At 46.0% G+C, this 60,188-nt stretch overlaps 1 protein-coding gene across 1 annotated transcript; it reads left to right on the top strand.

Moving 5' to 3' along the window:
• The first annotated feature begins 23,242 nt into the window (after positions 1-23,242).
• Positions 23,243-50,812, top strand: midn (midnolin). The gene is given in 10 exon segments (XM_037115331.1): positions 23,243-23,601; positions 25,925-26,153; positions 27,835-27,922; positions 28,038-28,100; positions 37,196-37,364; positions 37,367-37,539; positions 37,573-37,607; positions 39,198-39,310; positions 39,548-39,871; positions 46,670-50,812. Coding segments are annotated over 10 exon segments (1,527 nt in total). The 5' UTR covers positions 23,243-23,531; the 3' UTR covers positions 46,933-50,812.
• Positions 50,813-60,188: the final 9,376 nt, after the last annotated feature.

Here is a 60,188-nt window from a genome sequence, read left to right as displayed (position 1 = left end):
GCTGTAGCACGTCCAGATTTGGATTTTGAGTGCACTTGAGCTGGCATGCTTAGTCACACAACCGAGTGAGTCAGACTGGAAATCACTGAGTTTTATATTTTCTGTGTTTTGCTTTGTCCATCAAAAGCCGTCACGCTGCTTCAGGCTCGCAGCCTAATGAAGTCTCATGAACGACCCGTCTGACCCGAGAGCTGAAGTGCTGTACGTTGATAAAGAAGTGGTGAAGTGCTGTGCATTGATAGGAAGGACGATGAGTATCCAGTGAGAGGCCCCCACGCTGAAGAGCCACTCGTTGGTGTCTCTGAGCCGATGAGGCATAGCGATAATAAGTCACCGTCTATCTCCCATGGATGGCCCGTGTACTGTAATTAAAAGATTACACCGTCTGCGCCCTGGAGTGAATAACATGATGCATGCTATGACAATCCATGGTGTCATCTCTGAGTGCTACTCTTAACACAGCGCGGCTCCCAGCTATGCGAGAGCTCCGGGGGGGGGACTGTGTTTACTGAGTGGACCGTAGCAGGAGTAAAGGCGATCAGCCCACGTGAATCATCCCATTGTAGTAAAGCAGGGTGTTCTGTTGAGATTTCAGTTCTGAAGGAGCCACGCCCATGAATGTCTTTGATGTGGCCAACAAATAATAAGTTGAGGCTTAAAAAAAAGCTAGCTGCGTGCGGTGTAGGGGGGGAAACAGCTCATCGATACGGCACCTAATGAATCATCAACATTTATTATGTTTGATTTTTATATATTATACTGGAGAATAAGAAGTCTGGTGGATTTATCTAATACAACATAGACAAATAAATGTGTTTGGAGCTCTTGGAAAAAAGAAAAAGAGTCAGTGGTCAGAGCTGCAGCTTATTATGACCCATATATTCATTTGTTGTTCGAAATGGCGACCTTTAGCAGCTGTAGTAAGTATTACAGCTGCAAAGAAGGAAGTGAGGAGAAGAAGTAGTGAAAATGTTCCCTTGGAAGAAGAGTGAAAACTTTGCACACCGTGCAGGTCGTTGGTGGCGGTCGGGGTCACGCAAGCACAGGACTGTAATTCAAGAGATGCTGCGTCATGAGTGAAACCAGAAGTCCATGGTGAGTTCTTTGAAGTTACAAACGCAATGAAATTACGTCACACACAACGTAAGGTATGTTACTTGGGTAACGCTGGTGTGTTTGAACAGAAGTAACGTAGGGATCTTAACCCAAACCACAGTGTTTTCAACAACCTAACCATAGTTGTTGTGCCTCACTTCCACTGTAGCTGTTTTGTCGTTGTGATCATGTATGTTGTCACTGACAATCAATTGTTTCAGCTCTTCAAGTATGAGAATGTGTTGTGGTCCAAACATGATGTCTTTTTTTTCCATCACTGGCCGTATGAATATTGGCTTTTTGATATTTCCTTCCTTGTTTGGTACATTTTCTAACATTTCCAGTGCCTGGATTTCCTCTGTTTTTTTTGTTTTTTTTGATTACACAGTTCAAGACGGTTTTCAATAAAAAAGCATGAGAATGTGCTTCTCAGTGGAGTTTAGATTGAACATAAACTACAAATACTGCCAATAACAATTGATGTCAATTAATATCTCAATTAGTTTAAAGATTACTAACTACGTCTAAAAAGAGCAAAAAATGCCCCTCACAATTTCCTAGAACTAATGGTCTTTTGCCACCACTGTCTGACCGTGAGTCGTAAACATGAAGATATTTATGAGGAAATCAGGGAAAAGCACACTGAGAGGCTTAAAAAAGCTCATGTTTAGCTTTTTTTAATTAATTTTTTTAGAGCAGTTTACAATATTTGGGAATATTTGTGAGTGAATTGAATGAATGATTGACGCTTAGTTCATGAATAACTGTGATTGGAGGACTATATGAGTTAATGATGAGTTACTAGAGAACAGACATGTAACACGATCTGATGACTCTTGAATATAATATCTTCCTGTCTGTTCTCTGGTGACACATCATACCTACTACTGCATATCTCTGAATCAGAACAACAAATGCTTTTATCATGAGTTGATCCTGACTTCCTGACTCAATGGCACAAATAGTAACGACTCATTCATTACTTATTACTTAATCAGTAGTTAGTCTCAAGAGTGGTCCCCTCATTATCTCATAGTTACCTCACTATTAGTTATTGACTTTTTTTTTTTTTAAATTAATTTGACTCAATAATTAATGGGCTGAGCTCGTTTAGGCGCTGAACAATCTGAAGATGCCTGAAATGTGTTGTTTTGGGTTTTTTTCACGATCATTAGATTTAGAATTGGGAAGGACTGATTTTGAATAAAAATGGCAGCACGAAAGTAGCATACAACAGGAAAAGCACACCGAAGAAAGAAGGAATGGAAATAGATTTGATCTTCATTAAAGTTTAAAGGCTTGTGCCCAGGCATCCGTCGCTGTAACGGTAAAGAGTTAATAGCCAAGAAGTGGGCAATAAAATGAATCATAAAGCCGATGGAAATAATCAAGGCGCAACATTCTCTTTATGTTCTGGCAGCGGCTCCAACATGACACACGCTGGCTGTGAGACGGCGTGATATTTTCCTGTATGCAGTACGAAAATCCTGACTCCAGAGCGTCTTGATGCAGGTTTAGTCACCAGCTGTATGGATCTGGATACACGGAGTCACTTTAACCCCATGAGATCTGAAATGCTGACGAGAGTCTCTCAGCGGATACTCCAACCAGAATCCTCTTCATCTCTTTTAGATCAGTGCTCTTATTAGCCTCATGAAATCATGGGACTCACTTCACATGCACCCCAATTGACGTTTCACTCCTCGTGTCAATGATAATGCACGCAGCTGACAGCAATCCGGAGACCTGTTAACATATCAGGCGTGATTCTGAAAAAAAATAGAGCGGTGGTAATAGGTGAATAATGAGGGAGTTACGCATTAAACGGGGGAGTGACAGATAACACATTTTGTGTGCCGAGGCCCTTGTCTGTTTGTTTAGTTTGTCCTGTTTCCTTCTTGTCTGTGCTGCGCTTGCCTTGTCTTGTCGAGTTAAATCACATCTTGATTGCGATTTTTGATCATCTCGAGAGAAAATATTTTCCCGTGGCAGGATATTGAGAGGGCTTGACGCGTAAAGGCAAATTAGAGACCTGAGAAGCAACTGCGAGGAAATGAAAGGTCCGGAAAATTTAAACGCAGAGAGCAATGAGTCAGCCGTGACTGGGGATGGCAATTTTCCACACACCAAAGTGTGGTAAAATTACACATATCATCCAGCGTACATAATCATCCGCCTTGCAACTTTAATATACTGTGGATATCACGTGGTGTGTGTGCACAGGCACATTTTTGGGGCCCGCTTCCCACCTTACTCCACCTGTGAGATATGGTCAAGCACCGTCAAGTGTGCATCAAGGGGCCGATTTGAGGCTCTGCAGCGGTAGAGGAGAAAGGGAAGCATCCAGAGAGAGCAGAGCTGATTGAAGCGCTGACCTTTTGGTGGGACTGTGTAAGGAGGGGGCCTGCAGACTCTCAGTCAGCTGTCAGATACTGCATCCAGCCTGGTAGTAGGAGTAGGGCCCTGACACCAGCCTCCCACCACTCTGCCCTGCTTGTGTCATCCATCCTTCCATTCTTACAGCCTTCCATTCCACACAAACACCCACCCACCTGCCAAACACACACAGCCGGGCTCCGCCGCAAACACTCACCCAGACACAAACATCCACACAAACACAAATATATCGCAGCTTGTGCCAGCTAGGTAACATTTCTACAAATAGCAGTGTGGGCATTTGGGAGAAAATCGCAAAAGCCGCAAACACAGCCTGCTGTAGGGGTGAGATAATCAGCTTTGTGGTAACAGCAAATGGCCCCTGAGTGGCAAGGCAGGTAATCACTGCTCAGAGTGTTTTTGTGGGAGATGGAGAGACTGCTTTTCCATCCTCGTGTGTGTGTGTGTGGCTATGCATATTCACACCGAAATGAGCAAATCCGATTCAAAGACACGCAGGTATAAAAAGTACCTTTATACTCACCTGGAAGCTTAATTACCATCTATATACATATAGATGGTGTGGCAACAGCACATCTGCCACCTACACTGTCTCTACACCAAAATAACAATGAAAAGCAACTCAAAATAAACGTGCATTTTATGCATCTGTGAAACGCGAAGCTGCCCCTGTTGGTCCGTATCGTCTAGAGAACCTCTGCCATACCTGCACAACGCTAAAGGAGCACAAAAAGGTCTCTGTCGCGTTCAAAGCCTCTCATCCACTTCCTAGATTTACATAAGTGGTGAAAAAAAAAAAAGGCAGCAGATTTGCTTTAATCATGCTTGGAGTTATTCCATATCCTCGGTCTGTTTCCAGTTTGCAGCGCTTTGATGATTTCTTCACTCAATTACACATTACCGAAGAAAAACATCCACTCTTCCTTTTTATTGTGAATTCAAGGCTCTAATTAGCAGATTTGAGTGGTTTCACGCACATTTTACAACAATTTGTGCATAACTGAGAAACTATAGGGAAGCAATAGCTGTCAGCGAGAGGCAATGCAAGCAGCATTAAATCTCCCCCTTGAAGAAAGACTGAATAAAGACGATGATGAGTGAAGGTTGTGTGTGTGTGTGTTTGAAAGAAAACACGACGACGATGCAAGGCTGACTTTAGCCGGGGAGGATGGGCAAAATATTCGACTTTCCCTGCTGACAATGGGGCTTGTGGCAGTTTCAACATTCCAGCAAGAGGTGTCACATGCTGGAGGGTTCAGACGAGTGCATCGGCAGGGTGGGACCTGACCTGCACACACAGTTCAACGCGCATGCCTGTGCTAGGATTCAAGCAATGTTTGAGAGATAAAAAAGGGGCAGATTGGAAGGGTAGATTTTGTAGTCAAAGGTAAGACAAGGTCAAGCCACACACACACACACACACACACACACACACACACACACACACACACACACACACGTGTTAGCGTGCTGTTCAAGGAAGTGTGATGGGAGCAGGTTGGCCTTTTATGCCCCTGCTGACAGAATGCACAGATCTATGTTTAGTCATAAGGCTCACTGGAGTCTGGCTTTACATTTCCCATATGTGTCTCAGCAGGCGGTTCCTCCCTAAATCACCAACAAAACAAAAATACAAATAAAGTTGAATGCTTTAAATCTGTGGCTCTACGCCAGTAATTTCCAATTAGGGTATTTTTTTGGTTTTGAATACAAATTACAGCAACTGTATACCCCTGTATTAAGGCAGATAATACCCAAATCATGCTTATAGTAAGCACTTTGAATAGTTAGCTTAAAATAGGCTAATGGATAAACAGTTAAAAGTAATGGATAAGAGTTGAAATACTTAGACTTACTCATGTAATATGTAAGAATTTCAGTTTAAGACAAGAAAACATTTAAGATAAGAAAAAATAAGTGTGTGAAAATATAATAGTTTTGAAATTATTTTGCAGATATTTTACTGCAGTTAGCATACTAACCAGCTAGCCCCGGCACATTATTTCTTGTAATAGCACTTCTACTACTACTACTACTACTACTACTACTACAAGAGGCCATCGTCCAATAACCCCTGCAGTTTTAGCTTGCAGAAATGCCACCCGTTAGCTTAATAAACAGACAAAATAAGCTCAAAAAGTGTAAAGAAAGAATGTTATATTTTAAGTCCAGCTCAGCCTACCAGATGTACAGTTTCAGCCTCGGCATGTAAACCTGCCTCTCCCAGCAATCCAACGCTCCCGTGCTACCAACACCCCCATGGCTGTCTGACTGGCTACAAGGCCATCTGAGCTACAGTCATCGATGTATAAACAGAATGCAGTTAGTGGGGATACGCCGCCTCCTATCTGATGGAGTATGAATTCAACAGGTGGTCAATTCTCACATATTGCGCATTTGACGTAATGGATAAATGGCTGAAATAGCTAAAAGTAGCGTAGCAGTTGAAAACAGTTAGCTTACCGGAGCTTAATGGATACACAGTTAAAATAGTTAGCTTGAGGTTATGAATAGCTGAAATAACAAGGTTAAATGAATGAAAAGATGGTTAATAAAATAATCAAGTTTTAACAGTTGAAACAGTTGAAATAATCACCTCAAAATAAATAAATGTAAGTGTTGTGTTATCCCAAAGGAATGGCAAACTGGCAAAGTAAATAGTGGTGTTGATGATGGGGTATTTGAGTCCGTGTGACAGTGCTGCGAGGTACATCTCACAAAGATTTTGAAACACTGCTGTACATAATGTGGCGACGTAATCATGCACACAGAGATTGATCACCATAGCGAACAGGTGGTGCACTTGCCATCTGTGTAACAGTTCATGTTAGCCTCATGATACACCCCGCGGCCCTGGCAGGCGGGGGGGGGGGCACCTCAGCTGACAGCTGTGAACCAAATCTAACAGTAGCACCGGCTGAATGCCACTAATCTTGGCACAGACACTCGACTCTTCCCAAACAAGGGACCGAACGCTGATCCCTCAGTGCAGATGACGTCTGATTGCTCCACTGTCCTTTTGCGAGGGTTAGTCATCTTTTGGATGAACGCAATTTTCCTGTCCTCGAGTCCGTGCACTCTTTCCTCTCCCCCCGGTGTTCAGATCACTCAGTCCCATGTGATCTGTCCATCAGGGCCGGGGTGTGTGTGTTTTTTTTTTTTTTTCCACCTCCTGAGACTCTTTCACACACACATTTTCCTATGTGTAGCAGAATGTCTTCAGCTGGGTTAAACTGCTCTGCCCCCTGTTTCCAAAACATCTACTGGATATGCCTGGGCACGTGAGGATGCATTCACACATGAGAGCATATGAACACACACACAAACACACTCATCAAAAAAGTGTAGGCAGTCATTTGTTGCTCTTTTAATTGCGTGGTTAGCACAGGTGAGGGCCGCGTTAGGCGTATGTATGTGTGTGTGTGGGTGTGTGCGTGCACATGCCCAGCCTCAAAATGCCAAAAGAGGAATTGAGACAAAGTGTAAATAACACCAGAGGAGCACCTCCGGGTTGCCTTTCCTTCCTCTTGAGCTGTGTTGAAACCCTCGTGTCATCGTATCTGTTCTGCCACCTGCGCCGTTTTGAAACTTTCCAACTGACACAGGATTTCTTTAAAAATCTCTGTAATGATGTCACACTTCCTGAAAGCAGATGTAATGAGAAAAGTAGTCACATCCATTATTATGTCACTTTAGCAGAAAGGTAATCGACGTCGGACGCAGAACAGTGTCACCACTGTTCGAGTCCTAATTCCCGCCTGAGTCATGAATGAATTAGAATGCCACGCGGTAAACACAGGTTACCAGTCAAATGTTGTATGAAGATCATATAATGGGCAAGGAGAAATTCACTGCAACTCATTTACATACGGTATGGAAAACAACTTCCTCAGAAATGTCCATTCCAGGCAGTCCATCAGCAAACACAAAGCCCACACTGAAACCATAATGCTGTGTCATACTTGTGCCGAACTCTGCAGTAGACATCACAAGAATCAAACTGCGTGCGGCACACTTTGCAAGATGACTCGCTTCCCTTTTTAACGTTCACCAGTCGAGCCGGTCCCTCTGCGCTCGCTCGTGTCCCGAGTGACTGACATTCGCTGTTGTGGTTTCATAGTCACGAGCCTCTACGCTGAGGCACAATAGGAAAATATGCCAGCAGGCTAGTTTCCACTTAGGACACCTACAGCAGGCAGAAATAACTCCCTTAACACGCACTGGGCAGCTCTGACAGACATGGTCGGGATTCCAGAACTGCTAGTGGCCCTCAGCAGCACCCCAAGCATGAGAAAAGAGCTTATAATGGCCAACGAGTAATGTACATGGGTAAACCATTAGCCTTCATGGCTCCCGTTAAAGAAATGAATCAATAGGGTCATAATGATTCAAATTGTCAAGGTCTTATCTCATGAAAGCAGCACAGTTTCCTTTTCAACAGTCAGAGACAAATACAAGATGCAATCCTGCATACCGCTGTCTTCTCCATCAAACGAGGAAAAAAAGCTCAATGTTTTGATTCCCCTGCAGGATTTCCTCCGCCCAGCGATCCCTCTATCTCATCCACTTTGGATTTTCCCATGTTATACCATCTGGGATAGCACAGCCATGGACCATATGTCGACAGTGCAGTATTTCGCTGGGGGTCTGTCACACTCCAGAAGACCAGAAACTCAATTTTCTACCATTTTCATCAACAACGGGTGTGACCCTATTTGTTGGTCCGGTGTTGGAACATGCAGCCCATGTATCAAACAGCTCCTGTTGCATGAGCGTGAGTTCATCCGGGGTCAAAGATCCTCTGAATGCAGCTAATGACTGATTCCATACAGGCAGAGAGAGGTGGGGTTGTTCCATGACTCCAAAATAGAGGCCATAGTTTCTGAATGTCTCTGAAAAGGTCAGACAGCTGGATTCCGTTACCTCTACTGTACATACAGCACACTACCTATTTATGGTCATAATCTTAAGTCATGGCCTTCAAACATTTTTTGTAAAATACTGAGAAATGTCTGGTGAAATGTGCCACTGAATGAGAGGAATCAGTTTGATACACATTCGCAAAATTGGAATCAGGGGAAAGCTTTTGATGAATGTGACAGAAATTACCTGTTTTCAACAACAACAACAAAATATTTAAATGTTTCTTTCAGGCAGACCCATGGACCTTATTCCAGAACATATCTTTTTTTTGACAGTTACCAGTGCTCTACAGAAAAATACATGTTTAATTGTGCCCTGGATTACACTTACAGTGTTTGTCAACTTTAAAAAGATGATTTTGCGAGTCAAGAAAGTCAGTTTATCATCTTTCTCAGCTGTTACTGTAGACACGACTGAAAGCTCTGCCCAAGCACAATCGAATATGTGGCGTGGTTTTTCTGTCGAGTGACAGATACGGATTGAACAAATAAGGTATAAAGTGTTTGCTGGTGAGCTTTTGAGGTGCTAGTCTGTGGATTTTGTTACTTGTGGACAGAGCCATGCTAAACTTTATCTCCTGTTTCTAGTCTTTGTGCTCAGCTAAACTGGGCAGTGGCTCCATAGTTACTAATTAATCTTCCAAGAGTGAAATGTTCATTCCTGATAAGTGGTATTCAGTTTACATCCAATTTTCTATTTCAGTTTTTCTTGTTAAACGCAGCATTTTGTACACGCGCCAACTTCACCACTCCATTGTTTTAATGCATTTCGGTAACTACTGACTGAGCAAATTCAAGCAAAATACAGTTCTGTATGTTGATATAACAGTACGTGACTAACGATGTAGTTAATCAGTACACTGTCTGCAAGCACTTCAGTGGGTTGTTGACATCAGAGCGAACATTAGCAATTAAAGTGTCAGGGCGTTGAAGGGAAGCTAGCCACTAAGTATGTTTATAGTGTCAGTGGCAAAAAGTCAAAGTGGGCAATGAGAATGATCCGAGTCATTATCTCAACAAAGATCATAAACCAAGGTCCTGTTTACAGAGCCATGATTCCATTTATCATATCCAGATTGAGTCCTCATTTATAATTATCTCCACCTCTGATAGCACGCTGGAAAATCTGACAATAATTCACATAAACCGTCAAGCACGACGCTGTAGATGTAAGCTCAGAGGATGAATTATGACCTGGTGCGCCGATGACACCGCCTGACAAAACATTTTTACTTTTGATGACACACTAGGTATCGGTGAATTACTGCCGCAACCACTCAAATTTGTAGTCTCAGATTTCCCTTTAAGCTGCTGCCGAATGTGGCACATCACCGCCAGCCTGCCAAGAAATGTCTGGTTACATAAAAAAAAAAGAAAAAGAAGACTTGCCTTTGTGCGACAAACACTGGTGAATGCTCAATAAACACACATCCTGAACGAGCAGTCAACACCAGACACGTCAGCTGGTACAGTATAAATAGACGCAACTGACTAATTAAGCATGAACTCATAGTTGGCCCCACCGGCTGTATCAAGTAACATCAAACAGAAAGAAGACATGACTAAACATAGACAAGGCCAAAGCCTGTTGGAGCGAGTGAGCTGAGGTTAGTTATCGTCTGGTTTATAATGCAGCGCCTCAGACACGTTGATGAAGGTTAACACAGGCCCAATGATGAAAGACAGGTGCTGGAGAACAAACGGCAGCAGTCAGTTGAATGTGAGCTTAGGAGCTCCGTCTGTTGTCGTGACTGTTTTGATTCCGAGCAGCTATTTTTAAATTGCCTCCGGTTCCTGATGTGCCATACAGTCAGACAGGCGATCATAGGGGGAGTGTGAATAGAGCAAATAAAGGAGTGACAATGATTAAATGTCTCCCTGTTAAAGTAATCCTCCTTCCACACAATGTTGCTTTCAGCACTTTTAAAAGGATTGTTTCAATAAGCCAAATATTTCTTCTCTTATGTTATTGCTGCATTGTGTAGTTTGTACACAAAGTCAAATGAATAACTACCAGTGTTTCCCTCTAACAAGTTTATCTACAGCTGATGATGTTGTTGCAGGTGTGATCTTTATCATGTTCCCCATCTTTGTTTTACAGGCTACCATTTGCTTAATAGCTCTAAACACACAATGCAGCTGAGACGGATGGGAATGTTGTTTGTTTTGCAGATATTTAAACAAACTGAAACCTTTGCCAGATATAAAGTTTAAGGTGTAGGAGTTAGGATGATCTACTGGTGAAAATGGAGAATAGAACTTCTTTTTGGGCTTGTACACTCAGCTAATGTAAGTATGAAAAATAAATATTTATTTGGAATACTGAGTCTAGCTACTAGAAAAGCAATTACAAAGAAATGGCTCAAGCCAGATGTTCCATCTATAGAGGAATGGTATGATATTATTTACGATGTGTATGTAATGAAAGAACCACTTTTTCAATGAGGCTCCAGCAATCTAAATTCAATGACATCTGGAAGCAATGGACAATGTACAATTCCCTGAAACGCCTTTCTTTTGTTTGTTTTTTTTTCTACATCAAGATGCACTTGATTGGTTAACTACTTTGCTGTAATATTGTGACGGAAAACACCCCATGTTTCATGTTGTGTTTCTTTATAAAATGCTTTGTAAAAGGGAAAACAATAATGGGACACAGAAAACGTAGACAAACAAATGAAGAGTGAAGAAAAAACACAGACTTCCACTGATTAGCAAACAATAAACAGGTTTACACAGCAGACAAGCGAAAAAGACAAATACAGGAAGTACAACGTAACAAGCGAAGGTATAACCTACAAAATAAAACAGGAAATGACAAGACAAACAACCAAAACCATGTAACCATTTATATCCACAGAGAAAGCAGGTCCTCTTCCCAGGAGTCTGCCATGTTGCTCCACCATGTTTCTACAGCCCACAACAGCCAAATGCAACACAAGCTTTTCACATTAGAGAATATTTAATGGCCACTGTGGGTTCTCCTATACACGCTTGATAGGGGAGGGTTAGCGGAGGGGTATTTAGTTGGTTGCTAACTTCTAGATCCGCTAGAGCCAACACACTCATCAATGTTGATACAGTTCATCCTGAGCCGGTCCAAATATTTAGACAATTCACTGAAACAGACTTTTAGCAAATCTGTGTTCTAGATGTGCATCAATGAATCAAAACTTTGACCTGCGGGTGGTGCAGTGGGATCACCAACGTCATTAAGATTCATCCTCTGGGGACCACGAATGTCTGTACAAGATTTCACGGCGATCCATTTCGCAGTTGTTGACATGACTGTCTGGGCCAAAGTGGTGGGCTAATCGACCAACACAGCCAGATGAAGACGGGCCAGTAGCTTTGAGAAAGGCAAACGATATACACACAAATTTAAGAAGACAACGGCTGGATGGTAAGTGTAAATACTGTATGTGTGTTATACATATATGCATTAGAGCATCAAGTGTTTCACTGCTTGTTTATAATGTTAACATTGAAAGATTAATAATGACTTTGCCCATTTGTGCTTATTGACTCCAAAAGGGATGAAAATGCAAAAGCAACAGTATCAAAAACATCAAATTATGTGATTAGAAGTATTTGTCCATAATGATGAAAGTTAGATCTCTCTCTCTCTATATCTATCTATCTATCTATCTATCTATCTATCTATCTATATATATATATATATATATATATATATATATATATATAAACAATAACAACAACAACAACAACAGCAAGCTATATATACACATATATATGATAATGAGTCTGAGTCGTGTTTGAGAGCAACAGGATACCCACGGTGTGGGCGGTGGAGCTGTCACGGCAGAATAAACGCTTCCTCGCTTTCGGTCAGGGTTAAACTGAAGCCTCGCCTTTGATCATCAGTTATATTGATACAGAGGGTCATTGCTGTGCAGTCTTCCCTGTGACTCACTTTTGCTTCATGGTATTCCACCCATGTACGGTAAATATTTAACCACACATAATTGGCGACATTCTGTTTTCAGTATCCTCTTCTCTGAACTGGCAGTGTTTTTTTTTTTTTTGCACGAGTGCTGGGGAAGTGGCAAACCAGGGAAGGCTGTGTTCATTTGCATGTTATTGTTATCATATTTTTGGGGAGGAACCCCTGATAGAGGTTTCCCTGATTGAATCGGTCACAGAGCACATTTTACATTTTCAGGCCTACAGTTGAGAGATAGCCGTCTGCCGGAGAGCAATCAGCCTGAAGTACAATGAACTCTCTTTTATGGAATTACTGCTGTTATCAAGAAGCACAAACAGAGAGGCGGCAAAGAGGAAGAAAAAAGGGAGCGGGGGGGGGGGCGCAAAGCCTGGAAAGTTAGAGAAGGAGGGGGTGGAAAATACAGAGAGCAAAGGGGGAGAGTGGGGGAAGACAGCGAGGGAGAGAAAGAGTGACAAAGCAAGAGAGGGAAGGGGGCGGCGGAGCAAGAGGGAGAGAGGAATGGATGACGTCGTCAGTGGGGACGGAGGGCTATTTTAAGAATGTGATAGGGAGAAGGCCGCTGCGCACTCCCCTGGGCTGACGTCACAGATGAGATCAACTCCCTGCGCGACCTGCCAGCCTCGATCATGTGACCCGTAATGACCTTCACTATCAGTGATTAGATTACTGCGCGTCAACCGCCGGGCAAAGACCTGCAGCGGCGAAACAGATCCACTGCTGCGAAGTCAAAAAAAACAACAACAACAGGAGAAAGTAAGAAGGAAGCGAGAGAACGGAGGATCGAGAGGGCTCTGAGACGAGAGGTGGGGGGGGGGGGGCGGTAAAGCAGATGGAGACACAGGGAAAAAAAAAAGAAAACTAATTAAGCAACAGTGTGCAAGCAAAGACCAAGGGTGGAGAAGAGAGAAGACAACAGGAGAGATACAAAAACAGAGGAGCACCAGCCAAAATTGAATTAGCCTGCAGCTCCGGCCACCCCAAAGCCTTGGATGGAGGAGGATTAGTGGGCAGGGATTCTCGAGAGTGTGTGTGTGTGTGTGTGTGTGTGTGTATGTGTGTGTGTGTGTGTGGGTGTGTGTGTGTGTGTGGAAGTATTCAACCGTGTGGGAGGAGAGCAGGGCGATTTGGCAAGTTCTGAACTTACTTGCACCAACAAAGGAAATGCCTGCATCTGGTATTCATCACTGTGTACTGTACACACACAGACACACACACACACTCTCTCTCACTGCTATTATCTCCTATCTGTTTTCTTTCGGCGTAGAAGTGCTAGAAGTACTTGTGCACATCACAACATGTGTCCCCGCTACAAACACTGACCTCAAAGAGCGCAGTGTTTACAACTGATACTACTCAGTGAATGGGCAGAGCCATTGCAAAACTCCTATCTTTTGTTTTACCAGAAGTAATACGCAAGAAGTCCATTCTGCATTGCCAAAACCACCTACCCAGCCACCCACACTTCCTGCCCTGAGTCTCTCTCTCTCTCTCTCTCACTCCTGCTTTCTCCAGTCTCTCTCTCACTCTCACTCGCTCTGCTCTGTTCTATTTTATACACTCCACTCTGACACCTAACCTTTGTCGGACCACCAGTCCTTCTGGCGCTACGCCGTGGGCTGTCAAACAGACAAATAAACAAACAGATAGAGCTAACACCCTCCCAGCTTGGCCGAGTTTCGCAGCTATAAAGGTTCTTATCGTGCCCGGCTTGTGTCCTGTGGGTGGATTTCATTAGCTTATTTAGCACATTCAACCCAGTTCCAGGCTGAGTCCTATTGTGGGCCTTTTAGTGTGAGCAGACCGGCTCTGTAAAAGGCAGCAATTATCAGGTCCACTTTGTGGGGGTGTTGAATTTACACCATTTGGAATAGGCTGTGCAGTAAGTGGTCGACAGGCCTGGATCTGGGGAATGGGAGAACGGTGCAACACCAGTAGCCTGTTATGAGTCGTGCAGCGGCACGACACGAGACTGTGAACAAGACAAATGGTTCCCCGCACATGGTCAGAATATGGAGCGCAGTGTGAAGTATCCTGTTACAAACGTGATAGGCTAAGCCATAGCGGCACATCGTATTCTCACAGGGTCCGTGTGGAGGCTCAGATCACAGTGGCGTGCTGATTCACTTTACTCTGCTACTACCAGCCAATTGCTCTATTTATAAATATTACAATTAGGAACAGTTTGACTTGCTTAAATTGCAAGAGTTAGGTGAGGACATCAGAATATCATTCCCGTGAGTGTTTGCTAAATATGAAGCTACAGCCGGGAGACTGTTAGATTAGCCTAGCATGAAAACATCTAGCCTTACACTCTGCAAAACATAAAAATATACCTATTACCACCTCAAATGCTCACAACTTAACTTTTAAAGGAAGCCACTGCACAAAACTGTTTATTTTTTGCATGTTTTTTAAATGAACAATATCCATAAACTATAAAGCAAGAAATGTCGGTCTGTCTGAATGCCCTTTTGGATATCTTCTTCCGATCCACTTCACACTTGGCAGGTCGGTCGCTGATGACCCTAGAAAGTGCAGGATTGACGCTGGGCTTACACTCTCACACTCCAAGATTTTACCAGGGGGCAACACACCACCACCTCACGGGATCTCACGGGGAAGCAGATGTAAACAACATGGCACATGACACAAGGCAGTTTGTTGGTCATCATACAACACAGGGTTGCATAACATAATGGAATTTCATACACTCCTTCATGCTCCATACTTACAAACAGACATAAACGCATCTTCATCTTCAGCAACAATATGATGATGATGATGACGATGATGATGATAATGTGATCAGCATCTTCACATCAAAAGTTCAACATCATGGAAACATGTCAGCATCAATGACAGTGAGTGAGTCCACCTCGAGCTGAGCCGAATTAGCACGGCTTTTATTCAGACTGTCTTCTATCCTTGGACAGACCGGCTTGTCGGCTTAGCTGGTCTCAAAGTCCACCACCTTCAATCCAAAACATGCTTTCTTCTCCAATTCTTAAGACAGTATATCCGGCATTGGCATAAAATAACAGTTACATTTGGAGGCGCTTACAGTCGTTGCCGTAGCATCCACATTAGCGTGGTGCAGCAGCTGGCTGTTGAAACACGCTGCTGTGAGACAAAAACAGAGGCTAGCTATCATTAGCCTAAAGGGGCTGGAATGGTTACTGTTGATTGGCAGAACACTACAGGATGTGTTCTCTCATTGATTGTTGTGGTCGTGCTAGGGAGGGAGTACCGTTGTAATTACCCAGATTTTATACTGTCAGTGTGAAAGATGATGACTCTGAAAGCAGCAATCACACAAACAAGTCAGGGAATTAACTCTATAATCAAATTAAAAAAGATCATTTTTAAAAGAAATTTTTTACACCAAGTCGTCACTGTCTATAACATGTGATTAAGTCTCATCAGCAAAATACTGTATCAAAACACTCCCATGGCAAAATGTGTGAATGGCATCATGATTACACATTTTAGTCCACAAAGTATGTATCGTACTTTAATGTGCTGTCTAAGGATGGAGTGACTCACATGTTCTGAATGTTGCATCTGAAGAAAACAAACAAAAAAAAACGGGACGTAGTGTAACTTGTCTCTGTTCGCACACACGCGGACACACACACATAAAACTGTAGCTATATGATGCGTGTGCCGTTTGTTGAGAAAGAAAAGTGCAGGTTTGATTGTGAAACGCTTGGACTGGATCCAGCGTGCCTCCGGGCGCTCTTCAATCTACAGAGGCTTTTTATGTTTAGTCATCACTCAGTCCAAAACAGGAAAACATAAACTTCACAGTACGTTGATGCCGTGATTCATTCACCAGACACGTCTGACTACAGATCCATCTCTACAAGGTGAAGCGGTGTCAATAAAAGTTTTCAGGACAGAAGTCAGGGGAATGTCGTGACTCACAGGACTGAAAAAAAAAAAAAAAGAAAGGGGGGGTCTGGTTAAATGTCCGTGGCTTGGATGTTCAGAAGTTACTGTAGGCTGTGACTGTGACTAAATCCTAGTGTGGTGTGACACTTTCTTTTCTTGTCTCCTGTCATAGCACATTTTGGACATTTTCTCTCTCTTTCTTTCTCAGGCCGGGGGCCCCCGACACCCTTCCATGGCACGCCGTCTTCTTTGGAGTGTGTAAAGAGCCGAAGAGCTCGAGAAAATGTCTCATCAATCATCTGTGCTGTGAGCCGCGAGGGCGAGCGAGCACTTCAAACGGGGCTCCTTCTGCAGGTGTGGGATCAGAGGCCTCGTCCACACTGAAGCCCTCCCACACTCCCACTCATCTCCTCACCCCTCTGCTCTCTGATGACGCTTTTTTTTTTTTCCTCCCCCCGCGCCATCCTTTGCCATATCTTGGGTCCTTTTGAACTCCTTTCCAAAAAAATGCAACACTGATAGCACTCTTCATTCGCTGCAGCTACGACCAGATTCCAGAGGAAGCTAAAATTCCTGAGCAATAATTTGTATCTGTAGAAATGTTGTTTTTCCCAGGACGTTTTAAGTAGTCCTGTGCCACCGTCTGTTCACATTTCTGTTTGGTAGTTCGTCCTCTCGGCACAAACGCACTTTTTTTTTTTTTTGGGTGATGATATTTTTACATTTCCCCCGGGAAACAAAAACCTGAAGGACAGGGGGTCGCAGGTTGGGAAGCTAACAAAGCACTGCACAAATCACATAAGGGTCAAAAAACAAAAAGGTGGTGGGTGGGAATTAAAAACACACAGCCACCCACTTATTCTCTCAAAATAATAGACAAACAAATAGGGACGGATTGAAAAGCCAAAGGTGAAGGAGGGAGTTACTGAACAAGGGGGTGGAGAACAAAATACACTGGAACCTGGCCAAAACAAATAACTCTCGAACGCACTTAAATCAGGTTTTCACCATCAGTGAGCCGATGGCGTTGACTCCCTGAAGACACACAACCAACAGGACAGAGGGAACTGCACCCCACTCCCCTTACATAGTCTCCCTCAGCTGACTGATTGCAGCCAGCTGAGGGAGAACATCACAGCTGCACCCAATGGATCCTAACCACCTGTGACCTAGATCCGGAGAAATCTCTTGTTCACATCAGGACCTTGGGGAATCTCTGATCTCTGTACGTAACGTAGACGCTGACTTGCACGCGGACAGAGCTTGACTGTCGTAAAGACAGAGCCTCTTGCTGCACAGTGTACATTTGATGCGTCAGGGTATGTTTTGAGGTGTCATGTGCGCTCGCATGTCTCAATACATGTGCAGTGACGTCACACCTGTGATGTGTAGTGTGGGAAGCTGTGTGTCATTCAGGCCGAAGCAACAGCCAATTACATAACCGGCCTCCACCCTGCTTGCTGGTTGACACAGACTTGTGGTGAAAAGTGGCATTATGAAATAAAACTGTCATTTGTAAAGCCCATATTGTGAAATGAGAGCATACTTTGGAAAACAGGCGTTATGAAGCACCAGAGATTGGAATTATGTTTTTAAAAAAAAGATCGATTTATTGGATTATGACTCACTTCCTTTTCCTTGTTTCTCTTCATCACAGACTCAGTGACCTCAAGCATTTCCTTCTTCGATGGAAGACAGCTCAGCCCTTGAAGATACACTCACGACACACACGAAGACACTCACTACGCTGTCACATCTCCTGAGACACCACCCAGTGTCCCCATTATCGCTCACTGCCAGGAACCTGCTGGAAAAGGCCTCCCTAATCTCGATCCAGTCTCGTTCGCCAGTCTGCCCGTGCGGACTGCTCGGATGGTGTCCACATAACTCAGAAACTTTATCCACTTACAGTAACAGGCACTCAGGCTGTAGTCAATACCAGCTCAAAGATAACATGTGAATCGAATTAGAGACACATAAAGATCTGTGCCTTATTTAGTCAAAACCAGGAGAGAGATAGGGAGCGAGTCGGTCCAAATCAATACTAACACAACACAAGACGAGTGGACATTACGTCTCTGGATATTGGCATTATTTCTTTGAGTTTACGTCCGAACATGATGGGACAACACATCAAACACAGAGAACAACCAAAACAAAGAGAAATTTAGAATACTGTACGTCTATGATCGTATATTAACCTGTGAAGCTCAAGCAGAGCCCAACTCTGTGACATATACTAGGAGTGAAATAGATGGTTTGGTACCTGATGGTGCCATTTGGAGACTGAGTATTCTGTTATAAAACCTCTCAAATTTTACTCAAATTCACTTTATTAGCATAGAAGTTGGCAGAAGTAATGTTCAGATGTTTTGCTATGGTTTGCTTGAGATTTGGAGCTGCAACTGCATCATTCCTAGGGGATAATCATTCATTTACTCAGACCTATCAGAAGCATCTGGGAAAATATCCCCCCGGCTGCTGTCCTGCCATCCTGCTCTTCGAGTGATAGATAAATCGACAAAATAAACTCACAAAATATCAAGAAATTGAAGACTCTTACTTTGTTTTCTTGAATTCAAGTTGGTCTCCATCGGCAAATTCAAACATCGACATAAACTGAATGAAAACTCAGCGAAACATTCTTGGTTTTAATTTTCCTCAGTCACTGCTGGTGTGCCTAAATCTTTAATTCAGTTTTCAAACGCTGCTGATGTCCGACTGAGAATGAAACTCCTCAGAACAGGATCTTTCAGTTGTCTTAATTGGATTTCTGGAAGGAGACTTTTCTATGTAATTTTTCAAACATATTTTATGGAGCTCTTAGCACCACAACATTGAGTGCCATGTAGTTCCATTATATTGTTGAGAAGGAGAACATCATAGCTAGATAAATAACACCACAGGTAAAAGGAAACATACGTGTTATTTTTTTTTCATTTTTGATGGACATGATAGACAGGGGCCATTACAGCTCAAAATGATGATGCATTTAACTTCCTGCTGTGGGTTCCTCGGTTGAACCCGCTGAACCCCACGTGCGCTTTTCCTGAGTATTTGAGTCTAAACGTCCAATTATTTGAGAGCCACCCTCGCGGCCGCTGGAAAACGGAGACACTCCTTGTATGATAAGTTTTCCAAGAATGAACTCTCATTGTTTGTATCAGCATGCCAGGTATGCCGGCATCTCTATGTGTCAGCTTCCTGTGGTGGCGTTGGCCGGCGAGGTGTGTCGGTCCCACTCACAGCCACTCGGGGTGAATCAGAGAGGGAAATGGTGGCAGGAGAACAACAGTGCTGAGTGTGTCGGGCATGGTTCATTTTTCTCCCGAGGCAGAGGGCGGCCTACTTGTGACTTTGATGGATAGGAATGCTGCTCACCCACCCACACACACACACACACACACACACACGCCCACACATGTCCCACACACTCAGTCTCTCACACGTTATTGCTTGCACATGTACAGAAACCCGTAGACGGGTACACACACACACACAATCACACACAGGCTGCTCTGTCCCATCAGATCTGATATCCAACGTGAAATGTTTACGACCCGCCCACACGGCCTTCCTCCCCTGTCAATAAACTCTTCCCAGAAGTACGTGTGATGCATTATCACGTAGCCGCGTACGGAGGGCTGCTCCCGTGTCCTCCATCACAGGCCTACCCATGTGCATCCTGCCGCACCGTGCAGCACACGGTGGAGAACATTTGGCTTTCAGGGCTGCGCGATGATGAATTCGTGCATTAGCGCAATTCTTTGACTTAATCACATTGTGATTTGTCGCATTAGCACGGATAGAATGAGGGGACGCAGTGTACTGGGTTCTCCGGATTAAAACAAATGGAGCACTGAAAGAAAGTCCCCGAGCCTTAAGTACATAGTTGATATCAAGATGGATATGACACGTCGTGAGAGTTTGTCAGAAAACATATCGGGTTGTCAGCTCAAGTACAAGGGCTAATGGGGGCAAACGAGAGGAGGAGGTTGGAGTGTTCCATGCCGAGCCGTCTCGCAGCCGAGAGGAGAACTCGACCCATAAAAATACTCCCGTGCACAGATCCACTCATGTAACGCGCTCCTGCCGGCGTGATGAGCATCCAAACAAGCCACGGAGCAAGCGGAAATTCAAACGCGCACACAGCGGCCCCGACTCAAACAAAGGGTTGTGTTTCAGGTTAGAAGAGGCAGTTTTTTTTTTAACCCAACTCCTTTCACTTGGCTCCACTGAGTCAGCATCTCTAAGAGACAGATTGGAGACCGATAAGGAAAGAGAGAGCAGTCGGGCCTGGGTAAAAGATATGCCCCCTCTTTTTTTTCCGTTCTGTGGTGGATGTTTCTTTTCAACACACTCTATCTGAGAGGGCCAGCCCCCCCCCCCCCCACACCCCCCAAAACAAGAGTGATGCATGTCAACAAACACACAGAGGAGGGCTGAATCAGTTCTCTGACCGTCACCATGCCGGTGGGGCACGGCGTTCCTCCTGCACAGCGTGGGGAGGAGTGTGTCCCTCTTAATCAGAGAGACAGTCTGTGCCGCTGCTGAGGCTGGAAGGAAGGACAGTTCTGGGGCTGGAGTGGTGCATGTTTCAATGTTCTCGGAGTGTTTTTTTTTTTTTCTTCTTCTGACACATTGCACAACATCTCCCTCGTCCGTGAGGTGAACCATAATGCGATGATTATCACAGATCTGAGCGATGAAGTCACTTCTGCACGGGGAAATCACAACAGCTCACCCCCCACAGTTTGTCCACAATCTGAGGTGGGAAGTATTGCACTTGAGGAAACATTCACGGTACTTTCACTTTAGCAGATCCATTTTAAACTTACTTACACTCAAAAACATTTCAGAGGGAACTACTGCACCTTTTCAAACAGCCATAGATACAAGATAGCTTTTTGGATTATTACATTTAGCAGAAGCTTTTGTCCAAAGGGACTTAAAGTAATTCACATACACATTCATAGTTCAATGACACTTCGACATGCAGACCGGGGGAATCTAACCCCCGACCCTCCGATAACAAGACACTGACTCTACCCCTGAGCCACATCTGCTCTTGTACAGCAATTCTCCAGAAGCCCTGAGATCCCAAATTCACCTGAAAAGATGTTTCATGAACGTGTGGTCGAGCATGTGCACCCGTGCATGCTAATGCTGTCATGTTAGCAGCTGTAGTGAAGATTTTAGCGTGAAAAACCGAGTAAATAATGTCTTTTCACTTGAGTTACACCAGTGGGAGCCGGGTGGAAGACTTTCATTTATTCTTTTTTTTCATTTTTGTGTTTTCTTTCTTTCTTTCTACAAAAAGAAACTCCCCTTTTACTGCGGAGAATGCTGCGAAGCTGGTTTCAGAGGTGTTGCTGTACCTTGACTGACTACAACATGGAGGCTAATTGCTTATTACTCTTATATAATTCAACTTTGCAAAAACTCTATACTTTTACTTGTAATAGTGCATATTTTACATAGTGGTATCTCAGCTCTTTTTTTTTTCTTTTACCTTTAACAGTTAAAGTCAGTGATGGAATGTAAGTAAGTACATTTACTCAGGTACTGTACTCAGGTATAATTACAGGGAACCTGTACTATTTACATTTTCTGCTCCCTTCTACTTCCACTCCACCACATTTTGGAGTCGAATATTCTTTTTTTTCACCAATATATTTATTTGATAGCTTTAGTTGCTAGTGACTTTGATGATTAATCGCAGCATGAGAGCCAAAGAACCTCTATTATTTTATTTTGATAACTAGAAAAGATTTTCAATATTGGATCTGATGATCACCCTGGTGGGACATCAGTCGATGCCATACACACTGTGTACACATGTGAATATATGTGTTATTACTACTACTTGCACTTTTGATACTTTTTTTACTCAAGTAATATTTGTATGAGTGACTTGCTGTGCAATTTTGATGTTGCACCTGTAGTTTTACTCAAGCAGGACGTCATAAAACGCTGCTTAAAGGGGCACTGTGTGGTTTTTGGAGTGGAAATTCAATACTCCTGTTTTTCCTGTGACTGATTAACAAGCTGTTCTCAGGGGAAATTACGGGTCAGCAGAATACTGTTTGAAGCTAGACAGGTGGCGGGGTCCGCCACATATAAACAAAGTCAAAACAGCATGAAGTTGTGTCGTCCTTTAAGGTCAGCTTGTTCATTCAGTTTATGTAGGCATAACAAAATAAATCAGTCAGTTAAGAAACTACGAAGTGCGCCTTTAAAGTGCATTTAACTGTACAAACTGTGTAAAGACTTAAATGCCTTTATTTTACTCTGTGAGAGCTTCTAAATAATGTGGTGTCTCTGCTTTCAGTATTAAATCTGAATACTTCTTCCGTCACTGTGTGCACGTGATTGAAACAAAACAAAAAACAAAACAAAACAAAAACCGTGCAACTTTAATCTCCCTAACGATAATTATCTTTCCTCAAACGTCCATGAGGTTCCCCGGTAACCTGGTCTCCACAGGTGTACCGCCTCAAACACAGCAGCCAGTCCTGCCGGTAAAGTTTTTGTTTACCGGTGTACGTGCGGCCGTATCCAGGCAGCCTGTTTACCTGCTCTGTTGCTCAGTGACATTTTTTTCTCTCTCTCTCTCTCTCTGTCTGTATGTCGTCAAACACTAGCACCACCCCTGATATCGCCAAAGCGTTCAGTTCATTAACTTTTCTCTTAAGGTGGAAAATCACACGCCGGTGGTGTTTTGTTTCTGTTCGGACACGTACCGCCATTAAAAGCCTCCTCTGCGGGCTCCGCGGCACTGACGCGGTTTTGTCGGATATCTTCGTCTGGTGCCTTGTGTTTCTTTCGCGCAGGAACATTCTTTTCCCCCCCGAACAGGCGGGTCGGTCCAAGCAGAGGCGGATACGGCGACGCGCAAGTCCACCTTAAATCACATGCTGACATAACAAGAACTGTACTCTCCACCCATATCCGAGAAGAGTGTGTTAAGAGGTGTCTCACCTTCCCAGCGACGCTCTTATTACCGAGAAAGACGCCGGTGTCCTCAGAGCGCGCCGGGCCATCTTACATAAGTGCGGCTCCTTATCAAGGTCCGGTGCGTAAAAACACGGCGCGCTGGACACGCAAACGGTTCCCGTCAGAGATCCTACAGAGAAGAAGAAAAAAAAACCTTGTGGATATCTAAGTGCTTGGATTCTTTTTTTTCTTTTTTTCTTTCTTTTTTAAAAAAAATCTCAGAGCCGTCTCTCTCTCTCTCTCTCTTGGTGGGTTTATCGTACATGCCAAAGCTGGGGACTGGAGGACAACAGGCTACAGCGCGAGGCTTCACAGTTTTCGCCACAATAATTGGTGAGTGAGCGTTTTATTTATTTTCTTTTAATACCAAGTTATTGTTTTGTTTTTTTAAAAAAAAGAAAAAAAAAGTACATGAATCTCAACGCGTCAGCAATTTCCTAGCCTTTCAGAGATAAGTTTCGACACCGGCTGTGTGCTTCTGCTGGTGCTGCTGCTGCTGGGGAGGAAATCGATCGGAGACAAAGCAGTCAATCGCGGATCGATTAACAGCGTGTTGCGCGGCGATTGGGCCAGCCGCCCTGCCATGTAAATACCGCGGGCGAGATAAAGTTGGTTAAAGACGACGAGGGGAACGTCGCCGTCTCTGTGGAATTAATAATCAGCAGCTGACAGTGAGTCCTTTGCTGAGAACAACAATAACAACGTGATCCGATCACACTGCGGCCGTGACAGCCTCCGCGATCACGTCACCGCGGAGCTCGAGTGGAAAACAAGCGTGTGATTTTACGTTTTCATAACTGAATTGTTTTGCTGTCGAATCCGAAACCGGGGAGCTGCTGCTACTGTTGGGAGCAACTAAGTAAACTATGAATCGCCTTGCAAGTTTTTCTTTGATGGGAAGGTGCCACCCCCCCTTCCGTGACCGCTAGGTGGCGACCGAGTATCTCCTTTTTGTTGTGTTATGTTAAAGCCCCACCAGTCTTTGCTCGAGTTGTGTGTGTGTGAGACAGAAGATGCGTGTTGATTTTTTTAAAAAAACAAGCCCCATTCTGATCTGTAGTTCCTTTTGGTTTTTACGCTGCGGAGCACCAGACATGTGTGAGGCCGTCCGTGCGCGTCAGTACAACATGTCTCCACACACATGCGCGCACACACATACACATACACATACACGTGTCACTGGTGTAATTTACATACTATTCGCGATCCACCACCCCCTCCCTCCCTTGTTAAAGGCCTCTCTGCGTGCTGCTGAGGTCAGGGGAAACAGGATGGCGTCAGCACTATTAATGTCATCACGGCCCATCTGATAACTTTGATTTTAAAAGATCGTAACCACCGGCCTCGATGCCAAGTCCTTTTTAAAATAGCTCCAAAGGCTGCAGAGTGGGTGCTGCTGGGGGGGGGGACAGAGGAGGGGCCGATCAGAACCCACAACAATAACTGTGATGATCTGAATGCATCCTGCATGTGGACCTAAGGCATACACAGGCATTTATAATAAAGACATACAACATATATGCATCTTTTTTTGTCTATAACAGATGCAGATACATGTGACAGCTGGCGCAGATGGAAACTGTCTCTCCTGTGTGTGGGCAACTGACATAAACAAAACGAATCGGCTCTTATCGATACACCCTTAAACGAAACAAATGAATAAATCGTGAAAAGTAAATAAACCGTCACTTTGTTCGAGCTCTCCTCCGTGTCAGATGCCACATATTTCGCTCTATGCTGTAATTTATTATGAATGGCCTCAGCTCGCCTGCCCTCCACGTGGGTGTGGATCTCGCCTCGCCATTGGCTGAGGCCGGGAAGCCGTCCTGAAGGAGCTCTCGCCTGATTGGCCGGGCTGCCGCCTCTTTAGTCTGTGGGCGGACTTTCTGTCGATGGTGGAAGTGGGATACTTTTGTGCCACAGTACGTTGTCGATATTTTCACCGGAGCTGCCCGTGGGGTACGAGCGCGCCGCGGAGAGCCTCTCGCCACTAGCCGCCGTACGAGGCTTTGCAGCAGCAGCTCCAGGACTGGTGTGTGTGTGTATGTGTGTGTGCTGTGTGAGTGTGTGTGCGTGTGTGTTCTCATCTGAGGCTTGCAGAAGCTTCCCAAACACCGAGAGGAATTTATATTCTTTCTTTTTCTTTCTTTTCTTTTTTTTTTTTGTATTATCAGTAGTCGTTTTGTCTTGAAGGTAACCGCCTGCGCACATGAGCGTCCGAGACATTTTTTTAAAACATTTTTTTTATTTTTTGCTGACATACGCGCGTCTCCGCCTGGCTTTTTCTGCCCATCTATGTAGCATTTAGGAAGACTTTTGCACGTCGGAGAGAGGGGAAAAAAGGGCAACAAAAGACAAGAGATCAAACAAAGAGGGAGAGAGAGAGAAAAAAAGATTTGATCTTTTTTTTCTTCCTCGGGGGGAATATTCTCATGCTATCGACCGGAGAGAAGACGGACGGGGTTTTGTTGTGAGGCTCGGAGAGAAAAGGAGGCAGCCGGAGAGAAAGATCCCTCTGAATGCTGCCTTTGATTCGCGAGCAGAACACGGGACGGTAGCGGCCGAAGCGACGGATCGGCCCCACCATCCTCCTCCTCCTCCTCCTCCTCCTCACCCCTCTCTGCTCGTCTCGCCCCCTCCCCCTCTCTGACCACAGGTTATCGGATGGACCAGCATCCCAGCGCCCGGAGCTGCACCAGTCGCGGGGCTTCGTCCTGCGAAGCCGTCCCGACTGAGCCCTCCATGAATCTGTACATCCACTCCACCACCGGCACACGCTTCGAGCTCTCCCTGCCCCTGGAGGAGACCGTGGAGGGACTGAAGAGGAGGCTGTCGCAGAAACTCAAAGTACCCAAAGAGAGACTCGCTCTGCTGCACAAAGAAACGTAAGTAGAAAAAAACCCCCACGTTTAAGATTGTTGTGCTATTTTTTTTTTGCCCCCACCCCCTTTCCAGAAGTGAGTCTGTGTCTGCACTATACGCACACTGACACCATGAGTCGTAGTGTCTAGTCTACTCCGCAGTTTAAAAAAAAAAAAAGGAAAAAAATCCGAGTTCTGTGCGCTCACCCCGCTTGTGGGCCTGCAGTGATCTGTTTTTAATTCATACTTCGGATTTATGCGCGGCTGAGCCCTCCTGAGCGTCAGAGACAACCTTGGCTGCTCGGCTCATCGATACATTTCAAGGGAATCTACTGACCGCCAGGACGCACGGTTATTGGAATTACGCACGGGGGGGGGACGCACCGGTCACTGGAACGGTATCGACGGGTGCGATCTGCACACTCGCATTGATCTCATGCCTCCTTCATTATAAATACCGAGAGCCTGACCGAATTCCTAATGTTTGCGGGGAATCAAACATGTTAAACATTGATGAGTGAAGTCAGGCAGAGTTGAGGGAGCCTGTGATTTATTTACTGCTGCTGCTGATGCACATGCACTTATAATCTTTGACACGGTGATTCCCTCCACTTGCAGCCAGAGTAACTCATTTTTTAATGGTTTCAGTGTATGGTCTGGGCGTGGGGGTATCTGGTATCTGGCCCGGTTTTTCTTCTCAAGGGGCTCAGAGAGCTCAGCATGGGCGAGGGGAAATGGTTAAGACCTTTTATTATTTAAAACCAGCCGCAGCCTACATTATCAGGCGGTTCCCATATGAATCAGACCCGGGCTCAGTGAATGATGATAATGCAGGTGGGGTTATGCAAAAAGAAAGAAGATGGGGCGCTTTGAGCACATGCAAACAGTCAGCATTGTTTTTCTGCGTCCCTCCCCTCCCACCCATTGTAATCACCCAATAAATCACATCATCCTTTAAAACCTGAAACCCCCCCACCCCCCCTTTTTTTTTAATCCCCTCCTGCTCCTCAAACTGTAGACCTACAGCAAGTCAGTGCTGAGGGGCCTTTGTTCAGCTGCAGCGGGGTGAGATCTGGGTCATGCCTGTACAGCAGGCTGTCCTGAAACATCCTCCAGTGAACTGAAAGGAGGCGAGAGAGTGAGACACTTCAGATGCGAGCAGTTTTAATGCATCGTGACTGGCGAGGAAAGACAGCCCCCCCCCCCCGTTGTGGAGAAAAGACGCCGCTGCTCTGCGCCAAGCGCTGCACAGTAAAGCCTCGGAAATCGCTTACACATCTCAGGGCTCAACTTTGTCAGGACAGCCGCCATCACCCTCCGCTGTTCAGCGCCAGAAATGGTTGTGTGTCCCTTCTCATAGCTATTGTAGATTTTGAATGCACCTTGGAGTTTTTTGTGCTCCATTTGTTCAACTCACCCCCAAAAAAATAAAAAATACTTACCTCCACTTAGGCAAGTGGCAGTGGTGCCAGATATCAACTGCGAGCAGGTTGTCAAGCTCCACTATACTCGAAATTGAAATATGACAGCCCAATCAATACTTCTCTTTCATGGAGCTTTTCACCCACGGCTCTTTTCCAAACTAGTTTTGAAGTCTGTCTGCCCCCCCAACCCTCCCCTCCCTCGGCTGAAGGCTGTTTGTGTGTCTGAGGAGAGAAGATATTGTCAGCACTGTCTAATTATCTTGTTCTCTGTAACCCTGCAGGCGACTAAGTTCAGGCAAACTCCAGGATCTAGGCATCTCTGATGGGAGCAAGTTAACACTTGTACCAACCGTAGAAGCAGGATTAATGGTAAGGCTGTGTGTTTTTTATTTTAGTCTTTGGAGTCCAAATACATACAACAAATACTTTGTATGTGTACCGATGTTCTTTCAATTTACCCCCTTTTTTCTTTCTTTCCTTGCAGTCTCAAGCATCAAGACCAGAACAGTCAGTCATGCAAGCCTTGGAGAGTTTAACAGAAACTCAGGTAAGTTGCTGCAGCGTTACGAACATCCAGCTCGCTATCCCAACTTAAACTGAGCCGTGGGCTTTTTGTGTGTGTGTGTGTGTGTGTGTGTGTGTGCATTGACGGGGGGATATGAGAGCTTGTAGCTTTTTGGTTGAGCACAGAGCGACACCCAGATATGACAGATACACGGAGAGAAGAGATGAGATGAGCAGGCTGCAGCAGCCACAAGCCTCTTTGCCTGTCTAATCTCAGCCTCTTAAACAAGCCAAGCCGAGCTCGACATCCAGTGTGAGCTGCTGGGATATAATAAGCAGCAACACCCTCCTGTATCCTAGTAACATCTGTGATAGCCTGCGAGTGTGTGTGTGTACGTGCGCATGTGTGTGCGCGCGCGCTCTCGCACGTCACTGCGGGGAGCCGGGCCGAAGCGCCGCACAAGAAAGGCTTATTTGTGAGCCGCTGAGAGGACCAGCACACAACACTCACTGCCACCTTTTTTTCTGTTTATACCTTCTGTACTCTCTCTCTCTCTCTCTCTCGCTCTCTCTCTCTCTCCCTCTCCCCACTCCCTCCTGTGTTTCATGCTCTGACACACTCTTTCACACACAGACACACACACATGCACGCACAAACAAGTTTCCAGGAAGTGTGCTGTGGCTGCATGGAGATAGAGTGTAGTCTCACTCACTCATAAATAGAGCGCTGGATCATCAGATGGTGGCCTTTCTCACTCAGTATTTAGCATAGGGTTCCTGGAAGCCTCGCATTGCGCACGCAGCCGGAGTGGGTCCTCTACACCCCGTCCCTGCAGTGACGCGGCTCTGTGGCCCCGCTCGAATACAGTATGCATTTGAGTCACCGTGGCATGACTCACCAAAAAAATGATCAATAGTGAGAGTAAAGTGTAAGAAAAAAAAAAGAAAATGGCAACGAGTTCTCGGCGCCGGCCGCAGAGAGAGCGAGAAGAGCGGCGATAAGGCCGAGTGCACACAGACAACAGTGTGACGTATGAGGTGCCGTGCAGCTGACTGACTGTATCACGTCGACTTCCTCTTGCTGCGTTGGGTAACACTGCGATGTACGTAAGTGCATCAGGGAAGGCGCTGCTCATTGATGTCAAAACGGCACACGACGATGATGAGGATGATGCCGGATGCTGATGTAAGAAGTTTAAGTGTGTCAGTCACGCGGCGGCTCCCTTCCCAATGAATTAGTCCACAGAACGATGCTGTCACATTTCATTATCGGTGGACGTTCGGAGAAAAATGTTGTCGGTGTGGCTTATGATTTTTATGGTGGTGATTTTTAATGGCCTGGCTTCACACGTGTGTGAACTCGGCGTGCGTCTAGTGGCGCCTGACAGCAGATGACTGCACGTGTATGTGTGTGTGTGTGTGTGTGTGTGTGTGAGTGAATGTCCGTGCGTCTGTTACTGGATGTCAGAGTGGCAGTGGGCATTTTTCACCGGAGGCAGGCGATAATGCGACCGACGAGCAGGAAGAGCAGAGTTCTCGCCGTCCTTCCTGTTGCTCTTACATTCATTATGAGTCAGATGGATTTCTCAAGAATCACTTGCAGTACATTCATGATTATCGTGACGTAAACCGCAATCCTGCAGCGGGGACAGAAGAGGAGCAGAGGTTGTGGTGAGAACAATATGGGGGGTTAAGGCATAAGGCAGCTTTAGTGTGTTTTTATCCAGAGAAATTGATTCCTCTTTATAATTCATGAAGCGGAATGGAATGATATAGATTGCAGGGAGATTAAGGATCTGAGTAAGATTAGAAAATAGGAACACAAAAGCCTTCCCTCATTTCCTCTCACCACCCCCCCCCCCCACCAACAACTCTGAGGCTATCAAAAATCAATCAATGCACTTAGCTCTTAAAAGTGTCTGACATGATAACTGATATGCCCATACACCCAAAAATAGCCTCGGGGAAATGAAGAAGAAACGGGTGTGTGAACCCCTGGACCCCTCTCCGGCCAGCAGTATTTTGGTCATGTAAGGTCCGGTTAACTGGCTTTCTAGGAAGCCGGCGTGTCCGAGCATTCGCGGAGGAGCTTTTTTTGTCCTCCCCTTCATCGGGATTCCCGGGAAGTTCTCAACTAGCTGGCCAACTGACCAACTGAGCAGAACATGACAGCTCCCAGGGCCGTTTCAGACTTTTGTAGAGCACGATAGATAGAAAAATGTTTTATGGAAATGGAGCCCTGGCAATTATCGAAATGGGTTTTCTTTTTCCTCTCGCTCCGTCTGCCCCCTTTTTCCTCCCTTCTCCCTACTCTTCGTGTTTCGGCCTAACAGCTCTCCCAGGGCCCTATAATTTAAATGTGCTGTGGTTTGCAAGTCCAGCTAGCCGCCTCGGTTTGACCGTCTTTAGCGAAGGGCAATCCTGGCTGCCTTAATTCCTGCTCTGGCATCTCACTAGACTTTTTTCGCATGACATCTAAGCTGCATTAAGCCACTGCTTCCTGACAGCCCATCAAAACACAGTTGCCTGTGCTACTCTCTTCTCATTCTGTGCGCTAAATAGAGGTTGTGTGTACAGCTTGCATATGCAGTAATGTGCGGGCACACACACACACACACACACATACAGCAGAATTGAAAGGATATATTTAAGAGGATTTCTGATCCCGCGCAGAGAATGAGAGAATGTCTGATCGTAGTAGTAAAATGAATGTATACTTACAAGACAGGCGGTGAAAGGGAAATGAGAGCAGTGTTCGCTGTTTCTGGGCACAAGAAAGCAGTGACATCAGCTCTCCATCTATTGATCTTGGCATTTGACAAAAAGAGAAGGATTATATGTCCCTCTCAGCACACAGGGACTATTTGCTCATTGATGCACATTGATGTTAGAATAAAAGCCAACCAGGCAGGCAGGCATCACCCCTTACCATCCCCCCGTTGCCCATCCCCCCATGCAGCCACCTCTTTGTTCCTGTCTTAAAGCACGAGCACCAACCTGCCCAGCTGACGAACCCCTCAAGCACACAACAAAGATCAAGGGGTCACTCTTTAAGTTTGGCTCTCGCCCCACGACCCCCCCCCCTTTCATTCGCCACACATCCATGGGCGTCAGATATACCCAGCAGAGTGCAGCCACAGCGGCGCATACTGGTTTCAAAATCAATGCCCGGCCCAGCTGGAGCGAGGCACAGCGGGCTGCAGATTGACAAATTTTTGCCTTGAACACTAACACAGATTGCTTTGGGAGGAGGCTGTGTGTGTTGCCATTCCCGTGCGTCCCGGCGGGAATACGCTGTTACGAATCTGCTCCACTTTTCCTCGCTGCCGCCATCAAGCACCTCCTGTCCTCACCCGCCCTACCCCCCTCCCCCTCCTCGTCCTCCTCCTCCTCCCCCTCTTCCTCAAGGAAGGATGTGGCACAGTTTTGTCATTGTGTCTCAAAGCGGACAGATGCAAACTAGGAGGATCTGACGGTCCGTGGGGAGTCACCCTCACCTCAGGAAAGGGAGAGTTTTGTGAGAATCTCTCTGTAACACATCAAGTGTGTGTGTGTGTGTGTGTGTGTGTGTGTGTGTGTGTGTGTGTGTGTGTGTGTGTGTGCAAGTCATACAGGTCTGAGATAAGGGGGAGGGTGATCACATATGCTTGGATAACTCACGGATGAACAAATACAGAGGACAGTCAAACTATAACAAGAGGATAGAGGATAGACACCATTTGGATTGGGTTGAGAATAGTGTGTGTGCGTGTGTGTGTGTGTGTGTGTGTGTGTATATATACCTGTGCATGCCGGAGTGGTCGTGCATGGCTGTGTGTAAGACAGTTCAATGCAGATGGTCAATATGTTTCTTTTTCCAGCACTGCGCCCTGTAGTCCACCTTATCTAGATGCTAGTTAATCAGGAGGATTGGCACTACTGGAAATCATTGGGGAGTAATTGTATTGAGGATTCGGGAGTGCAGGGAATTGAAAAATTAGTCGGTTTGTTGATCAATACAAGAAGACCCCCCCCCTTTCTATTTTATAGCATGTGGCTCCCTCTGTCCTTCCCGCTGCCATTGAAATGAAGGCTTTTTGTATGCATGCATTATAAGAGAGGCAGCCTTTGCTCTTTAGAATGGTAATTAGCTTTTTTTTTGTTTGTCTGTTACCTAAATGAAAGCTACAGAAATTAATTTATTGTTGCTGGATGTGTAAATCAAAAGGAAAAAGGAAAAAACTGTGCATGCAATGAAAGACAATGCTCATCTAAAGACCCATTCAGTCCCCGCACATGTAAATCCTGGCCTTGAAAATGGCATTAATGAGCTGATCAGGCAGTATTTTTTTGCACCTGTGTAATCCCCTTTGTGATGCTTAAACTCACAGCGGGGAGGGGGTGCAAGGAATCAAGGTGTGTTGTTGGGCAATCAAGGGAGAGAGATGGATTTTAGCAGGGGATTTCATTGTCCCATTGTCTATATGCATCTGCTCACGTGTGTGTGTGTGTGTGTGTGTGTGTGTGTGTGTGTGTGTGTGTGTGTAGACGGGCCAACATCCATTTTTAATGTCTTCAGTGTCTTTTGTGCATCCAGCAGCGACTAGGGCAGCCTTATTTCTCCATATCTGAGTCGTGACCATCATTGTTTGCCGTTCCCCCGTGACACTGAGCCTTTGTGATTCAAGTAGCAGGCGTCGTGACTAGTGGGGCTACCGTGTGGGAGGATGGAGGGCAGGAATGTCACGTCTGATGGCCACCACCAAGTCTAATGAAGTCAATTAGGCATATGCTGCATGTGTAGCGGAGAGGCAGGGGTCAAAAGAGCCAGGTTGGCCCGATAAGTTGCGCAAAAACATAATGAGGAAAAGGGACGTTTTCCTGCGGACAGAGATCATTACTTTGCGCCATCGCGGGTAGCCATTTTGCTTCCCTCGTTTGTCTCCTTGCATTTGCCTGCACCCACTTACTTAATCTCAAACAGATGAGATGTTATATCTTTTATCGATGCAAAGGGACGTTGCTCTCACAAATTTCCAAACATTTGTCACACCGGGCACGGGATCTGCTCTTTGTCAAGTGACGATTGGCTGGTGTTAATCAGCAGGTAGGAAAGGCCTTCGAGGGAGCGAGAGGACCAACAGTTGGAGCTCGGCGTGGCCAACCAGTTGCTAACACAGTTGGAGCTCGAGGAGTGGCTTTAGCTGGAACCCGATCATCCTGAACTTTGCCATTCTGATCTCTCTTTTCACTCAGCCGATCAAATTCAGTGATGGCCAGCTGGTGCCCCCTCTGTTTCTTATCAGGCAGCATTACAGACGCCTATCTTCCAGATAGAGCCTTTGAAGGCCCCCTCGTCTGGCTGCCTTTTAGGATTTGGGGCATGATGCAAGTCATTGATTTTTTTTTTTTTCCATCTCTCTTTTGAGAGTCTGTTATTGCATCTTTAACCGATGTGTGTCTGCACAGAGGCTATCAATAGTGTCCCGGTGTGATCAAAACGGTTGGGTCGATCCGGCCGGGTTGATAAGTGTGTTTTTGAACCGTACCTCGCACCTAGAGGTTTCGACAGGTGAGCTGGAACCCAGAGTAGCTGGAGGGAGATGGCGTCCTCCTCACGGCTTCCCTCTCTCCACCCTCCTGTCCCGCCCTCCAATCCTCTATCCTCTTTTCTCTGGCACAAAGCTGCTCAGTTGTTCATGAATGTCAGCTCAGTGCTGCCAGCTCTCTCTATCTTCCCCTCCCTCTCCCTCCCGCACTCCCTCCCTCACCCTCCCTTCAGCCTCTCAGCCGCGCTCTTCCTCGCTCACTCCTTATCTCCCTCCCTTAGTTCGCTTAGTGTGCAAAGGAAGAACGACTGCAAATGAGTTCCTTGAACCACAGGGACCCCAATAAATAAAACTGTCAGCCAGAGATGTCGAAAGGGAAAGGGAAAAAAAAGAGGGGAAGGAGCCAGAGGCACACTCTCACTGAATATTTCATCACCCACCACCACCACCAATCTGACACCCTACCCCCATCGCCCACATCCCCCATCCCCCCTTCACCATCCTTCCTCCTTCTCTCATGCCACCCCCCCACCTCTTTTTTTTCTCCTCCATCTTTTCTCCACCCCTCCTCCCCTAGCTGCCCCTTATCATACAACCCCCCCCCCCCCCAATTGCTGCATAGCAACCAAAACCTCACGCTAAACAAAATATCCACCTTCTGGACCCTGACAACTGAAACAAAATGGTAGCTGGTGCCGGCTCTGGGGTCAGTCGTTAAAGCTGGGAGCGGTGACGGCGTATTAAGCTGAGCAGCTCTTCATCAACACCTGTACTAACCCTGAATAGACTCTGGCGTGGCATGAGTGTAATCCCCCAGCAAAGAACACACCTTGTTCTCCAGGCACGAGAACCTCCTCTCTTTGCATACCACCGCTGCCGCATCAAAAAGAAAACAATGAGTGGCTGGTTTCTACCCGTCTCTGCCTTAACACGACAAAAGCGGGGCCCCTCCACCCCCCCACCCCCATCTTCTCATAACACACCACTGCTGACCGGCCGTAGGAAAGCTCGCCTCCCTCCAAGGCTAATTTGAAGCCTGCCATGTGGTTTCTGGGAGCTCAGTAGGAGTACATGAATTTCAATCTTGGCGGTTTGGAGTAATCCACACTAGTCATTACGAGGGCAATCAAGTCCCCTCTTTGTTTCTCCCGCTGTCAGTCATTGTCTGACTTTTCCCCTTCACTTTCTCCCACATGTGCCGGACAAAGAAGGCCCTGCTCAGACTAGGGAACTTGAATTTAGCCTGGCTGACTGGTCCAAACGTTTAAAAATTGTGGAACATATTAGATGTTTTGGTGTGATTAATACTTCAGCTGCTGTTTCAGCTCACTGAAGTCATTTAAATGCCAACGTTTACTGTCAAACAGTGCAACAAAAATGTACGTAAATCCACGGGTATATCACTGTCAGACTTTTTTTTACTTCCTTAAGTCCTCTCCTCTAGCTCTATCGCTGAGCACAAATGCTCTTTTTTTTTCTTCTCAGCGGCAGTTGCGGTCGCTTCACAGATAAAGATCGAATGTGAGCAGGGAAGTGAAATCTGATCACGAGCAGCCAGCCGAGACGGTTCCGATGCCAGGTGTGAACTGTGACCTGTCTCGACTGGATGTTGACACAAGTCGAGATACATGTGGATACAGAACACCACCATAGACTAACAGACACTCACCTCTCTCAGGGGTGTTCCCCCCCACCCATCTTCCTCCCACCCTTAAACCAAACACCGGGTTTGATGGTCTTTCCCCCCGGGCCTCTGACATTGTATGCGCGTCTGTTTTTGTGTTTGCGTTGTGGGTTGGCAAACTGCCGACTCATTCTCCTGACAGCTGTCAGTCATAGACACAGTCAGCGTCTCCTCCGTCTCCTCCCCCACCTTCTTCTTTTGTCTGGCCTCCCACCCCCTTTTGGGATTCCGCCTCCCCCTCAGGTCTCAAACAGACTCTCACACACACACACATCTTCTCTGTCAGGTGACTTTTTGTATGTGGAGTTTCCCACTCAGGTAGCACCCTGCCCTGTTTCTCCTCCCCACCTCACACCCCACCCTGCTGAGTTTATTGTCTCCACCACAACGGGATAATCATGGTGGGTGTGGGCCTGACTATCAACAAACATCCGCGGCCGAGTTTACACACAGTGGAGGCTGAGTTTTTGTTGACTCTGCTGATTTGAGCCGCTTTTGCCGTTGATTATTTACATGCTGAAATGCAGCCATCAGATCAACCCAGCCCCCTGTCCCTGGTCCTTTCACCTGCCTCTCCTCTCCGCTCCCTCCGTCCTCCTTTTTCCGCGCCATGTCAATACCGACGTGCAAAGGTCACCCTGGCAACAGAGAGGCAGCGGTCGATAGAGAAATAAACAGGCAGAAGAAAAGGGAGAGAAGTGATGGAGGGCAGAGCCTGGTGATTCACAGGGTTAACTACAGGCCAACATCTCACAAGCACACTCCAAAGGCTGCGGGGTCTGTGGGGAGTGAGGCCTCTGCTCTCTTTTGCCGTCTTTGTATGTATGCCTCTATTACTTGTTTTCTCTGCTTTGTGCTCATTCTCTCTCTCTCCATCCTCCGTCCTCTTTGTGCTCTCTCCTCCCCTTGTGTAGCTTTTCGGTGCTGTCTCTGTCTTCCTGTCCCCCCCCCCCCACACCCTCCACCCCTCTCTGGGGACTGAAAGCACACAGGGCTGCGGGTTGTTGAAACTCTTTTGACCCAGAGACGTCACGTTGTGTTTGCCAGGGCGCGCTTGTTTCTGCTCGCTTCTATTTGGGGAGAACCTGAGATGTCATTACTGCTGAGCTCACCGACCCCCGAGTCTTGCTACTGAAAAATGCACATGCACAGACAGTGAGCGGTGATGCACCGCGGGCCCGCAGGAAAGGGGGACAAGAGAACTTTTGTCGTTTGGTGTGAATCCTCCGGCCAAGTCGTGACAACTCCGCCATCCAGTGTGTGTTTGTGTGCGTCCATCCGGGCCACGGGTGGGTCAGCGAAGGCCTCCACACTTGGCCCCTGTTAGCTGTTGCCAGAGCTCCAAAATTGGGCAGCCCTTCCAGATCCGCCGCAGACAATCGGCCATTCTGTGTTTTCGAGAGGCAGGCGGGGTGTATTTCCTGGACGTGGGACTGATTTTTTCAGGCCCCGGGCCAGACAGAAGGGTGGCCTCTGTCTCTGAGCTGAATGACACTGCTGACTAAGAGCGGGCTGAGGGGGCAGTGGGGAGGCGAGCGAAAAGTGGGCTCTATTTGTGTGTGTTTTCCAATAGGTTTCCTCATCCAGCGGCCCCCGGCAGATGTAAACAGGCCAGTGTTACAGAGTAGTGATTGATTGCATGATGGGCTAATGCGAGTGTGTGTGTGTGTGTGTGTGTATCTATGAGAGGGGGAGCTCAAAGCACTGTTGTGTGCATTTCAACCGCCAGCCATGGTGCAGACTGTTGATTCACAAAGAAGGAAGTCAATAAGGACAGGGTGGGCCTTTCCTCTTCGTGAAGCGTTTTGGCTTTCAGGGCATAAATCCAATGAATCATGTCTACCATATTGCTTATACTGTTTAATTTTGTTAAATTGTGACCTTACATACATTTAATAACTCTGATTCTCTTTTGTCTACCTGCAGGTCAGTGACTTCCTGTCCGGCCGCTCCCCCCTCACCCTGGCACTGCGCGTCGGCGATCACATGATGTTCGTCCAGCTCCAGCTGGCGGCGCAGCAGTCCGGCGGTCCCCAGCTTCAGCACAGACACGTCATCACCCGGGGCAGCACGGAGACCGCAATGGGACAACCCACAGGGCAGCCCCGTGTGCCCCACCCTCACCCGCACTCCCACCACCACCCACATCACCCGCACAGTCACCCCAGCTCCCACTTGTCCCAGCCTCACCTGGTCCCTTCCTCACCATCTCCCCCGGGCTCCCCCGCCTTCCCCCTGCCCACGACACACCACCAGCCGCTCCCTCCCATGTACCATCAGTCGCCCTCCTCCTCTCACTGTAGCCCCCCTACTCCTCCTCCTCAACCCCACTCCCCTCGTCCGTCCCACATCCCTGGGGGTCTCTATCGATCTCCGGCTCATCACCATCATCACCACCACCACTACCACCAGCCTTCCTCAGGCCAACCCAGCCACGACGCAGGCCAGGCCAGCCCTGTAGCCCCAGTCCTCTGCCCTGAGGTAAGCCAATTTCTTTTTTTACCAGTAATCCATGTTGTTTGTCTTTTTGCACGAACTTCAGTGAGAAGGCGAGCATGCATCTAAAATACTGTGTCCATTATAAGGTGCTACGAATAGCTGGATTTTTTAAACAGCTGATGTCATCGAAAGCACTCAGCCCTCTCATGAATGAACAATGGCACAGATGGGTTACGACCGCTTGACCCGAGTGCCACGCACAACTGAATCAACCTCAATTAAATTGATTAGATTAGTGGGATATCCCAGCAGCACGAGGGCCAACCCGTGGTTTACTCAGGTCTGGAGAAGGTTTTGCATGCGATGCGTGTGCACTCACTTCCAAACCACAGCGCACTTAGTCATCGCTGGAGCACAGCCTGCTTCCCAACACATACAAACAGGCCAACACACACATTGACGAGGACGGGCACGGCATCCGTATGACCTCATCCTGCCTGCTGAGACCTACGGGGAAAAGGGAGGGGGTGAGATGAGGAGATTCAAAAAGTGGTAGATCTAATGAATTGGAGGTGGTTTGTCACATGAGGACTGATCACTAACCTCAGCATTGTCAGCCATTTATCATTAACCATTACAACCATTTATTTAACTTTGGACGAATCTGAAAACCAGCTGCAGACACACACACGCACGTGCAAACACACTTGCCTGTCTCCACCGAGCAAATTTGCTGTTTATACTTTCTTTGCCTCCCCGAGCTGCAGCCTATGGAAAGGGAACAAGAACCAGATGTGATCGGACTATGTGGGAGAGATTCACAACAAGAAAAAAAAAAAACAGAGACACAGGCCAGTTTTAAGCGCTGAGAAAACGGAAATGGCTATTCCTCATCAGGCTTTCACATGCGCGACACACGAACGCGGGGCTCGCACACACAAACGCGGAGACCTTTTGCTCGGTTTTCGATTTCACTTTCAGATGTCGATTGAGTTCAGGTGAAGGTGCAGGAGCTGGGTTGTCACGTTTGGCCTTTCTCGGGTTTGAGGCAGCGAAATGTTCTGGGGCTATAACGTGTCTAAAAAGATCAGGCTTCCTGCTTTCTGGGGTTTCGTATAACCGGCATAGTTTACTTACATAGTGCAAATAATATTTACAGCTTAGATGAAGGTCAGGCATAGAGTTCAGTATACCTTATACACTATATATATATATATATATATATATATATATATATATATATATATATATATATATATATATATATATATATATATATATATATATATATAGGGATATGGGTCAGAACATGACCTCAACGTTTCACAGTCAGCAAGTTATGCACGACTGTCATGTATATGTTACCACAGTATGGGATGCAGGCACGTACAGATTGTGTACAGATGTGTTCCTTCCATGCAGCTTTTCCATAAACCCCAAAGCGTCACCTTATACCATTTCATGTTTTTCCGCTCCAGGCTAACTGCAGCACCAACAGCTCCAGCAGTGGCACCAGTCCCTCAACGCGCTCCCGTAAGCCTGGCGCCATCATTGAGAGTTTTGTCAACCACGCTCCCGGAGTCTTCTCAGGGACCTTTTCAGGTGAGAGGACCTCTGGGCTGACCTTGGAAGATTTATTGCCGCTCTAAGCAATACCCATGCACGGCCTGAGATCCAACTGAAAACCCCTCTTTTATGAGAAAATACCCATAAAATTAAAGGCAGGCTATTGTGTCTGGGATCTGTGTGTGCAGGAATGACCTGAAATGCTTTGACTTTCCTGCTTTTTCTTTTTCTGTTTTTTTTTTTGAAAACTCAATATCTCGCTCCTTCTCTCAGGCACTTTGCACCCCAACTGCCAGGACAGCACCGGGCGCCCCAGACGAGATATTGGTACCATCCTGCAGATCCTCAACGACCTCCTGAGCGCCACACGCCACTACCAGGGCATGCCCCCGTCCCTCACACAGCTCCGCTACCAGACCCAGTGTGGCTCGCCCACCTCCCCGTCCCCGTCGCCGCCTCCCTCGCCCCCAGTTGCCGGCGTGACGGGCCTCTCTGCCAAAGCTACCTCTGTGCCCGCCAGCGTCCCTAGCAGCCCTCCGCCGACTCTTCATCCACTGGTGCAGTGCCAGAGCCAGATCCGCATGTGCAAACCCCCTGGTGAGTGACTGAACACAGCACTCCCGCTGCTCATGCAAGCATGTCATGAATACAAACCAAAACACACACACACACACACACACACACACACACACACACACACACACACACACATTAAGTCATTGTGCATCTCTTGAAGCAGATGTTCCTGGAGTTTACACAGCTTTGAAAGCGTGTGTGCTAGTGTGTGTGCGTGCATGTGCAGTCTAGAAACCTGTCACTGTACTGAGCTCTCTGCTCTTACATTGCGACACTGTAAAAAATTCATCGCCGTCTTTGTCTTTTCTGTCTCGATTACACATCACGGTGAGCTATCAGCTCTGTTGGGACGATTTTTCATCGTCTCGTTCAAGCACTTATTTTTCATCTTTATAATACAGACAGTTGCAAGAACAGAATAAGTCAGATTAAAGAGCAAAAACAGTCATGCAAATATCTCTCCTGGGTTTTGAGGTGGAGGGGAAGAGGAAGTGATGGGAGGAGGAGGAGGAGGGGGAGGAGGAGGAGGGGGTCTTCTTAGTAATGCGTTGCAAGCTTCTCCCGACCTGTTCAGTCAGGCTTCAGTTGTCAGGCAGGAGGGCTGGCTTTGTTTTTTTGTGTGCCAAGGAGATAGGTTTACCCCTTCAAGCCTGGGCTGGGCTATGTTTAGATTAGATTAGGCTTTGGGTGGTTTAACCTTCCCTCGTAAGAGAAGGGCTGCAGCTGGGGCGTGTATGGGCCGGACAAACCTCAACATACCCGTGCCCAAAGGGCTGGGCCGGGGCAGGTGCTGGGGTTCAGATGATACCGTTTAGGGAGTCTTTTTAAAAAAAAAAGAAAAAAAAAAACCCTCCCTTTTCCGTGCTGAGACATACAGGATGTTGAGTGTCAGACAGATGTCCAGGACAGATAACATTCAGTCAGTGTTGTAAGGTTAGACCGGCTGTGCTGAGAGAAACAGCATTGTCCTCCGCTGCCTCCTTATCTCCCCGCGAAGGAAATCGAGCTCATCCTTGGTGAGCGGCCGGTAAACTTTGTTGCATAGTCTGATGGGTGGACAGTCCTGGAGCGCACTGATTAATGTTTAATGTTTTCTCTTTCTGTGTGAGAAAAGCGAGAGCCTGCGTTTTCTATTGTCGCACTCTGGCCGTGTTTCATGACCTACTGTTGGGAAGAGGATGGAGTGTTTTTCAGTTGAAGCAGCTGAACACAGAGTGACCGGGAATGTCCAGTATTCCTCCGCATCACCCTGGGCGCCCTTACTAGTGTTCAGTGAACAGTTGGAACAACACGGGCTTGTTTTTCTAACTCAGGGAAGACCTTTCCCTCGCTGCCCCCACCTACAAACCCCCCCTCCTCTCCCACTATTGTCGACTCTTGTCCATCAGCAACTCGTGCTCCCCTCACTGTAAAATCCACCTCTCCGTCTTCCTCCCTCTCCGTCCACGACTGTGTTATGCATCAGTACATTGTCTGTGTTCATTTGGCCTTTTCAAATAGATAGATTTGTTCTGAAATGCTTGCTCTGAAAAGAATTTGCTTTGTGTATTAGAGAGCAGTGAGAGGAGGAGGAGGAGGATGCGGAAGGGGGGGGGTTGTTAAAACCACAACACTAAGCCTCCATTCATCACACGGGTGGTGATATCCTGTCCATCAGTCCACCAACTGCCCACTGATTTAGTGAAAAAGAACAACGGGTGAAAGAATAGCCTGTTTCCTGCTCACAGTGTACGGTTTCCAGAAAGTGACGCGAATGGGTAACCCCGGCCCGGCGCTCTGGCTGCCCGAGACAATTAATACGCCGCTGTGTCTCTGTTGGACGGAGGCCGTCGCGCGACGACTCGCACTTCCACATCGGTGTCCGAAGGAAGCCGATGACTAAGTGCTTCTCAGGCAGCCTTATCAGCCGACACCTGATGGAAGACTTACCGGACTTAACACCGCGGCTTAACGCTCGCCTCGCAGAAAAACCTGCTTTCATTCAGCCGGAGAGTAACCTGCGCTCGCCCGTCTGCCAGAGCGCCTGTTTGTGCGAGGCTGCAGTCGCGTTCCAGGTTGAGACAGCCTCTCGAAAATGTCACATAGCTCGGCTGTCTCGGGAGAGCCTTTGCCCTTTCCCACTGCAAGTTCATGTGCGAGAGGGAGAAGGAGACGAGCGTAAATAAAAAAGCATCACCCCACACACACATACACACACACACGGCTGGTTAAAGATTCGGGGCAACTAGCCTGGTTTCTTTTGCTTTGTGGCGCTGCTGAGTGCTGGGATTTGTTAGTCCACGATGGCTTTGGCAGGCCGATTGTTAGCTAAATTCCTTTACTGAGTAGTGTGGACCTCCCCGGCACCTCCCGCCCTCAAGCCCTCCAGCCCTTCAGCCCCCTGCCCGGCCAAACCTATTGTGCAGGGGCCGGGGACAGGGGCTGCATACAGGGCACCAGGCTGAGCCATTGTGGGGGCAGAAGAGGGGGGGGGGGCTGTGGGATTATAGGGCTGCCTTTTAGTCCCACTCCCACTGCAGCTGCCTTAGTTCAACACAGAACCACAGTGAGGGGCAAAGCTAGCTCTGAAAGCTTCTCCGGCATCCTCTCTTGCGTGCCTTCCGCATCCCTTCACCCCCCACTTTTCGGTTTGTCAGGTCACGTTAGCTTCGTGCTGGCCGGGGCCGGGCGAGCCGAAGGAGGAGGTTAGGCAGGCAGGCAGACAGAGAGAGACCTCATTGAGTTTAAGCCCTGACCTGTTTGGCCGAGGCGCCTCACCCTATCCACCGGTTCGGCTTTACTCCTCTGATGTCACAAACACACGCGCGCACGGGGGGGGGGTTTGGCGGACGCCCGAGCCACACAGCATGGCGCAGAGCTATCTAGCAAAGGCAGCCAAGCACATCAGGTGCCCTTTCATTGTCGACAAGGAGAGCGAGAGGGAGGGAGCGGGAATGCAAATGAAGTTTAAAAGTCATTGAAGAGCTCGTGTCCCTGCAGGGCCACCGGTGCCCTTTCGCTGGCTGTCAGAGTGCTCATATTAGTCGGAGATCTGATGGGTCGCTTCAGTTCGTGGCTGATTGGTTGGTCCAAGTTTGATCTTTTACGGAGATGTACTTGATTGCCTGTTTTTTTGTTTTTTTTTCTCTCTGGGTTAGATTTGCTTACAGGAGAGTGAGTTGACCTGTCGAAACTGAGCTGCTGGTTCCTAGACGCTTGACTTTGATTGGTTAGAGAGCAGTGGAGTGTTTGGTCTGTTTTGGAAGTGTTGGATCCATCCATCCGTTGGCGCAGCGATCAACTTATACAGCTATTATCAAGATAATGCTGCGATAATGATCGTGATATTAACCTTGCCAGCGTGGTTACCCATATAGCGGAGAAAGAGTGACACACGAGGAAACCAAGCCTGACTTTGCTGCAATGTGATTTTCTTTCCTCTCTTCCTCTCCTTTCAACCCCTCCCTCCCTCCCTCCCTGCCTCTTTCCCCTGCTTCCCTGGATGCTGAGCAAACACAATGTTCTCTCTGCAAGATCACAAGACTTATCAAGGCAAACAAACAAACAACAGCACTAAGACAACTGCAAATGAAGGCCAATCTTTATACAATCAATAAAAGGAGAAGCTCCTTTAATCTCCCTGTGCGTCCTGCACACTGCAGCCCTCCTCCCTCTTTTTCTCTACCTCCATCCTCTGCCTCCTCCTCCTCCTCCTCCTCCTCCACCTCCTCCACACGCCCACTCCTCCCACCCTCCCCGTGTTGCTCCCTATCTCAGTCCTTGCTGTGTTGCTGGGCTAGGCTGAAAGGCAAGGAAAACTGACTGACGCATCGATTATTCATAGATCAACCCCTCTTTCTCCCTCTCTGTCTGTTCCTCCCTCGGCTCTCTCTGCAGTGCTCTGTGTGTTTACAGGGCCCGCGCCGGTGTCTTCGGAGAGGAGAGTTCGGGGATGGGAAAATGTGCAGCATGGGATTGAGTTGTGGCATGATTGGCGGGCAGGGGAGTGGTTTTGTAAAAGAAAAGGGAGAGTGGAGGAAGGGGGGGAGACCGGCGTCGGCTTCCTCTCCGTGCCCTTGACCTGCGTTCTTTTCTAAGAAAAGATCGGTCGTTGCCTAATCTGTCTTTTCTGTGTCACACAGGGTTGAGCATGAACACGGGCCTCCCTTGCGCGCTCTCTCTCTCTCTCTCTCTCTCTCTCCCCCCCCCCCATTCATTCCATATGTCTCTTACCCACCTCTCTCTGGGTCCTCCAAGGTTACTGTGCTCAGGTCAAACCGTAGTCCCTGCAATCCAGGCTCCAGGCCAGCCTGTGTGTTTTTTCTGGGTGTGTGTATGTGAGAATGTGTGTGTTTGTGCGTGTGTGTGTGTGTGTGTGTGTGCCTGTGTATAGTCTGTCCTTCTTAGCCAACCCTAATAATAGCCCTACTGTCATAAACATAGTCTGGAGATCCTTGCGGCCAGCTGTGTCCGGCCCAGCCGCCCAGGGCTCCGGTAGTGACGCTGATGAATGGCCACACACACACACACACACACACACACACTAAGTTTGGTGTCGCTCCAAGCACATTCTCAGAGCTCTTGCCAAGTCAAAGGCCAAGACCTGCAGCACCACCGAACTGCCCTTTAAACTCTGTGGGCATTTGTGTGCATCTGTTCTCATATATCGCTAAGTCTCCTCCGTAAATGTGCGTCTTGACACCGAGAGATCGTAGCAGACGACCAGATTCTGCAAGCAGGCGTGTGTTGGCTCGGTGCCGTTACATTGTGTACAGCCATATTTCCACACAGCCGAGGGGCGGTTCTTCACTGTTGGCTCGTAAGAGCGGTGGAGAAAAGGGGGAAGAGGGAGGACCAGAGGGGGGAACAAAGCCTTGCGGCAGGCGGCGTATATGGATGTCACATGGAGCTGAGGCAGCGGAACAATGGCCCTAATGTAGGAGAACCCCCCCTTTGGTACACCCCGCGTTCTCTAGAGATGACACGCTGCCCTCACACGCAGCACACACTGCATCTGGATGCACGTCTGCGTGAGGACGGGACACACTGGCAGGAAGTGGAAAAACCCCACTCTGCCTACGAGAAGAAATAGTCTTTTCTGTTAACTCGGTGCCACTGTCCACATCCTTTTCTTGCTCTCGCCGCTGCTCTACAGCAGTATAGTTCTTTTAGTATGCACTGCCAGACTGTGGTGAATATTTATAGCTGGAAAAAAAGGAAAAAGGCTCTGCGCTGCTCGATCCGATAAGCAGATGAGGGAAAAGAGGTAAATTAAGCCCACACAGAGTCCGGAATTCATTCCGATGGGGGGAAGAGCAGAGGAGGGCGCAATCGATTCGGAAAACTGCCACCTACGACTGATCCTTTACCCTTCACCCTCTTCATCCGTCCTTTTTTTTCCTCACTACACCCCCCCCTCGCCCCTGGGGGAGGAATTCCTTAACCCACATGCCCCCTCCCCCCCTCCTGCGTCCACTTCTTCACACTGCCCCACCTAGCTGTCTCTGGGGAGATGTGGGGCAAGAGCTGGAGGAGGAGGAGGAGGAGGAGGAGAGTGGGGACCTCTGTATGTGTGTGTGAGGGGTGAAAGGGTTGGAAGTGGTGGTGGGGGGGGGGTCGAGAGAGAGAGAAAAGGGGGAGGCGGTGGAGGTGGTCGGGTCAATGAGCTGAGAGTGGGAAGCTACAGCCATAATAAAGAAAAAAAAATAGCAGAAAAAAACCCAATCTCTCCCCGTCTCTCTCTCTCCGCTTACAATTTCCATTCGCTTGCATTTTCTATTGAAAGCCAATAGCGTTGTCCCGGGCCTGAGATGGATGGCTGCACTAGAGCTAAGGTTTAATCAATAGGTCTTTTTAATTTGCCATCGATCCACGTTAAAAGCTACTGCGGCTGTTGCTGCCGTTGCTGTGTGTGTGCGTGCATGCTCTCGCGAGTGTGTGCATCTACGCGCACGAGCGTACACACACTTGTGTGCGGGTTTTTTGTGTGAATACATCATGTGCTCGAATGCGGATCCGAGTGTCTACGTGTGTGTTTGTGTGTGTTCTGGTGTGCAGGCCGAGGCAGAGATGGCCGCTGTGCTTCGGTTTATTGACATTCTAGCCCATTATTTAATTATTTAATTCCCAGACAGATACTAATGGAGCTGGCTAATAGATTGCGGTTGCTTTCCTTTCCCTTCCAAGTCTCTGAATATACGCATAAATTGAATTAGGCTCGACTCGGCCACTGTTGGAGAGCATTCGCAGGGCCACGCGGGGCCTCTCCCTCGAGACCGTATTCTCCTATAGGCACATCAACAGCTAGAAATGCACTTAGTAGCACATCCAGTTGCTGAGGCATGTCATCTGCAGTCATGTGTGCAGATATCACCGGCAGCTATCACAATGTCTGTCGTCTCCGGCTCGCGTTGTCGTACACTGTTGGCCTTGCTATTGGTTCTGAAGGAGATTCAAGGTCTGAAAAGGTCTCCCCATTCAGCGATAAGGGGATGAAATGGCACCAAGGGGGCTAATGATGCTCAGTGGGGGAGGTTAAGCTGCAAATTCCACATTGTGCACATGGTGTGTGTGTGTGTGTGTGTGTGTGTGTGTGTGTGTGTCGGAGTCAATGGAATGATGCTAGCACTATCATCAAGGCTGTGTTGCTTTATCTGCCGCCTGCCAAACACTGACACAAAAGCACACAGACATGTATTGACATTCTTCTCAATCCTGGTTTATATTTAAGCTGGTGTTGATTCTGCTCAGTGTAAATAAACCAATCGGCACGCAGAGGCAAAATAACCCCGACTGACCACCTTTTTCTTCTTTTTTTCCCCCCCTTCCTTTTTGTTCCAGGTGACCGTATCCGTCAGACCGAGAACCGTGCAACCCGCTGCAAGGTGGAGCGCCTGCAGCTGTTGATGCAGCAGAAGCGCCTGCGCAGAAAGGCCCGGCGGGACCAGCGTGCCCCTTATCAGTGGCTGCCCAACCGGAAGGCGGGGCGCAGCAACAGCAACAGCAGCATGTCCAGCGAGGGCTCCCTGGACCTGGACTTTGACGATTCAGTGTGGAAGCCCGACGTCAAGGCCGACCTGAAGTCCGAGTTCGTCATGGCCTAAACCCATCCAAACCCTTTGCTGGGGGTTGAAGAGTTTCAAAGACGGGGGCAAAGCATTTGCTCGGGATTTACTTTAAGAGATGTATTTTGAGGGAGCGGATCGACAGGAGGTGACGCAGTACTGTGCAAAGAGGAAATCAAAGTCAGCCTCGCGACTGGCATCTGTCACACGAGAGAGAGAGAGAGAAAAAAAAAGAGGCTCCCTGTAGACTTTAATCCCATTCTGTCATTCACACTTGACCTTGTGGAAAAAAAACAAACAGCAACAATAGCAACAGAACTTTCTCTTGATGCTTGGATTGAGACTGGACTTATCAGTGTACAAGACTTTTCTACGGCGCGATTACAGAGGCCGTACCCGAACTCGAGCATAGCAGAATCCAGCGGGTGGTGGGGCGTGGTGGTGGTATTTACAGATTTTTTTGTTTGTTTGTTTTTTTTGTGTTTTTTTTTTTTTTTTTTCAAAGCGCACTCTGGACAGCAATGAAGAGATCCACACTGGACTTTTTAACCGAACAGGAGCACCAGAGTGACCTCAGTGTTTCCTAATCACAAGAAAGGCAGACCTGCCGAACTCTGGATTATTCCAACGGGCATTCTTATTGATCTCAAAAAAAACAAAAAACAAAAACGCACCGACCAGAGTCTAGTTTTTAACCTGTTACGGGGTGGTTAAACTTTCTTTTTTTTTGTTTTGTTTCGTTTTCTTTTTTCTTTTTCATTTTGAAACATATTATATTTTGTAAACAAAAAAAATATGTAGCATTGTTCACAAAAGCATTCAGGTTTTCATATAACAGTTCAAAGTAGTTGTTGATTTGCACATTTTCTTGATTTATAACAGCTGGTCAATGTGTGCAAGTAAAAAAAAAAAAGAGGAGGTGGGGCCTGATATAGAATTTTAAAAAGAAAATGATTATGGAAGTATTGATATCAACCTCAGTGACATAGGGTATCGATAGGAACGATTAATGAATACACAAAAATGAATTAATATTAACAGAAAGTGCTTTAGAGGATTTTAAAATCTTTAAAATGTATATGGAAAAAGTAAAACAGATATATTTTTTATTTCTCTTCCTATCTGCTGTTTTCAAAAGACAGCAGCCCTCTGTGGCTTCGGTCGAGTCTCTGGACTACCGACAAACATCCGTTCAATCATTCATCAGCTCGTTCGTGAATTGTAGTCGTCTAGCCGCAAAACAAATGATACGGAGAGATCAGTTCCATCCGGACCACCGTCAAGTCTTACAGACCCCGAATGGACTCGTTCGTGGGGGTTTGTATTAGTTGTGTACATAAATGTGACAATTGGCAAGAGGTTTATGAGGGTGTTTGTCCGTTTGACTTTAAGTTTAAATTAATTTTTCTGTCTGAGTTCTCCCAAATAATCCTTCACTTTTCTCAAAATCCAGATGATCAGTCGCACTGAAAGTATGGGTCCCTACTTTATATCACAGACAGGATTAAAAAAAAAACAAAACTCCACAGTTTTAGGCCCATCTGATGTGTACCTTTCTACCACAAGTCCTCATAGTAACGACTCTATTTTTTTATTGGCAAAGAGGGAGAAGAGGTGGGATCCGTATCCAGCATCATTATCTATCTAGTGCCTCCACCGGTGCATCCATTGACATATCAGGTTAGGCCTTTCACAGTTCCGCTGCTACACACGGGGGGACTAGAGATGAACATGAAAAAAAACATAAATGAATGAAAAAGAAGCGAGAAGGGAGGGGAAAAGTGACTTTTCTTTGCATGCAGAAGTGTGACTCGACACTGATCTCTTTTTCTATCAATGGAAGAATAAAAAATACAAAAAAACAAAAGAAACTGGTGCTGGGGGGGGGGAATGAAGGTTAACAACATGCATGAATTTGTGAAGAAAATAAACAATGCTGCTTTTTGTTGGTAACATTTTGTTTTGTTTTTGTTTTGTTTTTTCGTTGTCATTTGTTTAACTTTCCGATGTTCGAACAACGGTGTCCTGCTAAAAAAAAAACAAAAAAAAACAAAAAAAAAAAAGTATTACGACGCAAAAAAACCAAAACGGATGAAGTTACGTGTGGACTCTTGACGTGTCTTGCTCAGCACTGAACATTCCTGTTGTGTGACAATGAAGATGATGAGCAAGAAGAGCAACGGACTCTCTCTACTACCCGAACGCTGTTTTTTTTTTTGTTGTTGTTGTTGTTGTTACCCCCCGTGACTCTCAAGGACCCAGACAGCCTAAGAAACTGTTCAGCCACCTCCCCCTCCCTCTTTTTCCTCCCAAGGCCCCGAACGCCGACCGATGTGGGGGGGCTCGCGTGGACGTACTCTCGCAGGGAACCAACAGACCAGCGGATTTACAGTACTGTCCGTCAGAAAACCTCCTCTAGAGAAGCGTCCGGTCCGCCTCTTTATCCGTCTGTCCGTCTGACCGATCGACCACCCTACTACCACAATTGCACTCCCAGAGATTGCAGTGAGAGATTACCTTTTTTTGGTGAACCTCATCTTTTTTTTAAGTGGCCTTACCTTTCACTAAAAAAAATGAGACACTTGGGGACAATGGGGGCGGGAATGTTTTCTTCATTTCGTTTTTTTTTTTTTTTTTCTCTCTCTCTTTTGGTTTCTGTGTGCATTGTTGTCGGAACTTGTTGTCATCAAGGCACCATTTTCTTTTATCGCTGAGGACACTGGGCATCTGTCGTTTAGTGCTTTTAGCTGGTGGAGTCTCTATTATGTCAAAGGCTTCTGTGCCTTAAAAATGTTGCCCTTGCTGTGTCAGTGTCAGACTTAAAGCTTGTTTTTCATTGGTCGGTACAACAGGAGCGTAGTAAATCCGCAGCCATCAGAGTGGTAGATTTTTTTTTTTTTTTTTTTTTAGGGGTAAAGCTTGTTTGAGTGAATGGAATGCAATTCGAAAAAAAAAAGTTGGTGTTGTTCCTCAAATACTGTCTTTGTCCCACTTTCTCCATTGTGTTGCCATGCTTGTTGGTCACTGTTGTCCGAAAAAACAAAAAAACACAAAAAAAAAAACCCTCACGTCCCTCTCAGCTCAGTCCTCCCTCCAAAAAGCTGCAAAAAGCTACAAATCTGTGTGACTTCTGTTACTCGAGGCGTTTACACCACAGTACTTAAGGAGGCACGAAACAGCCCCGATTCAGAATAAGAATAAGAAAAAGGTCCTCTGAGGACTCCAGACTACATGCACTTCCTGTTTTCTTGGATACGACATTATTAAAAAAAGGACAATTTATCCCCTGCCCCTCCTAAATTTTTAATTTAATTTCTTTTTGTATATGTATGAACTATACTCTGTGTGTGCCTCACTTCTGTGTTGAACTCGAAAAAGATGAAACAAAAACAAAAAAGATGACAAAAGCATTACAGAGAGGATTAAAAAACGGTATATCGGTGGAATTCTGATCACGTCATTTAAGTTGCCTGTTTTTTCTTGTAGCCAACTATTGAAAATAACAGGATTCAAGAATACAATTTACAATGTTCTAGCTCTAGACCGGTGTAGCACATGTGTGACTGTATTAATTTATGAAACCAAAATGGTAACTGTGAATTATGTATTTCTTTGTGCATTTTTTTTTCTTTTTTTTTAAAGCAGGGGAGAAAGGTTGTCGGGACACGGCAGCAGCTGATGCCCGTGTCCGAAAAAAACTGTTTTTGTTTTTTGGTGGAATATAATGGAAACAATGGAAAAAAAAGTGTTTCCGAAAAACGAAAAAAAAGACAAAAAAATGAAAAAAAAAATTGAAAAAAAGATGAAAAAAATATATAAATATATTTTTTTTCTTAAGCAATACATTTCAGTGTGACTTGTGATAGAACATTTTCTTTTTTTAGGTAATAAATAAATAAAAAACAAAATGAGTACGTCAGGTTGTGTCTGTGAGTATTCATTACTGACCCCATTCAATAACATTGAGTGAAAGCTGCTATTCTGTCTAATATTTCATGTGAGAATCCATTTCATGAGGTTACCTGATATAAGTGGCAGATGAAAAACTGGAGAAGCTTGGAACTGCATTGATCAAATATTGCCTTACACTTTATCAAAAGCTAATGTAATTGATGATTGGACTGAACCATCGCTGCTGGCTGGGGAGTAACTACTTACACAGAACAGTGTAACTTAATTGAATTATAGAGTAAATGCAGTTGTAATCTGTTATGTGTTATATATTACATTGTTGCTTTTGGAAAATTAACTTTTTTTCATTTTACATATTCACAGTAATAACATAGCAAAACATTGACTTTTCTAAAGCATTTATTTATTGAGTAATACAAAATTATCCAGTGAAAATATCCAGTGAAGTAAGTTACATTAATGAAGTAATAAAAATATTTACTTATTACATTACTGGTACACTTTAACACACCTTCCCAACACTGAAAGTAAATAAAAACATTAAAAAACATATATATGTGAGATATCTGCCGAAGTTAGCATGCTAACCAGCTAGCCATGGGCCTGGAAAACTCTTGTTCTCTGAGGGTGCACTCACACTAAGCCCAGTTGCTCTGTACTGTGCTGACACCGCACTCACAGCATTCTGGCCTGAGCGCGGTTACCTCTTACATACATCATCACATCATATAGTGGAGTCGTGGCACAATGGTGAACAATAGAGAGAACATGACTGTATCTTCACTGACCTTTTTGCGGCTTACTTTATGTCGTTTTGGTCATGGACGGCCCTCTTACTTCCTTGGGTTGTGATTACGCAAGGCGCCGTGAAACACATGATTATACTTAATGTCCACGTTGCGCACCTGTGCTTGTACTTGTGCATGAACAACCGTACCGTGCCGAAGCACACCTCTTCCAACACTTGCAGGCACGAGGAAGTGTTGGAAGTGCTTGAGCACGATAACGGAGCGCTCTGACTAGTCATACAAACTGGACTTTGGGGGTCAAACGTGCCTCGTGCCTGGTCCAGATGGCCTAGTGTGAGCGCGCTGTTAGTGGTCCGGCAGCGCTAGCCCCAACACTCCCCTGGAAGTCTGGCTAGCTGCATGGCTTTCTGAGCTAACAAGCCTACAGCAGCTTCAGTCATGGATGCACGCACAGAATATAGTCAGCAGCAGTTATGAGCAGTGATATGCTGCTTCTAACAGTGAAATAACTATAAGCTACAGTTTGATTACTATAATACTACTATAAATGTACTATTTATGAATGATATTTATTAAAAAGTATGTTTATCATAACCTTGAATTTTTTTTTCCCAACATAATACATCTGCACAGAACACTGAGGTTCAGGGGAAGTTTTCAGATAGGTTCACCTGCATAATGTTACAGACAACACCCACAGACCAAGGATTTGTGTGTGTGTGTGGGTGGGGAGGAGGTTGAAAGGGGAGGACGGGGAGGGGAGGGGGAGGGGGAGGCGTTTCAGCGAGAGAGCCAACGGATATGTTCTCCACATCTGCGAGCGCAGCCCGGCTCGAGATGAGACGGAATATGGAAGTGGAATGACAGATTGGAGAGGGAGAGGGAGAGAGCCGAGCCTCATGTGAAGCCTGCTTCCCTGACACATGTACTCGCAGCAAAAGGTGCTTAGAAGCAGCATTTGTAGCACCCCGCTTTTGTACCCGGCGAGGCTGAGAACAGAGCTTGACTTGGAGCATCAAGACGCAGCTGAGAGAGGATTGAACATTAAAGGGCAACGCTACTGTATGTCAAAGCGCGGGCTCAGGCGGGGCGCCAATAACACGGCGTACACGGCGTGAGATGCTGCAACATGGCACGATGACAGGCTGCTGCTTGCGTTCATCAGTCTATGGGGACAGGCAGACGCATCACACATCTCCTAACGAGGCACGGGTGGTCTCACGTGGCTCGATACACGTTTTGTTTTGCTCTGCCATAGAAAAGATGTGTTCATGTTCAGCCATGACAAAAGAAACTGATACACGTGAAGCCATTTCGCAAAGTTTAACTCCACATTTTAAAAATGAGCCACTTTGTTCACATCCGGTCAGGTTGTTTGCACACCATCGTTCCGACAGCAGCCAGAGCATCAGAAACGTGTCCCTGCTCTTGTGCTCGGCCTCACATCCTCTTTTCTGCTGCGATGACTCTGGTAATGAAAGCCTCCTACACAGTGGCCTTCTGCACATAAGCAAACACACCTCCACTCTGTCTGTGGCCTGTGGTGAGCACAGGGCAAGCGAAGTTTGATAAGGTAAGCCTGATGAAAGGGGGGGTGGGGGGTGTATCGACAAGCGCTCTTTCACTGATTAGCCAACGGTCGTGCATTTCCCTTTAAACCCACACTCCTCCCAGGTTAATTCATCATCCATCACTTTGTTTGCTAATTTTTTTTTCATTTTTTTTATCATCGTGAAGGCTTTTTTTTGGCATTGATCTGCACACAAGCACATCTGAAGTGGATTTTCAACACAGAAATGGACTAAATGGTAAGTTCAGTAGATCCGAGTGATCTAAAGAGATGCACACAGAATAGGATTTAGAAAGATTTTTTAAATCCTGACAGTTTACTCTCAATTGCAAGGTCATCAAATGTAATAGAGGGGGATATTTTACTGTGTAACGACAAACTCTGTCGTCCAAATTGACATAACGGCGCTGACACAGAACTTTGCATTCAAGTTAATCATCACCAGTTACCACGCGTCTGTTTTGAATTCTGCTCTGATGAATGAAGTTTAACATACACGCCGATAACAGTATATCTGAGATGGACAGATATGAGCTGATTATACTGGCCGACAGATACATCCGTCAGGCCCTAATTGCAATCACTGAACGCAGGTTTTATTGGGTATTATCCTCGTTACGCTAACGACGGCGGCCATGTGAGTGATAGTGAAGGAGCATATCAACTGGTGCAACAGCGCGACTCATTCACGTATTTGTGAAGCGTGTTGGTTTTGGTCTTTTTATGGGACCTGCTAACAATAAGAAAATTAGAAGCCTTATCCTACAACGTTGGGATGCTTTTGTGCTTTTCGTTCTCTCGACAAATGTAATCTGAAAACCGAAAACAGGGCATGGTTAAAACCAAAAAGTCCAGAACGTTACAAACACGGCATGCCCTTATGATAGCAAGGTTTCTCCTCCTTCTGTCAGTTGGGTGAGACTCAAACAAAACAAACCACAAGTGAGAATGTTGACACGACGAATACTGCCAGGTGTACCTCGCAGTCTCCACTAATGCTGATTTGTGATTCCGTGCATTGTGACTGTTCGCTGTTTCACATTTTTACTGGATACAACATGAGCAAGAAGTTCTGCAGTGCGCTGATAAGCTCTCGAAGCTTCCAGTCATACTGCAACTATCAGAGAGCCTCTTCTGAGAAGTCACTGCCTATTTCTGACTTCTTCTGACTGTCAGTCTCTGCCTCCACACTTATATCTGCCGCTTTCTGCAAGCTTGCTGTCTGAGGATGTAACTGTCTTCAGAGACGGAGAAGAAAAGAAGAGAGAGGAAGGCAGACAGAGAGAGAAAGAGAGAGAGGAGAGAGACTCACAGAGAGACAGAGAGAGAGACAGAGAGACAGAGAGATAGAGAGAGAGAGAAAGAAAGGCTCAGCTGCCACCGCAAACTGAAACCCTGTGGCTCTGGGATCGAGAGGAGTTCCGCAGAGTTGGGGTTTCACATGTCGTTGTGTGATCTAAGATAAGACACACTCAGCTGTATCCTTCCTTCACTTAAAAACACACACCAATATATATAGATGCTCGCACAGGCGCGAGCATAACGGAAAATATTCCAGGATGTCAGGCTGCAAGAACGCAAGTATCGTAAACCCTGCCTGTAATAATGAGAGTTAAAGTTCATAGCATGTGCATGTGTCTGTGTGCTTATGTGCTGTGTGCGTTTTGCATACATTGGTTCGAAACCACCGAAAGATAATTAAGGTGTTTTTTATTTTTTTATCACGTAGACAGACAAATACATGGATGTAGTTACTGTAAGATGTGTTTACAGCCTACATGTTAAAACCGCAGACACGGTCTACCGTTTAAAGGAAATCCTGTGTTTTACCTTTTTTTTTACTCATTGCTAATTACACTTAAAAATGAAACACTTTAAGATGTAAAGAATTAGTTTGACATTTTGGGGGAAAATGTGCTTTTTCTGTGTGAGATGGTAAGATCGATAAGCATTAAGTGCTCAGATCATTCACTCATCGTTTAGAAAGAGAAGCCCACGCTACAAAGTAAAAGTTCTGCACTCAAAACCCTTCTTATATAAAAATGTAGGTTTAATCAGCAAAATGCACTTGAAGTGTGACACGCAAAAGTATACATTGTGCAATTAAATCTTCCCTGTTATGTAATTACTAATTCAAGAAATAACCAGTGATGAAAGAGTGAGCAACATACACATTTCGTTCAGCACCTTTCAAAACATAATTACAAAGGGCTTTACAGTAGCAATAATACATGTTGATGAAGGTTCTCAGCCATCCAGGTCATGGTAGATCTATATGTGCTGTGTCGTTTCAGTTTCTTGAAGATGCTCCACCTCTCATTAAAAAGGCTTCTTCAGTTCTAACTAACTGGAGGGGAGTTGCAGGCCTTTAAACGCTGTGTGGGAGTGTCCTTACAGAGTTTCAGATCAGTCACTCCGGTTTAACATAGATGGATTCCTTTACTCCTCTTTCAAACCAATCTCTCTTCACTGGACAGGATGTTTATTTTGTCATCATCAAAAAAATAAATTTTCTCCTTCAGATGTCAGTGGACAGGAGAGTCTTTACATGAAGTCCCTTCTGTCCTGTGCCATTTGAAAAGGTGGTGTCTACTTACATACTGCGCATTTATTGTAACAGTAAGAATAATAAGAGGTTCTAGTGATGACATACAGATAGCGAAAAGCTGTGGGCCAATGACTGACCCCTGAGGTGCACCACAAGACAAAGATTCTGAGGAAGATCTTTAATCATCAGTGGCAACACTAAAAGCCAGTCTCTGAGGTACAAATAAAACCAGTCAGCACCAGTTTAAGATGAAGGTCATCAAGTAAAAAGTTCAATATCTGCCTCTGAGAAAAGCAGAGTATATGAATTAAGTGGTACAAAATGGAAAAGTGCCTCAAATTTGAGCTTAAGAACAGAGCTTACCTGATTTATTTACACAGTTTAGAGTTAGAGGAACATTAATAACATGTACTTTGCACTCCCCGGGCAGACATACATAAACACATATAAAATACATAAAAAACTTCAGTAAATATAATTGTATAATCTTAAATTCAGCAGTTAACATATCATACCAAATTTGTTTGCCTTCCTTTAAGAAATGTCCTTCTTTATTTCAATGGGGGGGGTTTTTGCCTTAAAATGTGTAAAAGAGAGATTTAGGCTGAACTAATCACTGAGAAAACAGGAGAAAATGCAATTAAAGGCCTAAAACCCTAATACTAAAATGTTTTTTTTTTTCCCTTCAAACCTAGCCTTTTCCTCTTTTTCATGCATTGTGGTCTTGTGAAGAAGCACACGTGCCTCTCATTTTATGTACGGACAACACACACAGCCTCTCTGCAGTAATGAAAGCCCCATCTGCACAAGAGAGTAATGAAGCAAACGCACTGAAGATGCATTCTCTTCAGATCGGGGCACAAACATCAGAGCCGAGCCTTGCAGCTTCCTCCTCTGTAAGACCCAGGGCTGTTCACATGGTCAGCAGGGACCTTGTTGTCTTTTGTCTATTTTTGTTTGTTCCCTGCACAGTTGAAAGAGAAGAATGGCTTTCTGTTTGAAACATTACCTGATGGATATTTATGCAGCTGTGAGGCCGTGAAGAGAACCTTTGATATCTTTTTCAGGCTCGACACACACAGACAGACACACACAGACGCGCGCGCACACACACACACACAATCACTCAGTGAGGCTCCAAACAGGCCATCGTTGGGCCAGTACAAGCCGGACAAGTGAACACACACATGCGCATGTTAGACTCAAAGGTGTTCAGCTGTCTGTCCCCCGTCAGTGAGGAGTCGACCTCGGAGCTTGACCCCGTGACCCGAGGGGAAGAGGCACAGAGGTCATGGTTAAAATAAACCCTGGAAACTGGGTAAACAGGATGTGTACACCCACCCAGACAGATGGCACTCACTAATCAAACAGCACTGAGCCAGGAGAAAAAAAGGGAGTGGAAGTCATCTCTGCGGAGGCTATGAGCACGCAGTATTAGTGCAAACTTACGGTACTGTAATATAAATGGAATCAAGCTGCTTAGCAACGAAAGCAGCTCCCTGAGCTCAGAGATGCGTCTCTCATCCAATGTACAGTAATTTGTTTTGAGACTAACACTTCTGAAAAGGGAACTGTAAATATCAAGGTATTACATATAGTGAAGTTCTTAGACACACATTAACAACCATGATGTACTGATAATGCATCGGTTCAAACTGATCTGATCAGTTAAGGTTACATGCCTTTGAGTTTTGGTACTTCAAACCAGATCTTGATTATTATTTTGTTTTCAGTCTTGGAAGCTGGCAAGATGCAAGAGTATTATCATACAATGCAATACATGGTTTTATCTTTTGATGTGAGTAAGAATTAGCTAATAGTTAGGCTTAGATGTGAATTTATCCCCCCGACAGAAAAAAAGGACTTTGATTTTGAATATCACCGGCATGCAAGAATTAAGTGTTTGATGTCCTAAAAGGGAAGACCTGGTTTAATCCCCCCTCCAAATGAAATAAAACTTTGGCCGTTGGCTTGCTAATGATTTACCCATACGTCCTGACACTGTCTCCATGTTAACTTTTTTTGTTTTTGTCACGTTTTGCACATTATTGTCAGTTGACGTGAAAGCTGTGCTAGCTGTTGCTACTGACAGCAGCACTTACAGACTTAACATTTGTCAAAATAATCACCAAAAAAAAAAAAAAAATGCTGTTACTTAATGGCACAGTTTGTAACAACTGTTGTCTTCATACTCAAAACAAACTGAGCGGCTTGTAACCGGGGAACTGCTAACTCTGTCTGTTGTTAGCTAGGTAGCCTGGGAAGCCATGCATCTAGCGGTATGGACCAAGCTAAGGGGGCACCAGGGGAGTGTTGGGGGTTACCCTGAAAGCACACAGGCTTTGGAGTGGAACTGGTCTGGGGCTAGCTTGTTAGTATGCTAACTTCAGTACACATATATGCCAACATCCTTAACATTACATTAACACGTCATTTTTCCACTCTCTGTTGATAATCTCGGATCATGTTTTCAACTTTTTCAGCAGATTGATCTGTCCCAGTTTTAATGGTGTTGTAAACTAAAGCACCTTAAGAAATATCTTCAGCCACTTAATGGCAACTGAAAATCATTTAATATGAGTGAAAGCCCTGGAACAGATGCTAAATGGACATTTCGAAAATTGAGGGAGAAAAATGGAAATTGTTCTGTAAATATTTACCCTATTTTGGATTAAAGACAATGACTATCATTTTGTCTTCTTTACTCATTATCAACATGGATCACTCTTTTAGTATGATCGGGGATCTCGGTGCTGCTGGGCGTTCACTCACAAGCGTCTGCACTGCGTGTTGCTGTTAGTCACAGATTTAGCACTTCGGAGGTTTCTGGTAACTGTCATATGTCAAATGCATTTTTTGTTGGTGTCCTCCTCCACCCCCCGCCCCTCTCTTTCTCTGTCTTTCCTGTGAGAAGTAGATCAGGTACCTTTCAGCAGTTGCTCCAGTGACCTTTTACCAGATGTGGGGGTGAAATTGGCTGAGCTTCCTTCACCTCATCCTGGCTGCCTCGCTCTTTTCTCTGTGTCTCTCCCTGTCTGATGTGTGAACACACTCTTCTGACATACAGAGCTGCCGTAATGCACATTTTCTATCTACGATGCAAGTCAGGCAACGGGGTGTGTTGCACACCCGTGGAGCTTTGCATGAAAACGGTTGTAGCCTAAACGGCATTGAAGTAAGGCAGTCAGAAGCACATTATATTTTCTGTTAATCTTGCTACACCACCTCTCTCGCAACATGGTACACAACGCAAAAAGCCCCGGAAATACAAACATCTGCTCTGTCCACCATTTAAGTACCGCGCTGCCTGATATGGCAGCAAATAGCCTGAACAGTCCATCATTAACAAACCTGGTCTCACCTATAACAAGACGCAGAGGAACATCCAGAGCCTCACCTACAGTAGTTCCTGGGGCTTGTTCCCTAATTGGGCCCGCGTCTGAGTTAATTGCGCGTGGTGTAGCGCTGCTGCTCTGTGCTGACCATGCTTCCTGTACAAACGATGTGATTTCTCGTGCTAAGCACTCAATGAAAAGGCCAGGCCAACAGTTTGGACGCCCTCCAACAGGTATTCGCGGCAGCCGGCGCAGGCAGGGAGGTAGAGTCAGAGTGAAAGAATGAGTGCAAGGCTGATAAATGTACATTTTCTTCCACATCTTCTTCCCTCACCTCCTCGATCCCTCTCGCCCCACTTATCAGCTTCCCCTCCCATTCACTCTTTGGCCCCCCCAAAAGCGAACGTGGCACCGTGAGTTATGGAATGGCTTTACGGCGTGCTGAAACAGCTGAGGTCATGTATAGAGAGAGAGAGCACGCGGCCTCGTGTGCTGAATGTAAATGAGCTGGCCCTTCCGTAGCCAGAAGCCGAGCATGATCTTGCGTGCTCCTCCCTCCGAGACGCCAGGCAGGGCAGGGATCCTGCTAATCAGCCCAAAGTATGTGGGACAGTAGTCAGTGTTTAGACGAGGACAGAGATTCTTTTGTGAGAGCCAAGGACCCAGCTCCTCTTAAAACACAAAACACTTCTTTGACAGCCATCTTTCCCTCGCTCTCCCTCCTCTTGTCACGTTGCGGGCCGCTCTCAGTCTTTCCCCCTCCTCTTCTGTTGCAGTGCAGAACACGTAGCGAGGAAACACCGGTTGTGTGCGTGGGTTTAACACAGTTTCCACTGAGAAAAGGTGAACTTCAAACCATCTAAACAGAGAGAGAGGCTCATCTACAGAGCCGACAGCAAATTGGGCTAACACATTACAATGAGGTAGACAATAATGTGAGTAGTTGCTGAGGAGCGAATAAGGGATGAATCAGAAATTACTTGACAGTTAATGATTCATTAATGAGTAATTCCCAAACGACTGTGATTCAAGGACTATATAGTAGATACTGATGAGTTACTGGGGAACAGACTGGGAGATACGACATCACTGGAAATGAGTGTATCCACCTGAATGTACACAAAAAAGTAACTAATGATTAAGTAAGTAGTATGTAATGAGCCTACTTGGTAACTACTCAA

The sequence above is a fragment of the Acanthopagrus latus genome, chromosome 11, assembly GCF_904848185.1.
Source record: "Acanthopagrus latus isolate v.2019 chromosome 11, fAcaLat1.1, whole genome shotgun sequence".
Taxonomy (NCBI): domain Eukaryota; kingdom Metazoa; phylum Chordata; class Actinopteri; order Spariformes; family Sparidae; genus Acanthopagrus; species Acanthopagrus latus.
The sequence above is the reverse complement of the archived record's forward strand: the minus strand, read 5'-3'. Positions and strand labels throughout refer to the sequence as shown.